Source organism: Acomys russatus, chromosome 29 (assembly GCF_903995435.1).
Source record: "Acomys russatus chromosome 29, mAcoRus1.1, whole genome shotgun sequence".
Taxonomy (NCBI): Eukaryota; Metazoa; Chordata; class Mammalia; order Rodentia; family Muridae; genus Acomys; species Acomys russatus.
This window is the reverse complement of record NC_067165.1, coordinates 30,221,011-30,281,958: the sequence shown is the minus strand read 5'-3', so window position 1 is coordinate 30,281,958 and position 60,948 is coordinate 30,221,011. Positions and strand designations below refer to the sequence as shown.

The 60,948-nt window shown below is 49.8% G+C and overlaps 2 protein-coding genes across 2 annotated transcripts; both read right to left on the bottom strand.

Annotated features, from left to right (window-relative positions):
• Positions 1-1,210: 1,210 nt before the first annotated feature.
• On the bottom strand, positions 1,211-23,916 carry E2f2 (E2F transcription factor 2). Its single transcript, XM_051172123.1, has 7 exons — positions 23,601-23,916; positions 17,452-17,557; positions 14,788-15,007; positions 13,848-14,006; positions 12,305-12,419; positions 9,289-9,481; positions 1,211-1,959 (listed from the first exon to the last, which is right to left on the bottom strand). Exons 1-7 carry the CDS (start codon positions 23,856-23,858, stop codon positions 1,697-1,699), a joined length of 1,314 nt encoding a protein of 437 aa, XP_051028080.1. The 5' UTR covers positions 23,859-23,916; the 3' UTR covers positions 1,211-1,696.
• A 28,355-nt stretch (positions 23,917-52,271) lies between these two features.
• Id3 (inhibitor of DNA binding 3) lies at positions 52,272-53,800 on the bottom strand. The gene is made up of 3 exons (XM_051172121.1): positions 53,436-53,800; positions 53,238-53,320; positions 52,272-52,765 (listed from the first exon to the last, which is right to left on the bottom strand). Exons 1-2 carry the CDS (start codon positions 53,733-53,735, stop codon positions 53,261-53,263), a joined length of 360 nt encoding a protein of 119 aa, XP_051028078.1. The 5' UTR covers positions 53,736-53,800; the 3' UTR covers positions 52,272-52,765; positions 53,238-53,260.
• Between the last annotated feature and the right edge of the window lie 7,148 nt (positions 53,801-60,948).

Sequence of the window (60,948 nt, the reverse complement as noted above, 5' to 3'; positions counted from 1 at the left end):
ATCATGAGATTTTTGGGGGGGGGGTAGCTTACCTGTGTGGTTCTTGAGCATGAACTTTATAGACAAAAGGTTGGACACTCGTGTAAAAGCATACAAACTTCAAAGGGGGGGCAGCTATGAGACACTGACCACTCCTCAGAGGTAACTAACTTGGGGGGCCCAGTAAGTTGAGCCAAGGAGAAGACAAATTAACTCAAATGGGCATCAGTATAGATTAGCCCACCATCCAAACTTCAAATGCCAGTGAGCCAGCTAGGAGCTCCCTGGCATGGCCAATTTCACCTTTTAAATCAATTTAATGCTACAAACTCACAACAACAACAATAATAATAACAAAAAGTGCTACCCTGCTGAGCCCCTGAGGAACCCCAGCTCCCTGAGGGTGGGTGGAAGGCCTCTAAGACCCACTCACCCCTGGGTGCACCTCTCCAGAACACACGGCCTTGGTTCAGCCATTCTCCATCCCAGGAAGGGCAGGAGAGAAAGGGGGACTCCTATTTCCATCTGAGCCCAGGACCTTGGATGGTCAGTCTTTAGGGAGGTAAGTAAAGCCCAAGGCTTGTCCCAGGTCCCCACACCAGGAGAACTGGCAGGAACCAGGAGGCTAGTCTTCAGTGAAGACCACCCCTCCCCCCACCCTGTCACCCCACCCCGCCTCAGCACTCCAGCAGGGGAAAGGCCTGCTCCCAAGCTCCAGTCACTTCTAACCTTGGAAGTAGAGTGAGGGCTCAGGAAAGGAGGGTCCTTAAGGAATCTCCCCTCCAACAACCGTGACCAAGAAACAAACTAATCTCCCCCAGAGAAGCACGGGCAGACCCCAGGATGTTTCTTGCTTTCTTCTCACACTTGTGTCTCTGCCTCCACCTCTAAGGTCTCTGACCAGGAGGAGGCAGAAGCTCCGAGGAAGAACCTCCAAGAGCCATGACACGTGCCTCCTGCTTTTGCCAGGAGCTCTTCTAGGCTAATTCCTGAAGGCCTGTATTTACATTCTGAGGCTCAGGCAAGATAAGGGATCCAATAGGAAGCTAGCCTCCTTGCCTGTGGCTCCCAGGATAGCTACTGGAACCTTCTTTAGAATGGAGGAGATGGAGAATGCCAAGCTGATGCCTTGGCTGGGCCTGGCACTTACTAGAATTATAAGGCCTAAGTGCAATCAATATTCAAGCAAACTGGATAGTCTCCTCAAGACTCAGACACCACTGTGTGTGTGGGTGGGGTGGGGGGAACCAGGGAGTTGGCACGGGCCCCTGGAAGCCCAGGTAATGCCCTTAGGCAGTAGGCATGGATGGACCGGTCTGAGGAGAAACTAGAACAAATCTCCCTGCTAAAACTCAGGGCGGACAAACAAATACAACTCAACCTAAAATAAATACAAAGGCGTTAAGTGCTTCTTGAAAAAGCCAGGGTCCAACTGCCCCTCAGAAGGAGGCAGCAGACCCTTTCCCTGAACATGGTCGCCTGTACCTGTAGTCCTTCATGTAGGGGTCAGAGGTCAGAAGAGGAGCATCAGGGCCCAGCCCCTGACATACTCCTCACTCAAATCCTCCACATCTCCCTAGCTGCCCTCCATCTGATGAAGGAAGGCTGGAACGGAGCAACCAGCACACGGAGGGTGACACCTGTTATCCAGTGTCCCCATCAGGGCAGAGAGCCTGTCAATCTGTCTGTGAGGAGGTAGAGACAGAGGCAGGACGCTTCAATTAATTAACAGGTCCCCAAGGTCATAGGAGTCAAAGAGGTCGCTGATGCCCTCACCCTCATCCATGCCCCACAGATATTCGTCCTGGTCCAAAGGCGGGGAGAAGCTGATCAGAGGGGAGCTGGCCGACAAGATCGGGGACAGGAACTGGTCCTCAGTCTGTTGCAGAAGTGGATGGGTCAGCTCCAGCATGTTGTCGGTGGCTTCCAAGGGGACGAGGGATGGTGCTGGCGGTGGTGGGACCGGCTGGGGCATCAGTACTGGTTTGGGAGAGAAATAGGCAAGGGTCACATCTGGTCCCAAGCATACTTCCTGTTCTCTGGCTGACTGGCCCCTCTCCTCCTCCATCCCTTCCATTCAATGGCCTGGGGACACCCTATCTCTCCAGCACCAGTCACAGAAACCTCATCTCCCATTCTCTCCCTCTCTCCACTGGGTACAGAGACCCACTCCTAAAAACCTTCCCTGGGGTTCTGTACCCAGCCCACCTTGCTACCTTAAAGGACTGTCCCTTCATTGGTGGCTTCCTCGAGTCTCCTACACCATTATGACAGTGTTAGACACCCTGATAACTCCTGTCTTTTAAAAGCATCCTCGTGGGCCGGGCAGTGGTGGCACACGCCTTTAATCCCAGCACTTGGGAGACAGAGGCAGGTAGATCGCTGTGAGTTCGAGGCCAGCCTGGTCTGCAAAGTGAGTCCAGGACAGCCAAGGCTGCACAGAGAAACCCTGTCTTAAAAAACCAAAAACAACAACAAAACATCCTTGTGGGCCTGAAGAGGTCGCTCAGTATGCTGGTTTTTTTTTTTTTTTTTTTAAGATTAATTAATTAGTTAATTTTAAGATTTATTTATTTGTTTACTTATTATTTAGACAGTGTTCTGCTGGCATGTACTCCTGCACACCAGAATAGGGTACCAGATCTCATTATAGATGGTTGTGAGCTACCATATGGTTGCTGGGAATTGAACTCAGGACCTTTAGAAGAGCAGACAGTGCTCTTAACCTCTGAACCATCTCTCTAAAACCCTCCAGTATGCTCTTCTTGCAGAGGTCCTGAGTTTGGTTCACAGTGCCTCCCCCCTGGCAGCTCACAAAGGGCGGCTCCTGAAAATTTCTTTGTAATGTACTGCTCCTCCCCCAACCCCAAAGGACAGTCCTTTCCACAAATGGTCCTGGGAGAGTGGGATGCCTCTGTGCAGAGGAAGGAAGTTGGATCCTTATACCATCTCCCAAAATTAGCGCAAATGCAAGACCTCAATCTATTAAATCCTTACCGAAAAGTCTAGAACAAAAGTCTTATGCCAAGTATGGTGGTTTACACCTCTAATGCTGGCCCTCGCAGACAGAGGCAGAAGCATACTAAATTTCAGACTACAGAGCAAGATCCTGAAACAAAAGAAGGCCTGGGAAGACAGCTTAGTGGGTAAGAGCGCTTGCTCAGCAAGCAGAAGGACCTGAGTTCGAACCTCCAGCACCCACATAAAAACTAACATGACAGCAGGGCATGGTTGCACACACTTTTAATCCCAGCACTCAACAGGCAGCAGGCAGATCACTGTGAGTTTGAGGCCAGCCTGGTCTACAAAGTGAGTCTAGGACAGCCGTGACTACACAGAGAAACCGTCTCGAAAAAAAGCTAGCATGGCTGTAAGCACCCTAGGATTGAGAGGCAGGTGGATCCTGAGAGCTCACAGGCCAGCCAGTCTAGCCAAATAATGCCAAGTTTCAGATCCAGTGACTCCCTCAGGACAATATCTCAGAGGCAATAAAGGAAGAACGTCTGATGTCCTGCTCTGGCCTCTGCACGTGCACGCATGTGTGTGCATAGTCACACACACACACGAATGCAACACACACACACACACCACATCAGCTTGGGGCTGGAGACAGAACTCAGCAAGCGTATTTGCCTAGTATGCACAGGCCCAGGTTCGATCCCCAGCACATCACAATCTTAGCAGATTGCTGAGATTCCGGCAAGGGGCCTGGCAAAGGGAACAGGAATGTGGCTGGAACCCTGAGCTCATCAGCTGTGGACTCTGCCCCAGCTGTTCTCTGTAACACCTACCTAATGCTCTGCCCACTTTGAAAAGCCCCAAACTACACTAATCCCTACATGGTTGCTCAGTTTATATTAGCTGTTTAGAAAAACCACACCCTGGTCAAGCACGGGGAGCACGCCTTTAATCCCAACACTCGAGAGGCAGAGGCAGGCAGATCTCTGTGAGTTCAAGGCCAGCCTGGTCTACAAAGTGAGTCCAGGATAGCCAAGGTTACACACAGAGAAACCTTGTCTTAAAAAAAACAAAAAATAGGGGCTGGAGAGATGGCTCAGTGTTGGGAATACTGTCTGCTTTTCCAAAGGATCCAGGTTCAATCCCCAGCTCCTACATGGCAGCTTACAACTGTCTGTAAGTCCAGTTTGAGGTGATCTGACACTTTCACACACCAATGCACATAAAATAAATTAAAATTGAAATTGAAAAAAAAGGGGGGAGGAGCTGAAGAGATGGCTCAGGTTAAGAGCACTGCCTGCTCTTCCAAAGGTCATGAGTTCAATTCCCAGCAACCATAATTAGATCTGGTGCCCTCTTCTGGTATGTAGCCATACATACAGGCAAAACACTGTATACTTAATAAATATATCTTTTTTTAAAAAAGAAAAGAAAAGAAAAAGAAAAACCAAATAATAATAAAATAAAAACCACATTCTGGCAGTGTTATCTCCTGGACTCTGCACTGTTCACAAGAAGTAGTCCCAGGAATCGAAGCCAGGCCCTTGCACATGCTACGCCAGCTCTGAACCACTGAGCTACAGCCTGATTGCTCTCTAAACTTGTTATTTTGGTACAGGGTCCAAATAAGTTGCCTAGGCTGTGCTTGAACTCACTAAAGTCCAGGCAAGCCCTTTATTCATGACCCGCCTATCTCAGTCTCCCAAGAAGTGGGGATCCTAGGCTTTTGTCACTAAACCAGGAGATTATGTGTTTATTTTTCTTGAGTATGTACCTTTTACTATGTTGCCAAGGTTGGTCCCAAATTTCTAGCTTCAAACACTCCCCCTGCCTTACTTGGTCTTCCAAACCTGGGACTACAGGCTCCAACTCAACTCTCCCAATTTTAGATCCAACATCTCCGAATGTCAGAGCCAGGGTAGGAGTTAGAAGCAACTCTTTTTTGTTTGTTTGTTTTTTTGAGACAGGGTTTCTCTGTGTAGCTTTGGCTGTCCTGGACTCACTCTGTAGACCAGGCTGGCCTCGAACTCACAGAGATCCGCCTGCCTCTGCCTCCCAAGTGCTAGTTAGAAGCAACTCTTATTCAAGGAAACTGAGATTACAAGGGGTTAGCAATTCCCCCTGAAGATACCAGAACCTTAAATCCCCAGACTACTGCACTCTCCACTAAAGGGCATTGCACATATGCGTGTGTGTGTGTGTGTGTGTGTGTGTGTGTGTATACGTGTGCATAGATATATGTGGAGGCAAACACTCACACAAATAACAAACACACAATATAAACAAATCTTTAACAACAACAACCAAAACCTTGTACTTCAAGCTGGAGCACGGAGCCCATGTCGGTATCTTTGTGAGTGGATGTGCAGGTCAGTGTATGTGTGTGAGTGTACACCTTCAAGCAACTTCCTCTTCATCCTTTCAGTGTATGTGTGTGAGTGTACACTTTCAGGACAATTTCCTTTTCCTCTCTTCAGTGGGGACAACATAGCAAACAAATCTGCTCCACCCTTGCCTACCCTGGGGCCTCCAGGTTTTCTTGGTGGCCCCTGCTCCACCACTGGGGCTAGAACCCAGGGCTCAGCGGTGAGGCCAGCGCTTTACCCCTGAGCTCCATCCACCGCAGCTTCTGATACGGGGCTTTTAGCTCTGTCCCCACGAGAGGTCTTGGAGGACAACTAATGTGTGGGTAGCGCTAACTCTGGAGAGCCATGCACATGTTGACAGCTGAGAGAGAGGGCAGCAGGAGGGATGGTAGGGTGGGGCACAGCTGGGTTAAAAGATAGGGACTAGGGAGGTGCCCAAAGGGACAGATGGCTGGCACACAGAGAAGCCCAGGTCTCTGAAGGACACACAGAGCAAAGATGAACAGAGAAGAAGCCAGGCATGGTGGCGCACACCTTTAACCCTAGCACTTGGGAGGCAGAGGCAGAGGATCACTGTGAGTTCGAGGCCAGCCTGGTCTACAAAGCCAAGTCCAGGACAGCCAAGGATACACAGAAGAAACCCTATCTTGAAAAACAAAAAACAAAGTTGAGATATAATATGAATAAATTAATAAAAAATATTTTTAAAAAAGAAAAACAAAAAACAAAACAAAAAAAGATGAGCAGAAAAGAGTTAAGAGCCTGGGTTCTTGTCCCAGCTCTTACATCAACTTGCTGTGAGACCTCAAGGAAGCGACTTGCCCTCTCTGGGCATTACTTTATCATTAGAATGAGAGCAAGGTCCAGAAACTTCTGGAAAGGTTAGGAAAGTATTTCAGGTTGTGTGGGACACACACAGCCTCTGTAGTACAGTTGCCTTCTACCCCAGTTTTTTTTTTTTAAGATTTATTTACTTTATTTTCTGTGCACAGGCAGTTTGCCTGCGTGTATGTATGGCGCCATATACATGCACTGCGAGTAGAGGTGGGAAGAGGTCATCAGATCCCCTAGAAGTGGAGTTATAGGGTCACCACGTGGGTGGTGGGAACTCAACTCATGTCCTCTGCAAGAGGAGCAAATGCTCCTGACAGCTGAGGCAGCTCTCTAGCTCCCCTCCTCAACTCCTAAAAAACATTTAAAAACAAAACAAAACCAAGATAGAGTATAGCTTGGCGATAGAGTACTTACTAAGCATGCACAAAATCATGAGTTCAATTCCCAACACAACCACTAAAACAAAACAAAACAAAAAACAAAAAAACAGAAGTTCAAAACCATCATCAGCTCACTGGCCTTATAAAAACAAGGCGGCTTTGACCTGCAAGGTGTGTGTCAACCTGTATCCTGTAGAACTTCACACCAGGCTTTTATTACCAGACCAATCCTAGTCTGCCTTTCTTTAGATACTACGACTCTTGGGCTGCCAAGATGGCTCACTGGGACAAGGCAAGAGAAAACCCAAATCCTGCAAGTTGCTCTCTGACTTCCACGTGGGGTGGCACATGCATCAGTACCCCCAATAAATAAATGTAACAGGAATGAAACAACAAACCACTAGGGTTCTACTAAAGAAAATTCTGGCACACGCCTTTAATCCCAGCACTTAGTGGTGGGGCCTGGGGGGCTGGAGGTGGGGGAGGGAGAAGGAAACCTAGCTACTGTCACCAGACAAAGTCCTGAGCCTTCTCCTGGAAATCCAGAGTTAACCAGGCGCGGTGGTAACCCTTAGTAATCCCATCACTGGGGAAGGCAAAGACAGAGGCCCTCGACTACAAGGTCAGCTTGGATTAGAGACCTTGTCTCAAACAATGAAAAATAAAAAGAAACTGGGGCCAGCGAGATGGCTTTGCAGGTAAAGGTGCTTGCCGCTAAGTCTGGTGATTTGAGTTCAGTCCCTGGGACTCACAGGGTACAAGGAGAGAAACACATATAAATAAGTCATTTGTGGTTTTTTTTTTTTTTTTTTTTTTTTTGGTTTTTCGAGACAGGGTTTCTCTGTGTAGCCTTGGCCATCCTGGACTCACTTGGTAGACCAGGCTGGCCTCGAACTCACAGCGATCCGCCTGCCTCTGCCTCCCGAGTGCTGGGATTAAAGGCGTGCGCTACCATGCCCGGCTTAAATAAGTCATTTGTAAAACAGCAACAAAGGGATGTGTCTCCGTCGGCAGGGTGTCTGCAGGATGCACACTGAGCCCCAGGTTTGGTTCCCGGCACCGCATACACCACGTGTTAGAGGCGCACGCCTATACTTCTCCCACGCTGTGGGGGAGGGGCACGATGAGAAGCACTCCAGGTCATCTTTAGACACAGAAAGTTCAAGGCCAGCCTGAGCTACCTAAGACCCTATCTCAAAACAGAGCAAAACAAAACCTCACCATGGGGGATTAAAGGAATGGTGGCACAAGGCAGAGACGGGCAGATCTCCGAGAATTTGAAGCCAGCCGACTCTACAGGTAATGACCAAGGTTAGGAAGGTGACTGTGTTTCTAGTTGTCTGGAGGTTTGGTGGCCGTTAAGAACATAAGGCCAGGTGTGGTGGCGCACGCCTTTAATCCCGGCACTCGGGAGGCAGAGGCAGGCGATCTCTGTGAGTTCGAGGCCAGCCTGGTCTACAAAGAGAGTCCAGGACGGCCAAGGCTACACAGAGAAACCCTGTCTCGAAAAACAAAAAAAATTTATATTTATGTCATGTGTATGAGTATGTTGCCTGTACGTGTGTGTGTGTGTGTGTGTTCACACTCATGGTGCTGGAAGGTACCCCCCAAAAAAGCATTGGCTCCTCTGGTACTACAATTATGGATAGTTGTAAGCCACCATGTAGGTGTTGGGAACCAAACTTGGGTTCTTTTTTTTTTTTTTTTTTTTTTTTTGGTTTTTCGAGACAGGGTTTCCTCTGTGTAGCCTTGGCCATCCTGGACTCACTTTGTAGACCAGGCTGGCCTCAAACTCACAGCGATCCGCCTGCCTCTGCCTCCTGAGTGCTGGGATTAAAGGCGTGCGCCACCACGCCCGGCTCAAACTTGGGTTCTTTTGTGCTCTTAGCTGCTGAGCTGTCTCTTTAGCCTTAGCTATTCTAATGGTATAGAAAAATACTGACGGGCCAGTGCTCAGAGGTTAAGAGCACTGGCTGGTCTTCCAAAGGACCTGAGTTCAATTCCTAGCAACCACATGGTGGCTCACAGCCATCTATAATGAGATCTGATGCCCTCTTCTGGCGTGCAGGTGTACATGCAGGCAGAGCATTGTATACATAATAATAAACAGATGTCTTAAAAATAAATAAATACCATAAATAAAATCTTTTTTTAAAAAAAGTATATTGATGTGTATTAACTTCAAATCTGTTTCGTTTTTGCGCAGGATTTTTTTTGGGGGGGGTTTGTTTTGTTTTGTTTTTTAATTTACAAAGTCTTTATGGTAAACTTTTAATTAAACTTTTTTTTTTTAAAGCCACAAAAAGCACAGACTGAAGATGTAGCTCCGTGTTCACTAACCCAGGACGCATAATGCCCTGGGTTCGACTCCCACACCATACACATGCCACTGCTTACTATGGCTGACTGAGCACCACGTGCTTGGCTGTGAGCCATCCTCAGAGCAGAAATGTGGCAGCAGAAATGACAGTAACAGTTCTTGCCAGGCCAAACACTACATTAGTTCACTAACGTTTACATTAGTTTCACTAATCCTTTCAATAACCTGAGAGTTAAAAATTAACTACTCCTGCCCAACCTACAGTTGCGGAGTTTGAACCAGTGTCGAAGGGCACACAGCTGAGGAGGATGAGTGGTGAGCTGGCCCGGAGTGGTGAGCCAGGGACGCACATGTACTGCTGGGAGGATGCTGGGTAACTGACAAATGCAGACGGGGGTCGGGGGGGATTAGAGCCACTCCCACCACCCCTCCCAGGGAACAGGGGCCCTACCTGAAGCCACTGTGGTCTCTGTGATCTCAGGGTCAGTGCTGCAGCTGGGCTCAGCATGGCTGGGCATGGGGCCGAGGGCAGAGGTGGAAGGCAGCACCTCCTTGCGGGGACTATCTGGCTCCTGCACCTCTTCCGGGCACAGGTAGACTTCAATGGGTCCTTGAGTGCTTTTTAGATAAATCTGCAGGTTCTCCTGGAGGAGGGAAAAAAAAAAAAAAAAAAAAACCATCTCACAGTGCTGGCCACAGACCAGGGTCAGCAGGTAAGAATGGACACTGCCAGTGTCCAGTATCACCCGTGTGAGCAAGCCCAGCCCAAGCTTGACACTGCCCTGCCAGCCGGGAGGACATCACTGTTCCGTTGTCCAGCCTGCAAGTCTCCTTGAAAGAAGGCCATCTGATTTTCCCTCAGGGAACTCAAACCCCCCCCCCCCCATGTCCTGCTATGAAGCGTGTGAAGCCTTCCAATTCCAGGGGCGCTACTTGTGACTCAGCTACGAGAGTCAGGCCTAGGTGGCTCCCTCAGGGTGATGCATGGCTGAGGTCAACCCAACCAGCATTAGGTTCAGGACTCTGGACACAAGAGTAGAAGGTCCCTTTCTTTCAGGGTGGCTGAGCTGTTGTCTCTCTCTCACACACACACACTCGACCACAGAGGGGAGCCTGTTTGAGAACAGCACAGAGAGAGGTAGACGGGAGGAGACAGAGGCCTGGACACGTGGGAACCACAATTTGAGTCCCTGAATTAAACTTTGTCTCCAATCTCCAAAATCCTGGGCTTGCTACTTGGTTTTCCCCTCACCACAGGCTTAAACCAGTTTCTCTATCCCAGTCCCTTCCCACTGTATCCCTACATAAGACACACACACACACACACACACACACACACACACACACACACACGAGTGTTCAGGTCCCCATGCATCACTCACGCAGCAGAAACTCTTGTCATCCTCTGATATTGTTTTCCTGTCATCCCCAGGATGCTTCCTCTTGGACTTTTAGCACATCTGTCAGTCAAGAAGTAACAGGCCCACTGCCTGGGACTCCCCCAACCCACTAGGTCTGAGCTGAGGGGAGGAGCTCTCATTATCTCTCTAGTATGGCTTTCTTCAGAGACAGCATTTCTGGATCCCTCAGTATGTGCCACACCCTGACACAAGCTGAGCAGCACATTCTTCTGTAAAGCTTAAACCCCTGACAGGCAGGCATCTAGCTCAGCTGGTAGAGCGCTTGCCTAGCGGGTATATAAGGCCCTGGGCTCCAGCCCCTGCAACACCCAAACTAGCGTGGTCTCCAATGCCTATAATGCCAGTATTCCGGAAGTAGAGGCAAGAGAACAGAATGTCAAGGTTGTCTTTGCTTACATAGTGAGTTCTCAGGGAATCCTGTCAAAGATAAGCCAGAGAACTGAGATTTATTTTCTTTATTTACTCTGTATACAGTGTTCCCACTATATGTACGCCTGCAAGCCAGAAGAGGGCACCAGATCTCATTGTAGATGGTTGCGAGCCACCCTGTAGTTGCTGGGAATTGAGCTCAGGACTTTTGGAAGAGCAGCCAGTGCTCTTAACCTCTGAGCCATCTCTCCAGGCCGAGAACTGAGATTGTATCTGATTTAAAAACAAAACAAAACAACCCGGGAGGCTCTAGTCTGGAGCTGATGAGGCAGGAAGTGACTCAGTCTCAAGAAAGCTGAGGCCAGTAAGCAGGCCAGCAAACAGGGGGCAGGAAGTGCATTTCAGCTAGAGGGACCAGCATGTGTAAAGGTCCTGAGGAGATTCAACTGCAGATAGGCTGACGTGGCCAAAGACAGAGATGAAGGTGGCTGAGGAGAGGAATTGGGTGGAGTCCTCTGGGCACAGAGCACCAAAGGCTTTACAGGGAATATTAAGGATTTGGGTTTGGAGCTGGAGGAGGCGGCTTAGTGGCTCAGAGCACTGGCTGCTCTTCTAGAGGACCCAGTTTGACTCCCAGCATCCACAGGGCAGCTAACAAGACCCTGTAGCTCCAGTTCCAAAACAATCCAACACCCTCTTCTGGCCTCCACAGGCACTGTGTGCACACAGCACACAGACAACATATACAGGCAAAACACCCACTCATATAGATAAAAGCAGAAACTGCAAAAACAAAAAATTCTGGTCTTGAAATAAGAGAGAACTCGGAACAGAAAAGCACCTGCTGTCAACACAGGTAACACATGAAGGAGAAAACCGACTTCCACCAGTCGTCTCTGACCTCCACACACGTGCTGTGGCTCGCGCGCACACACCAACATGTACACACACCAACACGAGCCTGTGTCAGGCATGGCGATGTCTGCCTTTCACACCAGCATTTGGGAGGCAGAGGCAGGAAGATCATGAATTCGGGGCTAGGCTGGGCTACACAGTGACTTTATTTAGACAGGGTTTCTTTGTGTAGCCTTGGCTGTCCTGGACTCACTTTGTAGACCAGGTTGGCCTCGAACTCACAGCAATCCACCTGCCGAGTGCTGGGATTACAGGCATGCACCACCACGCCTGGTTGTACACAGTGACTTTAAAGCCAGCCTGACCCATCTAGAGAGGCCCTGTCTCAAAAAGCTAAGGGAAGCCAGGTGTCGGTGGCGCATGCCTTTAATCCCAGCACTTGGGAGGCAGAGGCAGGCAGATCTCTGTGAGTTTGGGGCCAGCCTGGTCTACAAAGCAAGTGTAGGACAGCCAAGGATACACAGAGAAACCCAGTCTTGGTGTGTGTGTGTGTATGTGTGTGGGGTGTGTGTGGGTGTGTGTGTGTGTGTGTGTGTGTGTGCACGCGTGCGCGGACATGAAATAGTGAAGAAAAATCTCTGCAAAACCAGGGGTGTCCTCAGGCCAGTGCTTCATCCCCACTGCTCTTTCCAGTTTCTGCCACTTCTGCCCCAGACTCCAGAATGGAGCAGCTGAGTGTGGGCTAGGAGTGCCAGACAGACGCTAGAGAGCTGTCGGGGACCATCCCACCCCGTCTCCCTCCACTCAAGATTCCCTTCTCACCTCCGCCCTGTCCGGCACTTCCAATCTTGTCTGTGGAGGAGCCTTCACTGCAATCACTGTCTGCTCCCTGAAGTTGCCCACAGCACGGATGTCCTGGTAGGTCACATAGGCCAGTGTAGGGGCAGGAAAGTTAAGAAAAGCTGCCTCGGGGCTGGAGAGATGGCTCAGTAGTTAAGAGCACCGGCTGCTGAGTTCAATTCCCAGCAATCACAGGGTGGCTCACAACCATCTATAATGAGATCTGGTGCCCTCTTCTGGCCTGCAGGTGTACATGCAGGCAGAACACTGTATATAAATAAACAAATAAATCTTTTTTTTTTTTTCTTTTTTCTTTTTTTTTTTTGAGACAGGGTTTCTCTGTGTAGCCTTGGCCATCCTGGACTCACTTTGTAGACCAGGCTGGTCTCAAACTCACAGCGATTCGCCTGCCTCTGCCTCCCGAGTGCTGGGACTAAAGGCATGCGTCACCAAGCCCGGCTCACAAATAAATCTTAAAAAGAAAAACAACCTCCTTGTTGAAACGCACATCCCAGCCTGCCAGGGCTTTCATCTCCCCTCCTAAGCCTGCATCCTCACACATGGCCATAACCTGTTCTATGAGTAGGGCAAGCCCCCTTCCATCCCTGGAAAGCAAACAGATTGCATTTCCAGGGTGAGTGTGGCTGTCTGCACCCACAAGGAGATGGGAGCAGCCTAAATGCCCATCACCAGTTGAAAATATGGTACAAGCTCAAAGGAATTGTACTAGTGTTAAAAAAACAAAAACAAAAAAACAAGGAAAGGATATGAAGGTGGGGAGAGGCTGTGTTGGGGATGGGAGAAAAATTGGAAGTAGATACAATCAATGTGTGCATGTGTGAAATTGTAAAAAAAACTAAATAAAAGGAGAAGAAATACAAAACAAAAATCTATGGGCTGGTGAGAAGTCCAAAGGAGTAAAGGCATTTGCCTCCGAGCATGCCCATTTGATCCTCGGGACCTCCAGGGTAGGAGGAAACAACTCCTGTAAGTTGTCCTTTGACCTCCACACATTTGCCATAGTGCAATGCACCCCTCCACACACAAACAAATACATGTAATTTTTAAAAAGGAAAAAAATGACTAAAAGAGAAATTAAGAAGGTAACTCTAAGGCCGGGCTTGGTGGCGCACACCTTTAATCCCAGCACTCGGGAGGCAGAGGCAGGCGGATCGCTGTGAGTTCCGAGGCCAGCCTGGTCTACAAAGTGAGTCCAGGATGGCCAAGGCTACACAGAGAAACCCTGTCTGGAAACCCACCTCCCCCCCACCCCCCAAAAAAGAAAGGAAACTCCAGACTGGATCTAAACACCCACTCTATGTAGGGCTTATCGACATGTACAGAGGGTACCAGGCATGGTCCGTAAATCTCTGCAGCAGGACCTCACAAAACAAAACTAAGCGAAACCCCAAATTTCCCCAGCCTTGATGTGACAGTCCCCTAGAGGGAGCTAGTCCCTGTAAAGAAGTAAGAGACAGCCAGCAGCCCTGTCCCTCTCCCTCCCCCGTCCCTGCGGAAAGGATATTTCTTGTTGGCATGATCCTCAGTCAGGTGCTTGAAGCTCAGGGAGCAACTCTGGATGAGCTGGTCCAAGGTCTGCTCCGCGTTCATCAGCTCCTTCAGCTCCTGCCCCAGCTGCTGCTGCTTCCCGGGTCTGGTGGGGTCTTCAAATAGTCCCCTGCCTCTGGGAACAAGAGAGCAGCCCCCAATGTCAGTGTCAGTCCATATTCATGGGACCCACCTCAGGGCCGCGCCTCCCCCCTCCCCCCCTCCCCCTCCCCCCCCCCCCCCCCCGCACAACTGCATAAGGAGAGCTGGTGAACCGCCAAGCCAGGGCAAGTCCCCAATGGTGTGCGCGCCACCCCATCTTACCCCCCCCCCGCACGCGTTATGCAGATTATCGGTGATGCCCAGCTCCGTGGGAACTTGAAGTGGGGGGGAGGTTAGAGGTAAGAAGCCTGAACCCCAGCATTCATCCTTATGCACCAGCCTCCATCCGATGGTAAAGAGCTGTTGACTTTAGCCCTGGCTCTGCGCCCGGGGTTTGCTTACAGTTCAGATCTTGGAGGAGTCCAACCCCCACCTGAGCAGCTCCCAAAGGCTTTCCTGAGTCAAGGTAGGGATCCTGGGGGCCCCGACCCAAGGAGCTGGGGTCCTCCCCACCTCCATAACCACCAGAACTCCTCCATTCTGCACTGTCCGCCCCTTCTCCCCCTATTCCTCCCCCAACTCCATTACTCCAGCATTTAATTGGTGCTCCACTCCCAAACACACTGACTATGCCCCTCCTCATAGACCTCGCGGTTGGCTTTGGCCACCGACCCCTACCCCAACCCTGTACTTGTGCGAATTGTCAGTTGCTGGGGAGGGCACCCCAGAAGTCACATCTATTGGCTACTGTGCTTGGCCCTGCCCCCAACACATACACCCATTGGATGGTGCCATGGCCTGGCCCAGGCACTCACACCCACTGGATGTTGTTTTTGGACTTCTTGCGGATGAGCTGGATGCCCTCTAGCACGTTGGTGATGTCATAGATGCGCCGCTTCTGCACGTCCAGCACCTCGGCTGCCCAGTTCAGGTCCAGGACCCCATCCTCCGACTCGCTCAGGAGGCAAATGAACTTTTTGGTGAGCAGCCCCAGCGACGTGTCATAGCGTGTCTTCTCCCCAGGAGACTTGGGGGCTGAGGAGGAAAAGGCCCCATTCATGCTCTGCTTTGCGGGGAAGCCAGTTTGGCTTCTCCCCCATGAGTCCAGATCCACTCAGCAACACCTTCTCCCACCCTTCACCGAGAGAGCTGTCCAGCGTGCAGAGCACCCAGGCAGGGAGTTCTCTGCGGCTTCACTGACCAGCAACCTGGAACCTGGGGCGGGGGGGGGGGGGGGGGTGGGCCCGGCGGGCGGGACGGGGACATGGATGACTTTTGCTCCAGGACTCTCCGCCAGGGGGCGCTGTTGAGACCGGAAGCCAAGTGTCAAACTCCCGGTTCGGAGTACCTCTTTCTACCATAGCTAGAAGCAAACATAGCAAGAGCTCCAACAACTGTTTACTGTTGGTCACTGTTCTGGGCACTTTGCTACAGGGGTGTACAGAAGCAGAGAATGCTTAAGTAATTTGTTCGTTTTACTCAGCAAATCCAGGCAGTTTGGCTCCAGCCTTCCTCCTAAACCATTATACGCTCCTGCCAATTACACCAGGAACTAAGAGTTATGGTCGGGAGCGGAGGGCAAGCCTGGATTTGAGAACATTTTTATAGATCCACACTCGCCTTTTCTTTCCATGTGTAGCCCAATAATTATCTGAGGGGAATCATCTAACATTAAACATCAAATGGACCAGGTTCGTGGAAAAGGTCCCTTTCTCAGCAAGGCTGATGTCACAACACCACTTCTCAGCTGCAGCGAACCACAAGCCAACTTTCGCAATCAAATGACTTTAAGTCACATAGAAGCCGGTGACCAAGCTAGACAAGGGAACTAAGGTTTTAGTCTCAGACGTCCCAAGAAGGGAACTTGAGAATCCCTTAACACACAGAGGCCAAACATTTGGCACAGATGCTGCTTAGCCCACTTCTGTGCTCACAGCAGACATTAATAATTGATCGGTGTGTTGTTGATCACTCCGTTGCCCTACTGAGCTTTGGAATCCTTCAGTCTTGGTTCTAGGTAACCTCTAACCAACCAACTGAAGAGTAAACTTTCTCATCTTTCTGAGCTAATAAGGGTTCACAGAAAAGTCAGGTGGGAGCCCTTACTTGGATCCACTATTCCTGACCTTCATTCATTCTATCTAGTCATATGCCCTCATTAGGTCTCTGGGAAAAATTCATATATCTCCTGGACATACTGGCTTAAACTCCCAGGTTAACCAGAATATTGACTGAAAATCTCAGAGGTAGGAATCTCTTCCACTTAGCTTTGGTTCTCAACCTTCCTAATACTGCGACCCTTTAATACAGTTCCTCCCGTTACGGTGACCCCCCCCCAACCACAACATTTTTTTTTTATTATGTATACAATGTTTTGCTTGCATGTACCCCTGCAGGCTACAAGAGAGCACCAGATCTCATTATAGATGGTTATGAACCACCATGTGGTTGCTGGGAATTGAACTCAGGACCTCTGGAAGAGCAGTCAGTGCTCCTAACCGCTGAGCCATCTCTCCAGCCCACACAACATTATTTTAGTTGCCTCTTCATAATTAATCTTGCTGTTATGAATCATAATGTAAATATGTGTTTTCTGATGGTCTTAGGTGACCCCCGTGAGAGGGTCACCCAATCCCCCCACAAGGGGGTCACGACCCACAGGTTGAGAACCATCGTTCCAGCCTCCTTACAGCCTGGAGACCTTCCCGTGGCACGGGCTGGATCGCTTCTAGCCCCACTTCCCTGCGAATCACTTAGCCCCGTTGGCATGTGGGAGGCAGACCCTGGTTAGCCACGGATCCTCCCAGAGCTCTATCGGATTAGACCAAATATGAAACCTTTAAAAAGTACTAAGCTTGGGCTGGAGAGATGGCTCAGAGGTTAAAAGCACTGGCTGTCCTTCCAAAGGTCCTGAGTTCAATTCCCAACAACCACATGGTGGCTCACAACCATCTTTAATGAGATCTGGTACCCTCTTCTGGCCTGCAGGCACACATGGGGACAGAGTACTGTATAAATAATAAATAAATAAAATCTTCAGCACGCGGGAGGCAGAGGCAGGCGGATCGCTGTGAGTTCGAGGCCAGCCTGGTCTACAAAGTGAGTACAGGATGGCCAAGGCTACACAGAGAAACCCTGTCTCGAAAAAAAAAAAAAATCTTGAAAAATAAAAAAGTACTAAGCTTAAAAAGAAAAAAATTTTAAAAATTTAAAAAGGACTAAGCTCCCAAATAAACACTAGTCGTGGTTAGCTCTAGGGAGCCTAGGGTGACCTCAGTCAAGCCCTGAATTCTCCCAAACCACCTCTTCAGAAATCAGGACATAATCCTAGCTCCTGGGCTAAATCAAGTGTGAGAGTGCACCAGAAACCTTGGAAAAGGAAATCCCCCAATAGACTTGGGTAGGGCTTGTGACCTGGGTAGGGCGGCTGCCTTCTGCCCGTGCCACCCCCGCCGTAGGTGCCCATCAGAAGCTCTTACTTTTGGGACTTGGCAAACCATCCACTCGGATGCACTTCCCCTTGGGAGTCCGGAACTCAGGGACCGTAGGCCTCCCAATGCCTTCCAGGTCCAGCTTCCTTTTGGCCTTTGACAGACGGGGAGAGAGGGGGAGACAAAGAGTTAAGAGCAATCAGCCTCCTCCCTAAACTGCAGCCAGGGCAAGGAGGCTACCAGCAGCCATCTCTCCTGTGTGCTTGCCACCACCAGCCTTTCCTTGGTGCAGCGTGCTTGAACTTGGTGAGGAAATGTCAGGGGCCAAGTGAGGGGCAAATCAAATTCCTACCTCTGTGACCCAGGCCCAATGCAACACATGGGGAGGAAGAAGTGGGTGGGACCTAAACCACATCAGGCTGGGGGGACCTGCCCCTTTCAGAAGCAGCTGGCTCAGGCTGACCTGGTGCCCATCACAGCTCCACAGCTGGCTCTTATCAGGGTGAGACCAGCATCCGCCTGAGGCCCAGGGGACTTCCTGGCTCGGTGCCACACCCCAGGGAGGTGCCCACATTGGGAAAACAGGGCAAACACACCCCTCCCTATTTGGTCTCCCACTTGAGGGTCCTGGGCCTCCTGAATGGACTGCTTGTCATTATTCCCTGAGACACAAAGAGTCCTTCCCCCAGTGCCTTAAGGACAAGCAGCTGAGCCCCTGCTGCCCCTCCCCGTTCCCGCCAAGCTTGGGAAACACCTGCTGGGGAAACCAAACCACAGCCCATCTGCTCCTCCCTACCCAGACACCACCCACCACCACCACCACCACCACCACCACCACCACTACCACCACAGGGCCACAATGAGGCTTCTAGCAGCATTGCCCCGAAAAGGGCCTCCCTGATGGTTAGGGCTGGGCACGGGGTGGGGCAGAGACACTGGGGCACTGGGGCACTGGGCAAAAGGCCAGCTGGAAGCTCCTGCAAGTGTGAAGGCTCACTGTGTGATCTAGGTACATGTGCCACCATAAAGTAAGAGCCTCGGTTTCCTCCTCAGGAAAATGGGCAGAACACTGTGCCCCCCACCCCAAGACTGTGTAGAGGACTCGGGAGTGACATCGGTGAAGTACTCTGTACTGAGATGCACAGTAGGGACTCAGGAAACGCACAGTCCATTCCCCAAACACAATGTCTATATCTTCCTGGACACACCCTCCGGAGCCATTAAACCTGCTTCCTTCCTTCCCTGTCCTCCAGATGCCCCCACCAGCTCAGAGAGGTCAGTTTTAACACTTGGCGGGTGAGGTCACGCTCGGCAGGGCTGAGCCGCTAACTGCTGCTGAGCACAGCTGGCCTGACAGGTGTCAGCTCCCTTCACCGACTCCCTCCCACCCCCTCCAGGAAGTCTCCCTGGACTGGTACAAGAAGAGTTCTGCTTGTAGCTTCCAGGAGCCCAAGTGTCACTTCTCTCTCCTCCACCCCACACCAAGGTTCACACAGAATCCACACGCTGGCTACTCTTTTCCTCTGAAAGTCTCCCGGAATATTCCCCACTTATCTCTCAACTGGATCAAGTCCTAGACTCTAGGGAGGTTAGCCCCACCCTGCCACCAGAGAAAGGTCCTGTCAGTCACCCGCTGTGACTTGCCAAACAATCCAAGCTAAACTCCAGCACTCTGCCCTAATTAAGCCTCCAGCACTACCAGGACCTGGTGGTAGCTGTTGTAATCAAAGCTGGGTGGGCTCTGTGGACTTTGGTTTGATCAAAATGGTTTCAACTCCAGTGCCCTCCACCCCCACCACCATACAAGGGCAGGCAGATAAGAGAATGGTCAAGCCTGGTTCCAGCTCATCCCATACCCACCCACCCCCAAGCATACCTCACTTGCCACCTGCAAGGGGCAGAAGAGCCCCACCCCCCCACCCCCCTGACCAGTCTGTCACACTCTCTCACAGTCCTGAAGTGTATTAGCACTGACAATCAGTCTTGGCAGACAAGTAGATACAGAGAGGTTAAGTTACCAGGCAGGCCTAAAGTCACACAGAAGCAGGGTTTGAACTCAGGGTCCGTCCAATTCCAAAGCCATATGCCCGGCTCCCCCCCCCCCCCGCCGCCCCCGGAACTGCTAGAATGTGGGCCAAGGTCTGGCTATGCCATCTGCTCCCATCACTCCACACATTCACCCACTGCCTCCTCTTTTCTCACTCTCCCTCACCAGGCCCTACACTCATTGCACCCCCCAGAATCCCTAAATAGCAGTGTGTCCCCCCACCTAAGGACACCAGCCTAACATCCGGGTACTGTCCAGAGAAAAGTCAGCAGCTTTTGCCTGGGTTGGAGCTTGCAGAGGCCAGGGGGCACCAGGAGAGGCTGAGCACAGGCCTTGGGGTCAGATGGGGTCAGAGCTAGACCTCTCCCTCCTTAGCTATAGAGCTGGGCTGAGGAGTCTGGGAGGTCCTGCAGCAGAAGACTCTGCCTAGGCCAGTGCAGGGGTTGCCGCCACCCTGGCTTATGTGAAGTTCAAGAGTGAACTGTCTCCTAAGGAGAACAAAGGTCCGTGGTTACACCCAGAGGCCAATGTGGCTCTAACCTGGACCCCTAGGCACAGCCCCATTGTTAGGCTTCAATCCACCTGCCAAGCCCTTGAGGGTAGAACACACCCCTTCCTGGGGGGGGGGGGGGCAGAGAAACAGAGAAGCTGGCAGGGAAATGGAGAGGAAGTGAAGTGACTTGCCCAAGGTCACACCGCAGGGAAGGACCTGGGTCTCCTTTCCAACCTAGGGCAGGCACTGGGGTGAGAACAAATGTAGGAATCACTTTGCTGTTGGCTCCAAAGGTACCAGAGAGCAGGACAGCCTGGCCATGTCACCCTATCCCTGAGTCTATGTGTCTTCTTCTGGCCTGGTCTGGGTAGAGTTCAGAAAATATTTATGAGCCGGGCATGGTGGCGCACGCCTTTAATCCCAGCACTCGGGAGGCAGAGGCAGGCGGATCGCTGTGAGTTCGAGGCCAGGCTGGTCTACAAAGCAAGTCCAGGATGGCCAAGGCTACACAGCGAAACCCTGTCTCAAAAAAAAAAAAAAAAAAATTATGTTCAGCTTACAATCTAAGCCATTGGAGAGGCTGAGGCAAAATGTATTTGTTTGTTTGCTTGCTTGCTTGCTTGCTTGTTTGTTTGTTTTTGACACAGGGTTGCACTATGCTGCCCAAGCTGTCCCAGAACTCTCTCCGTAGCCCAGGTTGTCCTAGAACTCTCTATGTAGCCCAGGTTGTCCTAGAACTCTCTATGTAGCCCAGGTTGTCCTAGAACTCTCTTTGTAGACCAGGCTGGCATCAATCTCAGAGATCCTCCTGCCTCTATCTCCAGAGCAGAAGAATTAAAGACCTGTGCCACCACAACCTGCGGGATCTGGAGCTTTGGACAATCTTCCTGCCTCAGTTTCCCCAGTGCTGGGATACAGATGCATATGTGTGCCCAGCTTAGCTGCATCATTTGAGCCTAGGCATTCAGGACCAGCCTGGCAACAGAGGGACCCTATCTCAACAACAACAACAACAACAGACACTTATGGTGGCACTCAAGAGGCAGAATCAAGTGGATCTGAGTTCGAGGCCAGCCTGGTCTATATAGTGAGTTCCAGGAAAGCAATGTGGACAACACAGACAAATTAAGAGGCAAAGAGAAACTCCAAAGAGCCCCATTGTCCTCACAGCTATCCGCCTGTAGGACTGATAGAAAATGCCATGAGAAAAAAAAAAAAAAAAGGGTTGGGTATGGTGGCACACACCTTTAATCCCAGCACTTGGGAGGCAGAGGCAGGCAGATCTTCGTGAGTTCGAGGCCAGCCTGGTCTACAAAGTAAGTCCAGGACAGCCAGGGCTAGAACAGAGAGACCCTGTCTCCAAAAAAAAAAAAAAAGAAAGAAAGAAAGAAAAAGAAAAAGAAAGAAAAAAAGAAAAGAAGGAAGGAAGAAAATGCCATGAGACGCCAGCAGTGACATTTGGTGACACTCCACAGGGGAACAGTCCTCAGTCTTTTTTAGAGGACAGCAAGAACAATGGGCAGGAAGTGAGAAGACCCAAGCGGCTTCGGCAACTCAACTCTGTTGTCATCCCTTTAAAGAACAGCTCCCCAACAAATCTTGCTCACCCCACACTTTGCAGCCACAAAGCAGAAGGCCACACCCAGGGTTGGGTTTGGAGCAGCTCCAGGCCACACCCTTGTAAAATGAGTAAGCAGGGGGTTAGGCCTGCCCATGGGGCACTGGGGGCCCCCAGCATCTGGAGATGGACCAGAGATGGGCTCTGGGCCTGGCAGGCCTTTTAGACGGTCTGATGCAAGGACACCCCTACTTCTTGGCTTGCGGCTTGGGCAAGTGACTTCACCTTCGCTTGGTTTCCTCACCTACAGAGTGCCTCATCCTGAGCATCTTAATGGAAATAACTGGTGCAGAGTGCCAAGCAGCGCCTGGCATGGAAGAGCCACTCTGGCTAAGATCCCCGAGCCCGCCCTGGGAGGGGAGAACAGACAGATGCAGAGCTGGTGGGGAAGGTCCAAAGCAGTTCAAAACCCCAGCTGTTACTGACACTCTGCACCCAAAAGCATGTGGTCAAAGGAGACATTAGCCTGCCAGAGTCCCCGTTCCTGGGGGAGGAGAGGTACCTAGCTCCTAAGACAGGCAGTTCAGGCCATGAAGAGAGCTGACCAGTGGGGCCAGGTCACTGTACCCATCTCCCTGTATGATCTCTGACCCTCAGCTTCGCACCTCAGTAACATGAGGCTTCTTGTTCAATCTACCTCCCAAGGTACACAGATGCGTTAGGTTGTAAAACGCTGGACACCAGACAAGGCAAAAGAGAGTGGTTACCCTCAGTTTCCTGACCTAGAAAATAGAGATGACAACACAGCCTCGCCACACTCCCTGCGCACCCAGGAAAGGGGTCTGGGAAGGGAAAATAAAGCTTGACTCCAAAGGCAGAAAATGAGGCTCCGCCTGGAGCCAGAGGGCTGATCTGTGTAGCTCTTAAGATCACTGAGCCCTGGTAGGGTGGGACAAAAACACCCTGGGGACACAAGGTGGCCTTTTTTCCTTGTCCCTATACTTAACCATATACTACAAACACCACCTCCCCTCCTTGGCACCTGCTTCCAAACCTGGAGCTGGAAGTGATAAGAGAAAACAAGGCAAGGAGGGTCTGCATTTTCTAGAAGAGGAACCTGGGCTGTCAAGCTGGCTCAGTGGGTAGAGGAGCTGGCCACCAAGCTGGACAGCTTGGGCTTGGATAACCCAGGACCCACTCACTCAGAAGAAGACACCCGACTCTGAAAAGTTGTCTTCTAACCACCACATACAATATGGCACCAACAGGCCCCTCCCCCACATAAATGTAATTTTAAGACTTTTTTTTTTTTTTAAGAAGAGGAAACAGGGGCCCTGACTTATCCAAATATTCACAGTGATGTCAAGGAGCTGAAAGCAGTCTCCTCAGCCCTCACTCCAATTCCCTCAGGCCCCTTCCTACCTCACCTCCTTTCTAAGGTTGCTTCTACCCCCACAGCACACACCCTGCGCTACAGCCCACCACCCGCCAGGCCCTCCTTGACAACAGATCTGCAGGGCTAGGAAGGACACAGTCCACCTGAAGAGGAACCGCAAGGGACTAGCTACATTTGCATCTCCTAAGGGCTATTTCGGGGGTGGGGGTAGGGGGGGACGACCAGGCAGGCTGTGGGGGAGGACCTGAGGGCAACACTCGAGAAAGAGCTGACTAGATAACTTTGTCCATACCAGGCTGGACCAAGAGACCTAGAAGACCTACCCTGATTTAAAGACACCAGGAAATCCCACAGGCCAAGGCCCTGGCCTGGAATAGCAGGTGCTGGTTTCCGGCGTAAACAATGAAAGAATGAATGAATTTTAGAGCAGTGCTTATATGCCTTGTGGCCTCCCTCAAGTTCACACAGGCGCTAGGGGCATTGGGCTGGGTCTCCAGGCTCCCTGTTCAGCTCACTGTACTCCACAACAGCAGGTGAGATTATTTCACGCAGTCGAAAATGAAGGGGTTCCCCTCTCTACTGCCCCACTTCCCTGCCTCAACCAGCTGTATGTACTCAAAACTGAGCCCCTGGCGCATCCTCCCTTCTTTTTCCCCCACCCAGACACGTATACGGGAAGCACCCGGGGGGTCCCCAGCATTACCGGCAACCGGCCTGCGGGTACACATCGCACAATTTGGCCCTCGGGTCCGTGGGGAGTGGCGTCGAGGCAGGTGCCCAACGCAGCATTGGAAGGCACCGTCTGCGTGTAAAGCGAAGTGTAGTAGGTGGTGGTGGTGGTGGCCGGGCAGAGCTGGGGGCTGCTGAGACCCGGAGGCCACAGCTCGGTGGGGTTCAACGCGGGCAAGCTCTTTGTGGGTTGCGCTGTGGCCGGAGCCAGGGTCCGCGGCGCGCGCAGCATGGCGAGTGCGGCGCCCCCTACCCACTCGGGTCTGGCGCGCGCGCGCGGGGCACCTGCGGGCTTTGCAGCCGGCTGCGCCGCGGACGCCGGGAGCAGCCGCCAATGGACGCCCGCCGGGCAAGGCCGGACCCTCCCCTCCTGGCCCGCCGCCCAGCGCTGGCGAGCTCCGAGATCACCGCTCCGAGATCGCGTGGCGAGGGTGGCACTGCCAGGGACTGGCCTGGCACGGCCCGTGCCCCGAATGTCTGGGCGCCTGGAGTCACCCTGGCGCGGGAAAGCGTCCCGGGATGTCCACGGACTTCGCGGTCGCGCGTGTGCTCTGACCCACGAGTGGTGTCCTGTTCGCCCCGCTAAGCACTCCGCTCGCCCTCTAGTCCACGGCCCTTGCTCAGTATCCTTTTGCTTTGCTTTCTTTCTTCCCTTTTTTTTTTTTTTTTCTTTTTCTTTTCTCTCTCGCTCTCTCTCTCTTTTTTTTTTTTTAGCGCCAAACTACGTGCCGCCAAATTCGGATCTCCCGCGGAAAATCCCGCCCTTAGATTGGCTGCTTCAACATTTATAGGCTCCACCCACCCACCCACCCCCGGAAAGGCTTAGTTTAAGAAACAGCTATTACAACAGGAGATTAGTGGCTTAAAGGGACCGCGACATCTGCTGACTTCTGCGTCCTCTTGTAACAGCCGGCAAAACTGAGGCAAAGGGTGCATCTGGAGCCCCCCCGCCCCCCGTGTAGCAACCAACGGAACAACGAATATCGCTGAGGAATGGGCCTCGGTTCCTTAAGGGTGGGGCCAACTCCCCCCACTTGAGGGGGAGTCAGAGTCTGGACATGAGTCTTAACCCTCAGTGCATTTCCCAGGCCACAAAACCTTTTGTTCTCTTTGCACCGTTGCTTAGATAGACTCTACCATTTATTCATATATTAGTTAATATAGCCAACATATCCCCCTTTCTTTTCAAATGAAAGCCAGAACCCTGGTTCTTTAATTGGTAGAGGGGCAGGGAAGGGTGGGACCTCCCACTTCGACTATTTCAGGAAGAACTAACTAACTTCTGCCTGCTGTAGGACTGTCCGGTAACATAAACAACTGTGTTGTGTTGTTTAGCTTATCCCAAGCAGTCTTGCCACGTGGCGTGGATAAGACTAGCAAGTCGCAGGGGCAGGATAATTTACCCGGGGCAGCTCATAGATTTGCTAATCTGAGAGTTGGCAGTCAAATGTAGGACAGTCCAGGTTGGAAAATCCTTGTTTGTTCTCGTAAAAGGCTCCTCCCCGGCTCTCCCAAGCTCTGTCCTGCCCTTGGCAGGCACAGCAGGCATGAGGGTCCAGAGTCTGTCAGGGACACAGTCATTTAAACACCTCCAGGTTTCTCCTAAACAATGATTTCACTGCAACAGTCTTCCCCATCCATAAACTTCCCTTGCCCACTTTCATGTCACATCTCTCGGCTTTGGGGAGGCTGGAAGAGTTTAGAGTGACAGGGCAGGGTGTCAGCAGGTGCTGGCCTATTCAAGGTCAGCTGTGTGCTTCTGTTTTGTTGGTGTTTTTTAAGTTTGGGTTTTGGCATTCACAGCCCTCATGAGTGAGCCCCCAGTTTAAGACTTCAGATCATCAGAAGTCAAGTAGCCCACGCTCTGTCCCCAATTTTTTATTTTATTTTATTTTATTTATTTATTTATTTTGGGTTTTCGAGACAAGGTTTCTCTGTGTAGCCTTGGCTGTCCTGGACTCACTTTGTAGAGCAGGCTGGCCTCGGACTCACAGCAATCTGCCTGCCTCTGCCTCCCGAGTGCTGGGATTAAAGGCATGCACCACCACACCCGGCCGTCCCCAATCTTCTTAATTCACATCCAACCAAAGCTGTTTGACAAGATTCCTCAATTCTCTGGGTCTTGTTTTTTCTCATCCCTAATAAGCTCTTACAGGATCACAGGGAATTCTCATGAGACAGCGCATGCAAAGCTTTCTGCGCAGAGCCTGCTTCACATGAGTTGGCAGCTGTTGCTAAATCGGACTTATTCTCTGGAACATAGACCTCTTTACTCTACAGTAGACCATCGGGAAGTGGTGGCTTATGCCTTTAATCCCCACACTTGGAAGGAGGCAGAGACAGGCAGATCTTTGTGAGTTCGAGGCCAGCCTGGTCTACAAAGTGAGTTTCAGGACAGCCAGAGCTACACAGAGAAACTGTGTCTTAGAAAAAATCAATAAACAAACAAATAGGTGAGAAATGAAAAAAATTGGTCTGCATATCTCACTGGTCCTTTAATGCCCAGCTTAAATGTCTCCTCCTCTGAGAAGCCTTCCCTGCCTGCTTCCCCTCTCACCCTGAGAACTTATTACTCTCTTTGAATGTTTATTTTGTTCTGTCTGAAACTGGCCTTGGCCTTCTTGCCTTGTAATTCATTGCATTGTCTCCAAGCTTTTTCAGTGATGTCTGTCGGACCTCTCCTTGAATGAGGAGGCCTGGCTTGGCACGCAGAAGGTGAGCTATAAATACTGATTATGACTTGCTCGTGCGTGCAGCAAAGAGAGGCAGTAGTGAGAGAGGCGAAATCGGAAAGTCTAGGGGTCCTTCGCAAAGTCCTGCCCCCTACTTCCTAGCTGATCAACCCTGGGCAGCTGTTGCCCCACCTCTCTGAACCTCCATCTCCTCAGGCACCCGCTACAGACCAAGCTGCCACTTGGCTTATGGCCAAGATCTTCAGAGGCATCGTTCATATATGACCATGGAAATGATGGGCCCTGCCTGGTCTGTAGAAGAACGTACTGCGTGCACTTCACCTCCTGCCTGCCCTCTGCTCCCCCCCCCCCCCACACACACACAACACACTGCACTGCTAGTATCCCCATTCTACAGATGAGGGAATCTGGAAGGAATTGTGGCCAAGCAGGTTTGGAGCAGAAGCGGGGGGTGGGGAGTACCCCAGGGCCAGGGAGGAAAATGGAGGTGGCAGGGTGGGGCTGGGAGAAAAGAAGAGAGCCAGCAGCCAGCGAGGGGGCCAAGAGCCAGTTCTCTGTGGTTGAGTTTCGGGTAGTTGGGGCTTTGGAGTTTCACTGCCTGAGAGCTGGTAGATTCCTGTGAGAGGTGTGGGCGCAGGGCTCAGGCAGATCTCCTCCTGCAGCCTGATTCTCTCCCCATCCTTAGGGTGTGATCTCAGTGGAGGAGGTGCTGGGCCTCTTCCTCCCATTCCTCCATTCATTCTCTTCGGTGCCCCATGCGCTGAGTATGGAAGCCATAGAAGGCTGCTTGATATAAACACCCAACATGCTTACTTTGTTGTTTGGTGGTAGTCGCACTGCTTTTGAGACACGAGCTCACTGTGTAGTCCTGACTGGCCTCTGACTCACTATGTAAACCAGGCTGGCCTGAAACTCACAGAGATCCATCTGCCTTTGCCTCCCAAGTTCTAGGATTAAAAGCATGCACTATCAGCCAGGCTTAATGGCACCCACCTGTAACCCCAGCACTCAGGAGGCAGAGGCAGATGGATTTTTTTTGTGAGTTTGAGGCCAGCCTGGTCCACAGAGTGAGTTCCAGGATAGCCAGGGCTACATAACACAGTGAGACCCTGTTTAACAGCAACAACAAGGCCTGGAGAGGTGGCTCAGTGGTTAAAAACACTCTATGCTCTTCCAAAGGCCCGGAGTTCAATTCTCAGAAAGCCACATGGTGTCTCACAACCACCTGTAATAGGATCTAATACCTTCTTTTGTCATGAAGACATACAAGCGAATAGAGTACAAATAAATAAATATTTTTAATATTTTTATTTATTATTATTAATACAGTGCTCTGTCTGCATGTACACCTGCAGGCCAGAAGAGGACATTAGATCACATTATAGATGGGTGTGAGCCACCATGTGGTTGCTGGGAATCGAACTCTGGAAGAGCAGTCAGTGCTCTTAACCTCTGAGCCATCTCTCCAGCCCCAAATATTTTTTATTTAAATAATTCATTCAGATTACACCTTGATTGTTGTCAAACAAATACTTTTTAAAAACCAATAATAAGCTGGGCGTGGTGGCACACACTTTTAATCCCAGCACTCGGAAGGCAGAGGCAGTCAGATCACTGTGAGTTCGAGGCCAGCCTTGTCTACAAAGTGAGTCCAGGACAGCCAAGGCTACACAGAGAAACCCTGTCTTGAAAAACAAACAAACAAACAAAAAACAATAACAACAAAAGCATGTGTTGGGGTTGGTTGGGGTTGGAAAGATGGCTCAGTGGTTAAAAGCACTGTCTGCTCTTCCAGAGCTCCTGAGTTCAATGCCCAGCAACCACATTGTGGCTCACAACCATCTATAATGTGATCTGATGCCCTCCTCTGGCCTGCAGGTGTACATGCAGATAGAGCACTCATATACATCAATTAATTAATTAATTAATTTAAAAGAAGAAGAAGCCTGTGTCATCATGCTTATTTTATTGAAGGCTCCTAGTTACCTGGTAATGGAGACAATGCGTTCATATAAGGAAACTCAGGGTGAGCCGCGTAAGCAGCGGCTCTCAACCTTCCTAAGGCTGCAACCCTCCAAAACAGCTCTTCACGTTGTGGTGACCCACAACCACACCATTCTTTTTGTTGCTACTTCATAACTGTGATTTTACTACTATAATGAGTTGTAATGTAAGTACTTGTGTTTTCCCATGGTCCTCAGCAGCCCCCTGGGAAAGGTTCATTTGACAACCCCCGGACGTCACAACCCACAGGTTGAGACCCACTCATCTAAGGGGATTTAACAAAAGATTGCCTAAGAATGAAATCAGGATCAAAGTGGGATCTTTATCTTTTTTCTTTTCTTTTCTTTTCTTTTCTTTTCTTTTCTTTCTTTATTTTTTTGGTTTGGTTTTTCAAGACAGGGTTTCTCTGTGTAGCCTTAGCTGTCCTGGACTGGCTTTGTAGACCAGGCTGGCCTCCAACTCACAGCAATCCACCTGCCTCTGCCTCCCGAGTGCTGGGATTAAAGGTGTGCGCCACTAGGCCCGGCTTTTTTTTTTTTTTTTTTTTTTTTAATGTGTAGACTTGCTTTGCTTGCATATACGATTATGTGCCGTGTGCATGCCTGATGCTGGAGGAGATCAGAAGAGGGCATCTGAGCCTCTGGAATGGAGTTATTGGTGGCTGTGAGGCACCATTAGGGTGCTGGGAATCGAACTTGAGTCCTTCGTAAGACCAGCAAGTGCTGTAAACCGCTGAGCCATCTCTTCGGGACCGTACAGCAAGAACACTGAGTGAAGCACCAGGCTCAGAAAGCCATTCCTTGCCAGTGAGCCAGGGGCTCCTGGGCGGCAGATCCTGCTGGCAGCAGTGGAAAGAGTGTGCAAGCTCAGCACTTGAAGGTTGAGGAAGAACAGAGTTCAAGGTCAGCCTCAACTATAGCATCTTAGGCCAGTCTGGAGTATATGAGGCCCTGTATAAGTAAGTTAAGTAAGTAAATAAATAAATAAATATCCTCACAACTGGGCCACCTAGAGACACTTCCATTTTCCAGATGATGAAAGGATGACTCAGGGTATTAAGAACTTGCCTGAGGCCGGGTGTAGTGGCACACACCTTTAATCCCAGGACTCAGGAGACAGGGGCAGGCGGATCACTGTGAATTTCAAGGCCAGCCTGGTCTACAAAGTGAGTCCAGGATGGCCAAGGATACATAGGGAAACCCTGTCTCAAAAAAAGCTAAACTGAAAAATAAATAAACAAAGTCCTGTTTATCAAAGCCTAAAATATTTGGTACAAGCATCTGGAAGAGCCAGATGTAGTGATTCCCACCTGTAATCCTGGCACCTAGCAGGCTAAAACAGGATCGCCTTGAGTCAAAGTCATCCTGGGCTACATAAGCAAATACCAGACCAGGGCTACAGACGACAAGACTCACTCTCTCCCTCTCTCTCTCTTTCTCTCTCTGTGTGTGTGTGTGTGTGTGTGTGTGAGAGAGAGAGAGAGAGAGAGAGAAAGAGAGAGAGAGAGAGAGGCTGGATGGAACTGGAGGACAGGACCCACATTTGGTTCCTAGCATCTACATGGTGGCTCACAACTGCCTATAGTTCTAGTTCCAGGGGATCTTGCATGTACCTGGTACACCAAAACATACAAGCATGCTCACACATATATATAAATAAATAAAAATTTTATTTTATTTTATTTTGGTTTTCTGAGACTGGGCCTCTCTGTGTAGTCCTGATTGTCCTGGAACTTGCTATGTAGACCAGGCTGCCTCTGCCTCTGCCTCTGCCTCCCAGGTACTGGGATTATTAAAGTCATGGGCCACCACTCCCATCATAAACTGACACAGACACACACACCAAGCACCCATGCACACCATATACATAAGTAAAAATAAATTTAGAAATCTAAAACAGAAACAAAAATACCAGGCATCCTGAAGTCCTACCCCTCTTGTCCCAGCCCCCCTCCCCACCAAATGTCACCTGTCCAAATGGATAAAAATCAAATGGCTGTACAGAGGGGAAAAATCTCTGCCCCACCATCTTCCATCTTTGTGCATTCTTTTATTTTTATTTTTTATTTTTGGGGGCTTTTTTGAAACAAGGTCTCTCTGTGTAGCCCTGGCTGTCCTGAACTCCCTTTGTAGACCAGGCTGGCCTTGAACTCAACAGAGATCCACCTGCCTCTGCCTCCCCCGAGTCCTGGGATTAAAGGCGGGCGCCACCACCACCCAGCTTCATCTTTGTGCCTTATATTAAACCTGTTTTTTTTGTTTCAGGTGTGAGAGGTGTTAAAGAGCACATCAATGGTGCAGCTTTGACCTAGGATGGATAAGGCCCTGGGTTCCATCCTGGCACTGAGAAGTGGGGAGGAGGGGGATGAGGGAGGAAAACATTGCTGCCTTCATGAAGCTACGTCAGAGGAGGACACCATTGCTAGGACACTACTGTGCAGCTGGGGGCGGGGCCTGGACTACGTGCTGTACTTGGTACGCAGGCTCTGCAGGGAGAGCCAAGTCCACAGACTCCCAATCCTTCACCCTCAAGTCCCATGAACCACCCTATGTCTCCGTTCTTCCTCTGAGAAACAAAGTTGCTTATGGCTGCCTCACAGGGTGTTTAATGAGAATGTGGGATAAGGATCTGAGTGTGCCTGGTGCCATGTGTGTCTGTCTGTGCGTGTGTGTGTGTGTGTGTGTGTGTGTGTGTGTGTGCGCGCTCATGTGCCATGCTGGCGTGTTTGAGCGTGGAGGTCAGAGAACAGCCTGCAGGGGTCGGGTCCTGGGGGATGGGATGCAGAAGCGCGAACATTTATTAAGCAGCCTAGAGATTTAGACGGAGGACACTTCTCCAGCTGCGCATTAGCAGTTAACCTCCTTAGTCACTTGGGAGGTGGCCATGATAGCCTGCTTCCCACTCACTGGCATGGGCATCACGAGGGAGACAGACACTAGCAAGTGTTGGCCAGGATGCGGAGAAACCCGAGCCATGGCTTGACGCAGCTGCTTCCCAAGTGGTTGGGAGGTTTCCCAAAATCCACACACAGAGGGCAGGGCCTGTAAGCTCAGGACTCAAACTGCGCAGCGTGGCCGTGTCTCAACAGACGCCTTCTTCCATTAAATCAACACATAGATACATAAGACGTGAAATCTGGGCATGGTGGCACCCACCTTTAATCACAGCACTTGGGAGGCAGGCGGATCTCTATGAGTTCAAGGCCATCCTTGGCTACATAGACTTTGTCTCAAAGAAGTCAATAAGTATATAAAGGCAAACCATTTATACACCTATAGTATAATTTAGCAATATTAATCCTGGGATATAAACTTAAGAGAATTGGAAGCCCAGTCTGAGTCTGACAATGGTGGTGCAGGCCTCTGGAAGCAGAAGCAGACAGATCTCTGTGAGTTCGAGGCCAGCCTGCACTACAAAGAAAGTTTTGGACAGCCAAGGCTACACACAGAGAAGCGTGTCTTATAAAAATGAAAGAAAGAAAGGAGAAGGAAGAAGAAAACCCTTCTCTATGTAAAAGTATATATACAAACTAACAATTGTGGCACATGCCTTGGATTCTAGCACTCAGAAGGCAGAGGCAGGCATGAGTTCCAAGCCTGTGAGTTCCAAGCCAGGCAGACCCTTTCAAACAAACTTGTGCACAAGTATTCGTAGCTACACTATTTTCAATGACTCCAGAGAAAAAACAATCCAGGTGCCATTAACTGATAAATGAATAAATAAAATAAACTGTGACCATACAATTGGTATGTGTGGGGTGTGGGTCGGTGGTTGGCTTTTTTTGTTTGTTTGGGTTTTGTTGTTGTTGTATTTGTTTGTTTTGCTTTGTTTTTTGAGACAGGGTTTTTCTGTGTCATTTGGAGGTCCTGAACTTGCTTTGTAGACCAGACTGGGCTCAAACTCACAGAGATCTGCCTGCTTCTGCCTCCCCAAATTCTGGGATTACAGGAGTGCACCACAGCACCCACTATTGTTGCTTGTTTGTTTGTTTTCTGATTTTTTCTTAAAACAGGGTCTCTTTATGGCTGTCCTAGAACTCACTTTGTAGACCAGGCTGACCTTGAACCCACAGAGATCCACCTGCCTCTGCCTCCCAAATGCCGAGAGACATGAGTCACCATGACCAGTCTATATTTTTTGCCACAAAAAGAAAAGAAGGATCGATTATACCCACACATCGATGAGCCTTGAAAGCGTTTCTCCAAGTGAAAGAAACCGGACACCAAAGGCTACATATTATAGGATTCTGTTTCTCTGAACCACCCAGACAAGTCCAGGAATGGGCAGTCTATATAGAGGCAAAAAATGGACTAGCGTTTGCTGGGGATGGGTCAGTCTTCAGTATAGATGAGGTAAGTGGAGCGCGTAAAAGGCAACTGGTCCTGCGTCCACCCATCTGTGTGATTCTAAGTCTGTTTTCTAAGGGACAAGGGCTACACGCTTTGCTATACACGGCAGGCTATACAAGCCCTCTAGCTGTGCGGGTTCCCTTCTCCCTGCCTCCAAAGAAGAAGGCTGCCATCTAGAGGGCGCCTGCCGCGGAGCACCTCACTAATCCTCTTGGCGCATGCGAAGCAGGGAAGAGAAGGACGCAGCTCTGGTGGGAAAGCTGGGGCTTTCCGTTTGACCAGATTCTTTCCAGATGGTGTTTTTCACAGATGTTGGGACCTGTGGAGGTGACCTCACATGAAAGGGGGATCATCCATCCGCGGGTATAGCTCAGGGTTAGAGCGTTTGATGAGGTGTTTGCCTGCTACAGGCTCCAGAATTGATGGGGGGGGGGGGGGTGCAGGAGTGGGCGGCAGATGAAAGGGTGGGGGAGTTACATACATGCACGAAATTGTCAAAGAATAAATTTAACTTAAACATTAGTTACTCTTTTAATTTTTAAAAATAGTTTTTATTTTATGTGCATTGTCAGAGCCATAAGATATGGAGTTACAGATAGTTGTGAGTTGCCATGTTGGTGCTGGGAACTGAACCTGGGTCCTCTGGAAGAACAGACAGTGCTCTTAGCCGGTGAGCCATCTCTCCAGCCCCACATTAGTTACTTATAAAACTTTTTTTTTTCTTTGAAATGGGGTTCCTCTGTGTAGTCCTGGCTGTCCTAGAACTTGCTCTGTAGACCAGGTTGGCCTCCAACGCAGAAATCCGCCTGCTCCTGCCTCCCAAGTGCTGACATTAAAAGTATGGGCGTCCAGCCGGGCAGAATGACACATGCCTTTAATCACAGCACTCTGAGAGTTCAAGGCCACCCTGGTCTATGAAATGAGTCCAGGACAGCCAAGGCTACATAGCGAAACCGTCTCTCGAAAAACAAAACAAAACAAAACAAAAAGCATAGGCCACCACACTCAGCCTAATTTTTAAAACTTTTAATGTTGGTTCAGGGGCTGGAGAGATGGCTCAGAAGTTAAAAGCACTGCCTTTCCCAAAGGACCTGGGTTTCAACTCCCAATACCCACATGGCAGCTCACTATTCTGTGTAACTCCAGTTCCAATGAATCTGGCACGCGCGCGCATGCACACAGACACACACACACACACACACACACACACACACACACACCAGACAGACCCCAATGTAAATAAAATAAAAATAAATAAGCAAATCACTTAATGTTGGTCTGGTTCAATTTTTTGCTGTATTTAGCAGCTCATGCCCATGACCCCAGCACTTGGGAGGATGAGGCAGGAGGATCACCAGTAGCTTAAGACCAGTCTAGAGTTTAGACAGAAAGAGAACCAATAGAGGTGTCTTGAGCAGTTTTGGGGAGCACCACCCTCATTCAGTTTCCCCTCTTATTCCTGAGGGATGTCCCCACCTTGTCTCTCTCTGGCTTAAAGTCTAGCCAGACATGGCCAGACCATGTCACCCCACACCAAGCAGCTGTCTCTGGTCTCCAGCCTCTTCACACCTGGCCTTGAGCTCTGATCAACCCACGTCTCCCAGTTGCCTCTGCCTGGGACACCTCTGGTCCTGGAGGAGTCACCGTGTTCTATTTGCAATGGCTTCCTTCACCTCCTACCCCAGGGAACTGCCCCCTCCTCTGTTATTTGCAGATGTTTTTGAGATAGGATCTCAGGTAGCCCAGGCTGGTTTCCAACTTTCTATGTAGCCAAGGATAGCTTTGAGCTCTTGATCTTCCTGCCTCCAACTCCTGGAATTGCAGGTGTGTATCACCAGGCTCAGCTTCTCTTTTTATCAATCTATCTATCTATCCATCTATTTATTTTTTGGGTGTTTTGTGTTTGTTTGTTTGTTTGTTTGTTTATTTTTGAGACAGGGTTTCTCTGTGTAGCCCTGGATGTCTTGGCCTCACTTTGTGGACCAGGCTGGCCTCGAACTCACAGAGATCCTCCTGCCTCTGCCTCCCTGAGTGCTGGGATTACATGTATGCGCCATCATGCCCAGCAGGGCTCAGCTTCTTGACTCTGGATAAGGTATAGCCCAGGCTGACCCCAAACTCAAAACCTCTTCCTTGAGCACTAAGATGCTGGGATTACAGGTGTGCTCCACCAGGCCCCTTTCCTTTCTTTTAACCTGTTAAGTCACTGAGAATGTCGTGCTTTTTATATCCATTCCTGATTCAAAGTACTGTCCATTTAAAAAATAAATTAAAAACAAAAGGTGTGCCTCAAAATGCTTCAGAGCAATAGATGCAAAACTTTGGAGCAAAATCAGGAATCTAGACCAAGCAGAGAGGTAGAGCTCTGGCCTGGCATGCACAACACCCTGGAATGTGCCAAGTGCAGCACTTGCCTGGTCTGAGCAGATCCTTGAGTTCAATCTCCAGCAAAACCAAAATGGCCCTCAGTTGTACATGATCTTAGCCAAAGGTCTCAGACAGGATCAGCTCAGTCGTTAAAATGGGAAAATAAGACCAAAATTCTTTGGGAATTAAGTCAGCCAGTCTTTTGTTGTTTTGTTCTGTTCTGGTTTGGTTCTCTTACCTGAAACAGGGTTTCTCTGTGTAGCCTTGACTGTCCTGGACTCACTTTGTAGACCAGGGTGGCCTCAAACTCACAGCGATCTGCCTGCCTCTGTCTCCCAAGTGCTGGGATTAAAGGCATGTGCTACCACCGCCTGGCATATTAATTAATTTTTATTTTATGTTCATTGGTGTTCTGCCTGCATTTATATCTGTGTGAAAGTGTCAGATACCCTGGAACTGGAATTACAGACAGTGGTGAGCTGCCATGTGGGTGCTGGGAATTGAACCCAGGTCCTTTGGAAGAGCAGCCAGTGCTTCTAACTGCTGAGCCATCTCTCCAGCCTCCCAAGACCAGAACATTTTAGTTTTAATCAGTATGAGAGATGACAAAGGGGAGCTCATGCATGCCAGGCAACTGCTTTTAGGACCAGAAAAGTGCAAAGCTTTTTGAACATTGACATGGGCCTGCTCAGCATAGCAGTTCTCAGCTTTCTTCCTGCTCTGGCAGCTCCTCGTGCTGTGGATGCCCACAACCATAGAACATTTTTTTGTTACTACTTCATAACTGTAATCTTGTTACTTGTTATGAATTTGTAATGTAAATATCTGATCTGCAAGATATGTAATATTCGAACCCTGTGAATGGGCCATTCACTTTTCCAAAGGGGTGGAGACCCACAGATTGAGAACTGAGAGGCTGCCTAGCAGAAGACTTGACCCCGTGTGATAAGGTTCGGCCAGAAGGAAGGCCCAAGAGAAGGCTAGCCTAATAGGTAAGAAGTACTCTGCTATACCCATGAACTTTGTTTTTTAGACGTTTTAGTCAGATCTGGTGCCCTCTTCTGGCCTGCAGGCACACATGCAGACAGAGCACTGTATACATAATAAGTACATTTTAAAAAAGAAAAACGGAGAAACTGAAATTCAGGAGTGCGCCTGTTCGCTTTTACTGTCAACTTACCAACCTAGAATCAGTGAGAAACACAGAGAAAGAGAGAGAGAGAGAGAGAAAGAGAGAGAATTAATAAGGTATCACCAAGATCAGGTTGTCTGTCAGGGATTGTCTTGCTTGTTAATTGTTTTTGTTTGTGGGTTTGTTTGTTTTTTATTTTCTTTTTTAAAAATATTTATTTATTTATTTATTATGTATACAGTGCTCTGCCTGCATGTACACCTGCAGGCCAGAAGAGGGCACTAGATCTCAGTATAGATGGTTGTGAGCCACCATATGGTTGCTGGGAATTGAACTCAGGACCTCTGGAAGAGCAGTCAATACTCTTAACCTCTAAGCCATCTTTCCAGCCCCTGTTTTTGGTTTTTCGAGACAAGGTCTCTCTGTGTAGCCTTGACTGTCCTAGACTTGCTTTGTAGACCAGGCTGGCCTTGAATTTACAATAATCTGCCTGCCTCTGCCTCCCAAGTGCTGGGATTAAGGGCGCATGCGCGCCCCCCCCCCCCCGCGGAGGGGGGCGCTAGCTTGTTAATTGTTAATTGGTGTAGAAAGACACAGCCTGTTGTGGGCCGCACCATTCCCAGGCAGGATGTCCTTGGTAGTCTAAAAGAAGAGGAGGAAGGTAGCTGAAAGCAAACGAAGAACCATGTATTTATTCTGCTCTTTTTAACTGTGGATAAGATACTTCAAGTTCCTGCCTTGACTTCCTCAAAGTGATGGTCTAACCTGGCGTTGTAAGCTGAATAAACTCTCCTTTTTCCCGCAAGTTGCTTTTCTGTCACAGCAACAGAAATTAACCTAGAACAAAGTTTGATCATTTTCTCAAGGCCTTGAGACCGGTAACCTCAGTGGCAAGGTATTGAAGGTAGAACTGTCTATGTTGGCCCTCTTAATGGCCACCTTCCCCGCCCCCCGCCCCCTCCCCTCGCCTCCCCTGCTCCCCCCCCCCCCGCCCGTCCCCCCTCTGGGGTTACTCTCTGGAAGCCTCGGCTTAAGCATGCATAAATAGGATAAGACCGCCCACCCCACAGCGTGAGGACTAAATCTAAGAAGCCTGGGCATCTAGAATACAGTTGTTACATAGCCGGCAAGACATTTCTCCCTACAGTGCTGCAGACAGTTGCAGCGACTGGCCACAAGAGGACAGTCACACGCTGAAAAGCCGAAAAGCTGAAAAGCTGCGCGGTGGCTGTGTTTATACGTTGGCGGATTCTAGGGATCCTTTCCCCCGCCCCCCCGCGCCGTGTTTGACCCTGGCATCAAGGGCATTTCTCACCACCGTGGAACCTTAAGCTGACCCACGGGGCTTAGAATTTAAGGCCCAAGGACCCCTTCAGCAGTATCAGTTCTCCTGGGGGAGGGGGCTTGAGGGGGATCCAGCTGTGTCCCATTTGGAGGTGGCAGTTGGGGAGGGGGCGGGCAATTACCAGCAGTTCCCCTCCCGCTGGGGGCTGGGACACAGCTGCAGGGTGTAGGGGGGTACCCGGGAGGGCTTTGGAATTGTCTCCCTGGGGGTTTCCATGGCTACAGATTGATGCAAGCAACCCACTAGGCTGGGTCCTTTATCTATATTGTGTCCCGTGGAGACAATGGGCTTTGGGGGTTGCTCGGTTGTATGTATAGATCATGGAAGAAGCCGGGCCTTGCGTGCCCTCTCTGTGAGCCCCCTGACCCCAGCTGCTAAGGCTGGGAAGGTGAGTAAGGGGGGGCAGTCTTTGGTAGTCAGCCTTGCTTTGGGGTGCCACACTGCTGCCCCCAGGGATTTAGTCAGTTCATAGGGCCATGGGCGCTAAGCCTGAGGATCCCTAAACAGCAAGCCCCCCCCAGACTCCGCCCCCGGAGGCATCCAGACACTAAATAAAAGGCATGCATTGAGCATTGAGCATTGAGGGGGGGGGGCTAGCTTTGATAAACTCATGGTACTGTCGCTTCCTCACTGTATGATTTGGGCAAGTTATTTTACTTAACGGAGTAAAATATGCCTAACACACGAGGATAAAAGCCACTATATTAAGTTGCTATAACTCAGACTCAGAGAGAGAGTCTGAGTCCAGAGAGGTCGAGGCATGCCTTGGGCCACAGCATTGGCCAAGAACCCTCCTCTCTCTGGACCACAGGTGCCCTTCGATGACTTGGGGACTTAGAAAAGTTTAAGGAGTGAAATGCAATGATAAAATTATTTAAAAGGTTCTTAGAAGGTTGAGGGTGTAGTTGAGTCTGCTGCAGTCTGCCTACCTGTGATGTCATTGCTTACCTGCCACGGGGGCATGGCCCTGCCCAGGGCCCTGTAAAAGAATAGTCCTTTCTTGCCCCCCTCTCTCTTACTCTTTCTCTCTCCTTCTCACTCTTCCTGTCTGTGTTTCTGTCTCTCTCTGCGGTACCCCTCCCCTCTTGCCTTCTCTCCCCATGCTCATTCAATAAACTCCCCTATAGCATAATATCTGCTGCCTGGTACCTTATTATCTTATATCTTATTACCTTATTGTCATTTTCTTATTTATTAAGCATAAAGTTGGCTAGCAAGTAAGAGGTCTTACTTCAATATCCAGCATCAAAATAATATCAAAAGTCTTTTTTTTAACCCCTATGTGTGCGTTTATGTTCATCTGTCTGTCTGTCTGTCCGTCTGCGTGTGTGTGTGTGTGTGTGTGTGTGTGTGTGTGTGTGTGTATGTGTAGTCCAGTGGTTGTTGACACTGAATGCTTTTCTCAGATACCATCTGTTAGGATTCTCCTTCCGTCTGCCCAGCTGTGATGTCATTGCCTACCTGCCATGGGGGCGTGGCCTTGCTCAGGGCCATATAAAAGGACAGGCCCACCTAGTGGCTCCCTCTCTTACCCCCTTACTCTCTCTCTCTCTCTCTCTCTCTGTTACCTTTTTCTCTGTCTCTTTGTCTCTGTCTCTCTGTCTGACTCGCTCTCTCTGGGGTACCCCTCGTCCCTTTCCTTCTCCCCCCCATGCTCGTTTAATAAGCTCCTCACCTAATATTATAGCTGTTGTCCAGCATCTTATTTCTTTCTTTCTTTTTATTTTTATTTTATTTTTTGTTTTTTTTGAGACAGGGTTTCTCTGTGTAGCCTTGGCTGTCCTGGACTCGCTTTGTAAACCAGGCTGGCCTCGAACTCACAGCGATCCGCCTGCCTCTGCCTCCCGAGTGCTGGGATTAAAGGTGTGCGCCACCACACCCGGCCCTTATTTCTTATATCTTATTATTCAACATAAAACTATTCATCTTTTTTTTTGCTTTTTTAAAATGTATTTGATGTGTATGAGCATTTTGCCTTTATGAATGTACATGCAGAATGTGACCTGGTGCGTGCAGAGGGCAGAAGGGAGCACGGGATCCCCTGGAACTAGAGTTAGTAGTGAAACTAGCCACCATCTAGGTAGTAGAAACAGAAGCTGGGTCCTCTGCAAGAGCAGCAAATTCACTGAGCACTCTCTCCACCCACACACTCACACGTTACTTTTCTGAGAGTGGGTCTTTCATTGAACCTGGAGCTTGCTGCCTTAGCCAGACTAGGTGCCCGAAAGCTCCAAGGATCCTTCTATCTCCAGGTCCCCAGTGCTGAGACCACAGGGTGCTGCTCGCCCAGCAGCTACTTTTCCAAATGAGCCATCTTGCCAGTCCAAATCCGTTTTCTTTTCTTCTTTTTCTTTAAACAGCATATCACTGTATAATAGCCTGGCTGGCCTGAAACTCCCACGTCCTGAATGCTGGGATTCAGGAAGTGCCACCATGCCCTGAGCTTTTAAAATGTGTGTGTGAGGCTGGAGAGGTGGCTCAGCGGTTAAGAGTGCCACCTGCTCTTCCAAAGGTCCTGAGTTCAATTTCCAGCAACCATATGGTGGCTCACAACCATCTATAATGTGATCTGATGCTTTCTTCTGACTTGTAGGTGTACATTCAGGCAGAAGACTGTACATATAATCAATCAGTAAATAAAATGTGTGTGTAATTGTTTTCAATTTTGTGTACATACATGTGTGTGCCCACAGAGGCTAGAGGCTGTCTGTTGAATTACAGTTGTGAGCTGCCTGTGAGTACTGGGAACTAAATTTGGATCTTCTGCAAGAACAATATGGCGCTCTTGACTACCGAGCCATCTCTCCGGCTTTCTGTCTCTCTTTATGTCTGCCTCTCTATCTCTGTCTCTCTCTGTCTGTGACTCTGTGTGTGTCTCTGTCTGCCTCTCTCGTGCTTAATACCAGCATATTTTCCATGGCATTGGAATACTCAACCCATGGTCACAGCGCCAAGGGGTGTTTGCGGCAGTCAAGTCTTCTGTGACATGGAAGTTAAGTAAGCTTTTCTGATGAAGGTGGGACTTGAGCAGTAGGCCCAGGGGCTCAGAATAAGGCATTGGGTGCAGAAGAAGTTGCAACAGCATATGAGGGAGAAACAGCAGCTCAAAGGGGCTTTGTTACCTAGTTAACTAGATCTCTTGTCAGGGCTGCCCTCTCCAAGTGAGGGAGGGTGTGCAGAAGAGAGGGCTGGGACTCTCTGTACATGAGGCCAGTTCTTATTAAGCCCATGTTGGTGAGGAGGAAGTAAGGGTGTACAACCGTATCCGGGGGGTGCTAGTGATGGAGCCGGAGATCTCCTATGAGCAAGGCAAGCATCATTCTAAATACACCCCCAACTGGCATGCTACCTCGCTGATTTGGACCCAAATGCTTAAGGCTCAAGAATACAATGACCTCTAGCTGGGCAGTGGTGGCACACGCCTTTGATCCCAGCACTTGGGAGGCAGAGGCAGGCAGATCTCTGAGTCAGAGGCTAGCCTGGTCTACAGAATGAGTCCAGGACAGCCAAGGCTACACAGAGAAACCCTGTCTGGAAAAACCAAAAACCAAAACCAAAACCAAACACAAACAAACAAACAAAAAACCCATAAAAACCAATGACCTCATCTGCATACGGAAAACACATAAGGAAGAAGTAAAACAGTTTCTTTGTATGTAAAAATGCAATACAAATGGACTACAAATGTAGCTCTTCCATATGTAGAGTGCTTACCTAGCATGAACGAAGGCCTGGGTTCGCTCTCCAGCACTGCATAAACCAGGTGGGGTGTTAGATCTCTGCAATCCCAGCACTCCAGAGGCACAGGCAGGAGGATTAGAAAGTCAAGATCATCCTCCACTACAAACTGAGCTCAAGGATAGATTAGGCTGCAGGGGACTCCGCCTCAAAACAACCAACAACAAAAGGACAGCAGCAGAAAGTGGACCCTGGTGATGGCTGAGCTACATAGAAAGTTCCAGGCTAGTTTAGACTAGAGTGAGGCTCTGTCTCAAAAAAAAACAAAAAAAAACAGAAAGACATTTTAGATATGGAATCAGCAGCCGGCCATGATAGCAGGTCACCTTTAATCCCAGCACTTTGGAGGCAGAGGCAGCCCGGTCTGTCTGCAAACCCAGTCCAGCACAGCCAAGGCTCTGTTACACAGAAAAAGCCTGTCTCAAAAAAGAGAAAAGAAAAATCAGCAAAGAAAAATTAAATGCTTTCAATGTTTACTATGCATTTTTATCTTATAAAACTTGTAATTATGTGTGTGTGTGTGTGTGTGTGTGTGTGTGTGTGTGTGTGCTGTCCTGCCAGTGCACACATGAAGGTCAGAGGACAGATTTTAGGAGCCACGTCTGTTCCTTTCACTATGGGATCCCACTCAGGTTGCCAAACTGGCACAACAGGCACTTTTACCAGTGAGCCATCTCACCAGCCCCAATGCGTGAGGACAGAGCCTCATACACACCGAGTGTTCCGTACTGAACATTTCCTGAGTTTCTTACTGCATCACCAATGCTGAGGCACAAGACTAAGTAAAACCGCCCTATCCCTGAGAACTTCGCCTAGTGAGGGGAGAGACAAAACCTCATCTCTCACTTGTCTCTCAGTTTTGCATTCGTCACCTCAGTGAGTTCTGAAAATAATCTTGGTTTTTTGCCTCACTCTGGTCTGTTGAGACAGAGCCTGGTTATGTAGCCCAGGCTACACCTTTTACTGGTCCTCTTGCCTCTGCTAGGATTATAGAAGTGCAAGTCGGTGCCTGGATTCAGATTTACGGGATGGGTGGGGGTGCACTGGAGTGATAGCTTAGTGGTAGAGGGTTTGCCTACCGTGCTAGAGTCCCTAGGTTCAATACCCAGCATCATGAACAATAAAATTAAAAAATCAATAAATAGATAAAGTTCTTAGCAATTTAAACACATACACACACGCAGAGGCATGTGCACACACACTCACACACACGCAGAGGCATGTGCACACACACTCACGCAGAGGCATGTGCACACACACGCAGAGGCATGTGCACACACACTCACACACACGCAGAGGCATGTGCACACACACACGTAGAGGCATGTGCACACACACACACGCAGAGGCATGTGCACACATACTCACACACGCAGAGGCGTGTGCACACACACTCACACACACGCAGAGGTGTGTGCACACATATTCACACACACGCAGAGGCATGTGCACACACACTCACACACATGCAGAGGCATGTGCACACATACTCACACACGCAGAGGCGTGTGCACACACACTCACACACACGCAGAGGTGTGTGCACACATATTCACACACACGCAGAGGCATGTGCACACACGCTCACACACATGCAGAGGCATGTGCACACATATTCACATGCACACCATGCCTCAGAAGAAATGTCCTTTTCTGTCCCATTTTAGAGTAAAAACCCAGCTTCCCTGGTCTTCATTCTCTTGCCCAGACATATTTAATCTCTTATTCATATTTGAGAATAAAATAAAATAAGTTTATGGAAAAAGCCTTTCATTGGCTTAACTGGGGTGTTAAGAGGTAATAAGGGGGCTGGAGAGATGGCTCAGCAGAAAAGTGCACTGGCTGCTGTTTCAGAGGTCCTGAGTTCAATTCCCAGCAACCACATGGTGGCTCACAACCATGCCTAATGTGATCTGGTGCCCTCTTCTGGCCTGCAGGTGTATATGCAGACAGAGCATTGTATCATAATAAATAAATAAATCTTTCTGTTGTTTTGTTTTTCAAGACAGGGTCTCTCTGTGTTAGCCTTGGCTGTCCTGGACTCGCTTTGTAGACCAGGCTGGCCTCGAACTCACAGTGATCCACCTGCCTGTGCCTCCTGTGTGCTGGGATTAAAGGCACGTTGCTTCCATGCCCGGCAATAATACATAAATAAATCTTTTAAAACATTAGCCAACTGACAGATGTTCATATTTTTAAAATAAGAAATAAAAACATGACAGGGATCTAAGGACTCTCATTCTTGGACACATGGCAATAACTCTGTGCCAGGAACTTTCTACATTTTTCTGTAGACCTTGCAAGAATCTAGGAAGAAAGCCGGGCGGTGGTGGCCCACGCCTTTAATCCCAGCACTGGGGAGGCAGAGGCAGGTGGATCCCTGTGAGTTTGAGGCCAGCCTGGTCTACAATGTGAGTCCAGAATAGCCAAGGCTACACAGAGAAACCCTGTCTCAAAAAACCAAAAATAAATAAATAAATAAAATAAAATAATCTAGAAAGAAAGAGCTGGAGATGTGGCTCAGTGGAAGAACAGTTGGTAGAATGTGCTAGACTGTGGGTTCAATCCCCAAGACTACACAAGAGAACCCCAAGCTGTAGAGCTGATGAGCCCCCTTTCATCAGTGAAATGAGAAAGCTGAGTCTTAGAGAGGCGAAGCTCTCTGCACAGAATTGTGCAGCAGGTTCAGAGCCGGGGCTTGGTGTGGCACCCTTGCCTCACTCCCAGCCGGCCTGAGGCTCCTCTGGACTGTTCTAGCCCTTTTGGAAAGGAGCACAGCCTGGCTCAGGCCTCTCAAAGAGTGTGTATCCACAGGCCTGTGTGCTCATGCAGGCACATGCATGTGTGGCCATGTGAAGCTGGCCTGGTGCCGAGTCTCACACACACACAAAAAAAACCCTAAACAAACTATGTCATAAAAATCTGGTGTATCAAGCCGGGTGTGGTGGCGCACGCCTTTAATCCCAGCACTCGGGAGGCAGAGGCAGGCGGATCGCTGTGAGTTCGAGGCCAGCCTGGTCTACAGAGTGAGTCCAGGATGGCCAAGGCTACACAGAGAAACCCTGTCTCAAAAAACCAAAAAAAAAAAAAAAAAAAATCTGGTGTATCTTCCTGAGACGTCAATTTAACTTAAATACAGAATATAAAAGAGAGGCCACATTTTTACATGAGGACACTGATGGCTACAGACTGCAGAAGCACGGAGTCTTCTCATGGCGTGCTGAGATAATGAATGACAACTAGGTGGAGAGAGGGAGGACAGGTCTTAAGTACCATATGCTAACTGATCCTCAGAACTGTCAGTGGGAGAGACTGCTATTGCTCCCATTGTACAGATGTAGATGATGAGGACAGAAACAGTTAAGCTATATGTCCAAATCCATATATACAGCAGATCGGAAAGCCCACCATGCACAAGCATTTAATACACAAATATTAGAATATCTGGCCAGGTGGTGGTGGCGCACGCCTTTAATCCCAGCACTCAGGAGGCAGAGGCAGGTGGATCTCTGTGAGTTCAAAGCCAGCCTGGTCTACAAAGCAAGTTCCAGGACAGCCAGGGCTACACAGAGAAACCCTGTTTCGAAACAAACAAACAAAAACAAAAAGAAAGAAAAAAAGACCAGAACCTGGGCTGGAGACATGGTTCAGAGGTTAAGAGCACTGACTGTTCTTCCAAAGGTCTTGAATTCAATTCCTAGCAACCACATGGTGGCTCACAATCATCTACAATGAGATCTGATGCCCTCTTCTGGCCTGCTGGCTCAAATACAGACAGAATACTGTATAAATAATACTAAATAAATCTTTTTTAAAAAAGAAAAGGAAAAAAAAAAAAAAGAAAAAGAAAAACCAGAATACAAACAAACAAAAAGTACTACAAAAAGTATTATCCATCACTTGCTCAAACAGAAGGGTTTTTTGTTTGTTTTTTCGAGATAGAGTTTCTCTGTGTAGCCTTGGCTGTGCTGGACTTGTTTTGTAGACCAGGCTGGCCTCAAACTCATAGCAATCCACCTGCCTCTGCCTCCCAAGTGTTGGGATTACAGGTGTGTGCCACCACACCCAGCCCCCGGTTCAGCTGTTTATATCCAGGTCTGTGAATATGTCTTTTCCATGTGCTCTTGTCTAAACCCCTTCCCTACTCTGGCCCTCAGTCTCCTCTCGCAGGATGGCCGAGAAAAGCCCGCACCACAGAGAGGTTAACTAGTTTGTCCAAGGTGGCAGAGCTCAGCAGTGGAGTGCAGCCTATGGCTTCCCTGCGGCTCTCATTCCTTAAGCACCAGTTGGCTTTCCTGGGTGGGCTGCTGGCTGTGGAAGACACACACACTGGGTAGGTGGTCCTGAGATGCTGAGTGCTGGCAACAGCAATGTCTCAAAACCTGGGAAGGAACCTTGTGAGGAATGTGACACTACGCCCAGCAAACTCCCTGGTGGGGACACCCAGGGCTGATCAAGTCCCAGGAGCTTTACACATGTCATCACATCAATCCAGCTAGGCTTGGAGAGCATAAATGGCTTACCTGTGGTGGCAAAGCTGATAAGTGACAAAGCTAGGCCTCAGGCAGGTGTGTCTGCTTCCCAGACTCATGGGAAGAAACTCTGGTATAGCTGCTGTGGCTGGGACAGTTTGGAGGGCTGCATGTATGTTTTTTGTTTTTGTTTTTTTTTTAAGATTTATTTATTTATTTTATGTATAGGAGTGCTCTATCTGCATTGTACACCTGCAGGCCAGAAGAGGGCATCAGATCACATTACAGATGATTGTGAGCCACCATGTGGTTGCTGGAAATTGAACTCAGGGCCTCTGGGAGAGCAGACAGTGCTCGTAACCACTGAGCCATCTCTCCAGGCCCATATGTACGTATTTTTTTTTTTTTTCGAGACAGGGTTTCTCTGTGTAGCCTTGGCTGTCCTGGACTCACTTTTAGACCAGGCTGGCCTCGAACTCACAGCGATCTGCCTGCCTCTGCCTCCCGAGTGCTTGTATGTATTTTTTAGTGATTTTTTTTTTTTTTTTGGTTTTTTGAGACAGGGTCTTTCTGTGTTAGCCTTGGCTGTCCTGGACTCGCTTCGTAGACCAGGCTTGGTCTCGAACTCACAGCGATCTGCCTCCCGAGTGCTGGGATTAAACGTGTGCACCCCCAGGCCCGGCTGGCATGTGCTTTTAAAAAGATTTTTTAATTCACTTTATGTATGAGTGCTCCATCTGCATATACACTTGTATGCCGGAAGAGGGTTTCAGATTCCAGTATAGGCAGTTGTGAGCCACCATGTGTTTGCAGGGGATTGAACTCAGGACCCCTGGAAGAACAGACAGTGCTCTTATCCACTGAGCCACCTCTCCAGCCCCAGTGCCCCACCCCCACCCTCGGCTGTTTAAGTGGATGCTGGAGGTCCTCGTGTTTGCATGATAGGCTCTTTTCCTAGCTAAAGCCATCTTTGCTGGGGACGGTGCTCAGGGCCTCACTGGCTACTGCTCAATTGTGTCTCCAAGCAGCAAAAATCCCAAAGCTCTACAGATGGCAAACACAGTTTACCCTAACAGAGTCACACAACCTCGTGGAGTGAGGTAGAAGACACCCACTTCCTTCCAGACTGTGTGGCCATGGTTGACTGTAAAGTGCTGTGCACTCCAAACAGTCTCATTTGAGCAATGTCTTGCTGTTCCTGTCTATGCAGATGGAAGAGGCCACTGGCAGGCTGCAGGACACGCCCCACCACCACCACTGGGATAAGTCCTGGGAGGAGACCAAGAGATGGTGAAGAGTGCAGCATGTCACACATCTGGACACACTGGCAGACCTCTGGCCCTGATGAGGATGGAGGGCAAGTTGGGGAGAATGTGTTTGTCTGTATTGATGCCCCCCCCAGAGTCTCCCGCATACCCTGTGGGGGCTTGGCATGGGGTGCAGAGGCCTGTGTCTTATAGGTGTTTGTTTTGGGTGCTAGAAAGAGCCCCGGCTGAAACCCAGACAAGGCTCAGAAAGAACAAGGGTCATGGAGTGAAAGAGTTATCCTGGGGAGTCAGCTGGACCTTAAGTCCTTTTTTGCCACACAGCACACTCTGAGCCCCAGACCCATCCATTGCCAGCTGGCCAGCGACCACCTTGATGTAGGGTAATGAGTTCCTTATGTGCCTGTAAGAACTCAGCTAAGCTGCCCTAACAGTGTGCACAGGCGGTTCACCCTCCCAGCTCTCAGCCCGGACTTGGTCACCCTTTCTCTATTTGTTCCTGGCAAGGGTGTCAGGGAAGGGGACTGGGCAGGGACAGGAGACAAGTGCCATCCTGGCTGCCCTTTGCCAGAGCCTCTGTAGGGTTGTGCCTTCCAGCAGCCTCTGGCAGTTGCTCTGTAAGAGCTATGGGTGAGGTCCTTGGCTTGGCAAGACTCCAGCCCACCCTATCTCCAAAGCAGGAATTATAATAAATAACCCCTCCTGGCTTAGGGATACCTCAGTGGGTAAAAAGAGACTTAGGTGCAAATCCAGGAAGTTTAGGCGCTCCCTCTCTCTCTCTCTCTCTCTCTCTCTCTCTCTCTCATTTGTTTATTTTGGGCTTTTTGAAGATTTATTTATTATGTGTACAGTGCTCTGCCTGTAGGACAAGAGAGGAAATCAGATCACATTATAGATGGTTGTGAGCCACCTTGTGGTTGTTGGGAATTGAACTCAGGACCTTCAGAAGAGCAGTCAGTGCTCTTAACCTCTGAGCCATCTCTCCAGCCCTTGTTTTGGTGGGTTTTTTTTTTTTTTTTTTTTTTTGAGGCAGAATTTCTCTGTTTAGTTCTGGCTGTCCTGGCACTTGCTATATAGACCGAGCTGGCCTTAATCTCAGAGATCTGCCTGCCTCTGCCTCCAGAGCACAGACTTTGTTTTTGTGTTTTGTTTTGTTTTTTTTTTCCTCAGGACAGGGTTTCTCTGTGTAACAGCCTTCACTGTTTTAGAATTCACTTCGTGGACCATGCTGGGCCTCTGACTTTATAAAAATTTAGTATGTGTGAATGTGTTTGGGTGGTCACATGCATGACTGTAAGGTCAGGAGGCAAGTTCTGTGAGTCTGTTCTCTTTTCTCTATGTAGGATCTGGGGATTGCACTTGGGTCATGAGGCTTGGCAGCTAGCTCCTTTAACCTGCTGGCCTTGGAAGATGGCCTTGAATTCTTGATCTCTGTGCCTCTACCTTCCAAGTGCAGGGATTATGAGTATTCACCATCACACCTGACTCCATTTATTTACTTTAGAGATTTATTATCAGTGTGTGTGTGTGTGATGGGTGCACATGCACACGGAAGGCAGAAGAGAGGACTGGTTCCCCTGGATCTAGAGTGGGTGCTGGGAACCCAAACTCTGGTTTTCTGGAAGAAGCCCCTCTCCAAGCCCTTACCTTTATTTTTAAGACTGGTTCTTGCTAGGCTGTCCTCAAACTCAGGACCATCCTGTCTTGTCCTCCTGAGTGCTGGCTAGTACAGGACACCACATCCTACTAAAGAGTCTTGTCTTAACCACCTTTACTTGCTGGAGAGATGACATGCGTGAATTCCAGGGTCCTTCCATGGCTGACCTGGCTTAGATTTGTAAACCAACGGGAAAAGGTACTGGGAGGAACAACAGCTTGCTGCTGAACATACATGGCTTTTGGGAGCCATCTCTCCGTACCCAGGCCAACAGGAGTTTCTGTTGACTATAGGGCTTCAGGCCCAAGGAGGCTCCTTCCTGGACATCTGGCTCAGAAAAGTAGAGTGGCAGTGGTGAGGAGAGAGCGTGTCTTCAGCAAGAAGGATAGTATGGGAGGCTAAGGTGATGGTGAGCTATGAAAATCTGAACTGGAGGAGAGGCTGCCACTCCTTCCATAGCTTGTGGACTGCAGCCCCCACATCCTGGTCTAACACCTTATTCTGACTCCACACCTAGTCCATGAAGCCTGGCCACAAACTATTATCAAAGCTAATGGATAGCCCAGTTCGGGCCACGCACTGACCCATCTGTGGGCTTGCACACCGACCCCATTATAACTACACAGTAAATCCCCTAGTTTTGCCTAAGTGGAGGGAGAATAATCAGAGAACTCTAGAGTGAAGTCTGGAGTCACCGCCAGCTCCGGGCGAGGTGGGGAGGGAGAACAGGGAAGCCTGGTGGCCCGAGGCCACTCTCAGAAGGTCGGCAAGGCCTTGTGCAGGGCACGTCGCAGGCACCCGGAGGAATGTGCATTGCCTGAAAGAATGAAGGAAGGAAGGAGCGGGGGGTTCAATGCAGGCAGCCTCTGGGCCAAGTCAGGAAACCCGGGTGGGGGTGCCGCTAGGCTACAGCGGTCCGAGAGCCGATGGGGGCAGCGCGGGAGCAGTGGGGTCAGCGACTCGGCCTGGTGGGGGGGCTCGGCCACCCCCCCGACCCCAGACCGAGAGGTTGGAAGCTGCAGGCCGGGCTGCTGGCAGAGCAGCAGTGGCGCGGAGAGGCTCCGGATGGGCTGCGAGCCCCGCCCGCAGGCTGTGGAGGGAGCCGGAGCCAGAGTGGAGCCAGAGCTCAGACATCCGGGCGCCAGCGAACACCTGCGAGCGGCCCCCAGGGCCCGCGGGGGGCGGGAGAGCGCGGGCGCCGGGACGGGGGCGTGGTCAAAATAGGGGCGGGGCCTTGAGCTCCACCCTCCCCGGCTCGGGGCCACGTGGGCCGAGACAGCCCTGCCCTGGCGCCGCTGAGCCGCTTCTTGCCTGGAGGCGGGATAGTGGGTAGTAGGGTAGTTTTGCCGGAAAGCGAGCATTAGAAGTTTTAAGGATGCAGCGGAGGAGCCTAGGGAAGAGTGACAGCCAGGGACAGCTTTAACGACTCAGAAGACTTAAAATTGAAGAGGAGTGTCCCACGCTGTGTGCTAGAGTGGTGTAATGCCTTCTTGAAAGGCCACCATTTCAAGTGTCACGAACCTGAGTTTGAGTCCCTGCTTTGTCACTTAGGAATTGTGCGGCTGTGTGCTAACAGAATTTCTGTGCTTCAGAGCTGCGAGATCAAGAGCCTCAGTTGTATAGCTCAAGGGGCCTGGGAGATATTTTGTGTGTGGTCTTTTATCCGAACCATAAAACTTAAAGGGATGAACTGTCATCATCCCATTTTATACAGAACTAGGGTAACCATGTTTTTTTGTTTTGTTTTGTTTTTGTTTTTGTTTTGTTTTGTCAACAAGCCCTTACTGGGTTCCTAATTTGTGCCCCACTCACGGAGTGGCAGGGGGGAAAAGATGAGATTGCGGGCTTTGAAGCTGGGCTTCCTAAATACCATCTCCTAGTAACTTGCTGTGACCTTGATCAACCTATTCAAGATACCCACCTTGCTGATTAGAAAAAAGATTGAGATGGACTCAGCGCACCTGGCAGGCACTCCCCTAAATGATTACAACAGAAGAGTGTCTCAGAGGTTTCTGACCTAGGGCTAAATTGCTTTCACTCTCTAATGACTAATGGATTGGCGAGATGGTCTAAGCTTTTGTCCTGGCCACCTGAACTGCTCAGCCCTGGGAGTCTTGACAAGCAATTTCCTTGGAATTAGCTTAATAATGCCTCGTAGGTGTGTGGTGCATTTCAAAGAACTTTCCCACCATTATCTTTAGTCCTAGGAGGCAGCTGGGCTCGGAGAGAAGTGGCTTGCTCCAGGTCAGAGGGCACGTGAGCCTGCAGCTTTCAACCTGGTCTTCACTTGTAAGTGAACCAAAGGGGCACTAACCGTGCTGGGGAGTAAAGCCCCTCGGAGCAGCTGCCTGGTACGAAGGTGGAGACTGAGGCTCTGTGGAGGCCCAGCCTGTAGCCTGCAGTACTCAGTCAATCCAGGATTCTCACTCTTCAAGGGCTTTAGCACACCTTAACACATAACCCAGGGTGGGTGCCGCCAGGGTCTTAAACTTATTTAGGGCAAAGTTTTCTCACATGGGACCAGGACCTCTCAAAGTTGGAGGTCTGATATTACTGTAGGAAATTTCATGTGTGCTTCCTGAAGGATGTTCAAACCTTCCATTTGTCCAGAAACCAGGACAGGGACACACACACACACAACCCTGGTTCACCCCAAAAAAGTTCACTAAGGTCAATGCAAAGGGTAATGACAAGACCTGTTTGCTATGAAATAGAAGTAACACATGCCAAGGGCCAACACAGCTTAGATCATATAGACTGGAATTCAGTGAGGACAGGAGCCTGGTGCAGCCCACCTGGAGTGACACCATATTGGAGATGCATAGATGGGGCATGGGTTGATAGCTTGCCTTTTGACCACGCCCAGGCCTAACCCCTTAAAAGGGCCAGTCTCCGGTCTTAATCCTGTCTACCACAATCCTACTCACTAGCTCAAAATCCCCGGTCAAAGTTGACGTTGACCCCGAGCAATTAAGGCAACCTGCAGCCTTGCTTCCCAGCTAGCCTGCATCCCTGAAAATGGCTGCAGATTTGAGGCAAAACTTTGGTTTGATTAAGGTTTTCCAATACCGGGCCTTACTATGTAGCTCTGGCACCAAACTCCAGTAATACATCTGCCTCCCAAGTGCTGTAATTAAAGGTGTAACAACCAGGGTCTTCCCCCCCTCCTCACCTCCCCACCCCAAGTTCGAAAGTCAGCATGGCAGCCAGACCAGAAAGCGTGGAGGGAAGTGAAACCAGGCCTGATTTCACCAGGTCACCGCACACGACTCCACTCATCACATCGCCTGCAAGGACCCAAGAAAGTATCACCAATAATTAGTAGCATCGGAGAGCCATTGCAAAGCTTCAAGTGACTGAAAGAAAAACTGAGCAGCAAATTTGCTGGGTAGTTTGTAGCTTAAAGTAGGAACAGATTACAGATCCTTGCTCTTAACACCCAATGGATTTAGGGATTCACCATCTTGAGTCCTTCCTAACAACAAACCACCCTAACCCTCAGCACCAGCTTTAGGGCATGCAAATCTGTTGCTGCCAAGCACCTAGGATATTTATTTCCTAATGACAGCCGCATAAGAAATGGGAAGATGGCGCGTGACGTCACACAATGTGTTCAAAAATGGTTTATTATGCAAAATGTTAACTTTTATAAAAAGTTTAATATACATCACATGATTACAGAAAGTCACCTCCCTGTAAAAAAGGTACAAAAGCTATATACTCTATTATAGAGTTCATAATCCGGGCAGCAGAGCCATTCTCCAAGGAGACCAGAAGACCAGCGCTTATGCTGCTGTGGCAGTGTGCAGGGCAGCCACTCTCACACACACCCTCTTTTCTCGACACCCGCATTCTCAGAAAAGCCAGTCTTTTAAGACTTGGGAGTCAGGGTCGGGACAGGGTGACGTTGCTCAGCTGCTGACCAGCGCTAGCTCTTCAGGTCACCCAAATTCAGTCCTTCGCTCTCGGGCTCCAGGTCCAGCCTCAAGGCAGGAGTTTAGGGGAAGTGAAGAGGGCTGGGCTAGATCGAGGTTCATCCATGCCCTCGGGCTTCCGGCTGGAGAGAGGGTCCCAGAGTCCCAGGGTCCCAAGCGGAACGGGCGCCAGCACCTGCGTTCTGGGCGGGGGAGGAGAGAAGAGCGAGAGAGCCGTCAGTTTCCGCCGAGCGCGCCCAGGCGGAGGCCGCCGCAGACTGGCCGGCGCCAGGGAGGAAACTCGGTCCCTACCTCCAGCTGATAACTCCGCGCCCCACATTGCCTCCACCCAGTTGGCGCCAAAGGACTACAGGCGGAGCCACCACTCCCCCTCCCGCTTTGAAATGACACTAGTGGAAGGGGAGGGGGGCTCCCTTTACTGAAAGGCTACTTGGTGCGACCTGCGCGCCCACTTGCCCTGAGCTTTGGCCACCGCGTTGAGCAGGGAGGCAGCGTGCATTAGAACTGCACGTGATATTGACATTGGTTCTACGGCTAAATCTCTTGCCTCTCTAGCCTTCTAAACCGAGGGAATCCTAAGCCTTGCAATGTTCTGTCAACCGCAGCGCTTCCCATGCAAGCCGCCCTTCTCGCCCGCGTCAAGAGAAAACTTACCGGGAGGTGCCAGGACCTCCGGGTCAGTGGCAAAAGCTCCTCTTGTCGTTAGCGATCACAAGTTCCGGAGTGAGCTCAGCTGTCTGTGAAAGGATATGAAGAGACGAGTTAGCTAAGGCACTCGGGGACTCGGTGGGGGAGACCCGCAGCATCCCAGCCCGCATGCTCAGCTCATCCCAGTCTGGCTCCCTCGCGCACCTGGATCGGAAGATGCGGACCGTCCGGGGGTCCAGGCGCCGGCTCTGCCAGGACCACCTGCAGGTCGAGTATGTAGTCTATGACACGCTGCAGGATTTCCACCTGGCTAAGCTGGGTGCCTCGCGGGACTCCCGGCACCAGTTCTCTTAGGCGGGAGTAGCAGTGGTTCATGTCGTCCAGGAGACTAAGTGGCTCCTCGGCCGCTGGGCTCTTGCCGCGACCCCGCGCGATGGCCAGGCTACGTTCCGACAAGCAGCACACCGCCTCGTAACAGCCGCGGACCGGGCTCAGAGCCTTCATGCTCGTAGAGTAAAGGTAGAGGTGAGAAACGAACCACTAAAGCAGCAAACAGTGCGCGCACGCCTGCAGCAGAGGGCCCTTATAGAGTCCGCCCTGGAACACACCCCCTTATTCAAAATAGCCCGCCCAAGGCTCCGCCTCCGCCCGCCCTGGGCACCGCCTTCCCGACCCTGGGCGTTCACAGTGGGTTTAAATTGCTAACAGGCTTCTTAGGCTGGTCTGACGCCGAGGACCGCTGAGCCGCGGATGCGAGGAATGAGGAAGCTGTAGATACCGACGAGAGGCGGGGCTCTTGAGCCAGCACAGATTTGAAAAATCACTTAAAACCATTAACTTTAAGAATTTGCCTTTTCTGGCGGCGCCCAGGATCCTTGAGCTGCCCTGCCCCCTGCCCAACACTGGTTCGAACCCACTTTCTCTCTCTCTCTCTCTCTCTCTCTCTCTCTCTCTCTCTCTCTCTCATATTTTCAAGGGAAACTTGTAAGGAATTAGTGCCGCCTTGTTCCCCAATTTGCTGCTCGTCTGACCTCCAGACTCACTGGCGTCAGGAATTATCTTGTGACCAGAGGGGAAAAAAATTAATTGCGGTGAAGCTGAGGTTACAATGAAGAAAACAGATTTGAGCTAGGCGCTGAGATTGCAGAAGGAGGAGGGAAGGGAAGGTTTGAGCAAAGAACACTATTTATTTGAGCAACAAGGGCAAAGAGGATAAAAGAGAGAGAAGAAAAGCAGCCCGAATCCAAGCCTTTTCCACGGAGAAAGAAAAAGCCTGGACCTTTTGCCCCATGAACTACTTAAGGAACTAAATACGTGCCCGGTTGTTCTTTGGAAGTGAGTTAGGTTAGAATTTTGGACAAGGTTTCAAAATGGCGGACTAGAAGGAATGTTTTCTGCATAAACCCCTTTTTGGAAGGGCCCCCTCCACAGGCATACATACACCAAATGGGTCAGCAGATCTCTCCTACCTTGTGTTTCCTCGCTTTTTTTGCACAACCTCCCTCCCTCCCTCACCTCACTTTCCACATTCTGTGTAGAAAACAATCGCAGTTTCACCCGCCACTCGCCGCCTGCCGCCTGCCACCCACCCGGTTGTAGGGGTGGCCACCTGGACGTGATTAGGCCTAGGCCTGTTGAGGTAGTTCTGTCACCGGCTGAGAGATCAGGAGAGGAGCCAGCCGGTGTGGGGCCCATCCCAGATTGCAAAAGGACAGTGCCTGTTTTCTCTCCACTTCCCAGACTCTGAAGCCTCTGTAAGTTCCAATGCTGTGGCTTCCATCTTGGAAAAGACCAGGTGGGGTTTCCCCAGCCAAGATTGCTCTCTTAATCAATCAGCCTGGTAAATATTTATGAGGTTGCTTCACGTGAAACAGAGGCCCTTGGCTCTCAAGAAAGTCACAATGTCTAGGGACAAGATTAACACAGGAAACGATTAAGTGTCCAGTGGTGTGTGGCCCCGATCTATAGGACATCGGGACCTCTGAGCTGGGACAGTTCCAATGATTGGAAGGACACTGGTCTAGGAAGCCAGAGGCCCTGGGTTCAATCAGCCAGCTCTACATCTCCAGTCTTGAGCAAGCCCAGATACCCTGGCTTTGATGATGGGGAGAGGGGGTGGGGGTGTGGAGATAAGAAATTACTATAAATACTTTCTGACTCCTCAGAACTCCATGCTTGTGTGGAACAGCGAGGAGCTGGGTGGCAGAGGGCATTAAAACGTGCTGAGAATCACATCACAGGTAAAGCCAGTCTTGAAGCCGTCTTCTTTTCCATCACACCACATGGCCCTGTGTCCCAAGAAAGAAGTCTCTGGAAGTTTTCTCCTGGGAATATTCAAGTTCTCAAGGCCAGCTATTTCAGTATTAGAAAAAAAAAGGGAGGGGATCTAACCTGTGAAAACCCAAGCCAGTCCCTATAGGCTGAAGAAGCAAAATGCCAGCTTATTTATTTGGTCATGGGAAGAGAACTCTCTGTGGCTGTGAGGACTCCCGAATAACTAAACAGAAGGTCCTTTCTTTGCCTGTCCTGAAGACTTTTGCATGTTTGCACAAAGTAGTCAAGCTAGGAGCTTCTAGAAAAATCAAGGCCTTCAATATCTGGCACACCTATGTTCAGAACTTTATTTGTTTTGATACACTGACTGTGAGAGCTTGGAGTAAATTATTCTGCGCCTCAATTTTCTTGCCTGTTAAGTGGAGCTAATGAAAATGACTTCATTCCTTTACCTATCTATTATTTATTTATTTATTTATTTATTTGAGACAGGGTTATTCTGTTGTAGCCCTAGCTGTTCTGTAGATCAAGCTTGTCCTCAAACGCAGAGATCCTCTGTCTCTAGTGCTGGGATTAAAAGGGATGTGCTACTACACTTGGCTCTGACCTCATTTATTTTGGTGAGGGTAAAAAAAATGTCCCTAATCCCAGCGCTCAGAAGGCAGATCTCTGTGACTTCATGGCCAGCCTGGTCTCCACAGTGAGTTTCAGGACAGCCAGGGAATAATCAGTGAGACCCTTTCTGAAACAAACAAAAGAATCTTCAACGCCTGAGAAGCACCCGGCAAGCTCCCTCCATTGGCGTTAGTTCAGCACGGGACCAGGTGTTCCGTAGGTGCGTAGGCACCCAGGTCTACTTTCTCCTCCATCACTACCTTTGGTGCCTCAGGCTAGAAGAGTTGGTTGAGGGTTTACTGGGTTTACGGCTTGCAAAGTGCCCTTCATAGCATTTATTATTTCCTTGTTATGTTTCCCAGACTGAAATGTGTGGGATAGAACAGAAAGGCGGCGTGACGTTATCAAGCCGCATTCTGTCCTTTCCAGGCCAGTAGCTTACCTCTGGACACAAATCCTTTCTTCCAGGACCTTACTTTGGGGGAAGGGAAGAGAGGAACAAATGACCTTTAAGGGTCTTTTCTGACCTAAGAATCTAAGTCTGAAAGGAGTGGGTTTCGGTTGGGTTGGGAACAGTGAATAGAGTTTAAACCCTAAAGACTCTCTACCCTGCACAGCAGACTGGCCGGCTTGCCTGGCCGTCTGCAACTTGTTTAGCGGTGGCGGGGCCTCAGCCTCTTACTCCAAACGCCTCTGAACTTTCTGTTCCCAGTTCTGCTCCTTTTACCAGCTTTTTCCCCCCTCTTGCATTTTTTATTTTTATGAAAGGATGTCATTAAGGCTTTTGTCTGCGCTGTTTTTGTTTCAGAACTTTTCCCACAATCCTATTTTTTGTTGAGGAATCCGCTCCTTTGCCCAGCTGTGGGTCCGGGTCCCACAGCTGTGTTGATCTAAGACTCAGCCCCAGACAGCCTGGCGCCAGGGTGGGACGTCATGCGTTCACACAGGGATGCGTGTCCCAGGCAACCTTTCCTCGGGCAGTCACCGGCCGGCGACTGCCTCTCCAACCAATGAGCGCCCGACACCCGAGATAGGGGCGGGGCCTGCGCCACCCCAGCCGGCGAGCCGCTTGTGAATCGCAGATGTTCAGACCTTGATAACGTCCCCTGAATTGGGGCCCTTTAAAGCCCCTCCTTTCTCTTTTGGTTCTTCTGTTTATCCCCTTTTCTTTCCACCTTCCTCCTTTCTATCTGTATGTAGATAACTTTTGTCTTTCCTTTTCCCCTCTTTTAACTATCTCCTCCTAGTGTCAGGAATCATTTTGTAAGCATTTCCAGGAATTGCATCTTCCTCTGCCAAAATTATTCCAAAAAAAAAAAAAAAAAAAAGGCGATGTTGTGCTCTCTGATTTTTTTTTTTTTTAAGGAGCTGGCAGAACTGTAAGCTATTACTGTTTCGTCTTTAGAAATTTAAGACGTGATGGCAGTGGGGTCTCTAGGCTGTGAATTTCAAAGTCAATGTAATGATGATGGGGATTGCAGATGTCTTGCTTAAAGTGGGCTTCTGTCAGCCTAGCTGGCTATCTTTTCTCCATGTGGACACCCGGGCATCCAGGGCACCTTACAACCTTGTCCAAGGTTGTCCATGGCAAAATGTCTGTGACTGCCCTGTGGACAAGGTCCAACCCTTCTGTTCCCCTGACTTGATGACCACTCTGGCCCTAGTTCGCATAAACCTTAAGTCAGCTCAAGGTTCCCAGAAGATGTATTTAAAAAAAGAAAAATTAAGCCGCGCATAGTGGTGCTCACCTTTAATCCCAGCACTTGGGAGGCACAGGCAGGCGGATTGTTGTGAGTTCGAGGCCAGCCTGGTCTACAAAGCACGCGTCCAGGACGGCTGAGGCTACATAGAGAGACCCTGTCTCGGAAAAAAAAAAAAAAGTATAAGTGATATATGTATATTGTGTGGTCACACACGTGCCACAGTGTACATGCCACAGCGTACGCAAGCAAGTCAGAGTACAACTTTTGGGAATCCGGTTCTTCTACTCTGGGTCGAGGGATCAAACAGACCTTCAGGCTTGCAGTGAAAGCACATTTCCACTGAGCCATCCTGCCAGCCCATGCCTTTTCTGATATTTACCTATTTGTTCAGAAAGTGGCTGGAAAGATGTTTTGGGAGCTTTCCAGCCATACACCGAGAGCCTATCCATCCCTGCTTCCCTCAGCAAATTCGAACCCCAAAGTACACCCCAAGAACCAGAGGCTACAAGGAAGGCACAAAAATTCCTGGCATTGGCCAAACTCTTGGCCCTCACTCACTTATCAGCTACATAAAGTTGGGAAGAAATGATATTTACCCACCTGACAGCTGGGGGCACCATAGGGGAAAGAGTCCAGAGAGTCAAAACCTTTATGTGATAGAATGTGTTCAGTGGGGTCCAAGGTGCCCCTTGAAGTTGGTGCTTCCTCTGGAGACAGTTGCCAGAAATGTGGGCACTATTAAGAAAGGCAATATAAGGGGGCTGGAGAGATGGCTCAGAGGTTAAGAGTTCTGTCTGCTCTTCCAAAGGTCCTGAGTTCAATTCCCAGCAACCACATGGTGGCTCACAACCATCTATAATGTAACCTGATGCCCTCTTCTGGACCACAAGTGTATATGTACACCACTGTAGAAGTAATAAACAAATAAATCTTAAAAAAAAAAAAAAAAAAAAAAGAGGCGTGGTGGTGCATGCCTTTAATCCCAGCACTCAGGAGGCAGAGGCAGGCAGATCTCTGTGAGTTTGAGGCCAGCCTGGTCTACAGAGTGAGTCCAGGACAGCCAAAGCTACACAGAGAAACCCTGTCTCGAAAAAGAAGAAGAAGAAGAAGGAGGAGGAGGAGGAGGAGGAGGAGGAGGAGGAAAGAAAGAAAGAAAGGCAGTATAAGGGACATGGGGACATAGGTCTTTACAAATGTGGAGATTTTGGGGGACTCCTCTACACTTCAGACACACTCTGAACAGTCACTGCCGCCTTCAGCATTGTTTGTTGAGTCCTGTTTGCCAAGGACTGTTTACCTAACCTTTGTTGGGTTTGTTTGGTTGGTTAGTTGGTTTGGTTTTTAAGGCGCTAAGGATAGAACCTGGGGGCCTTGTGAGTGCCAGGCAGGCACTGTGCTCTCAGTCTTAGCCCCAGCCCTGGATTTTCTCATTGCCTGTTTGTCCTGAGACAAAGTCCCCCTGTGTAGCCTGAGCTGTCCTTAGACTTCAGATACTCTCACCTCAGGATGACAAACGTGCTCCGCCAAGCCTGGCTTCATCGGCCCATTTTCTGCACACATAGAGAGAGGCTCAGAGAGGCGAGCGCATTCTGTGCTCAGGCCACATAACGGTGAGGTGGTAAATCCAGGATTCTGGGATTTTCATCCTGCCTCCGAAGCTTTTCTCCTCCTGCATCTTACCCATTCTCTTCCATCCTTCCAAAGGACCCTCTTGGGAACTTTTGCTATGGCGTGTGTTTGTGTGGTGACTCCGTGCTGGTCAGATGACAGTAATAGAAGCTATTTCTCTCCCTCTACTGGGTGACTCCAGGGGACCAAGCTCAGGCCCCCTAGCTCGGTGACAAGCAACTTTAACGGGTGAACCATTTCACCAACCCCTGAGAAGGTTGGATCCCCACCAGATAGGGAACCAACCGTAAGCCTGGCTCAGTAGGAAGCCGAACAAGGTGTGTTTCATTTAGGTGCTTTTTTGTTGTTCATTTAAGACAGGGTTTATCTGGGCTCCCCTGGCTGACCTGGAACTCATATGTAGACTAACCTACCTCATAACTCATGGAGATCCTCCTGCCTCTGCCTTCTGGGTACTGAGATTATAAGTATACACCTACCACAGGGCCCTGGCCTGCATGCAAGGTTTAAATTAGAAATGCTGGGCCTGGGAGGTGGTGGGGGTGTTGGGGGGGGGGGGGGGGTGGGGTGAGCAGACCCTGGGGTAGGGGTAGGCCCTAGTACATCCAGTGCTGCAAACAAAATAAAAGTGTAGAAGTTCAAATTCAGGGTGCCCTTTGGTTCTGTGACTCCCAGATGGAATGTTCTCTGAAGCAAATAGTTGAGTTTTGGGGTCAGGAAGGACAGAGAGGTCCAGAGTCCACAGCAAGGAAAGATGAAGATGACAAAAAAAAAAAAAAAAAAAAAAAAAAAAAAAAAGACCTTGAAGAACAGTGTCCACCCTGCTCAGACATTGTCCTGCTTTGGCCTGGGGCCCAGCCAGCAGCAGTCAAAAGCTGCCAGGGGAAGGGGGAGATGGGACGGGAGGGAGGGATACCGGGCCAGAGAGAAAAAAGATCTCCTACCCTCTACCAGGCCAGCCACATCTCTGCAGAGAGCTGCCAAACGCTGGGGTGCCAGAAGCTCATGGGGAGCCTCCTGCAGGCCACAGGGCTCCTGAGTGTAGTAGTGAGTCACCAAGCGGACTTGTGTAGTGATAGCGTCTGCTGAGTGCCAGCCATGAACTTCAGGTTTTGTTGGTTTCTTTGTTTTACGAGACAGTCTTGCTATGTAGCCCAGGCTGTACTTCAATTCTCCATCCTCCTGCCCCAGCCTTCCAGGTGCTCTGATTATAGGCTGCGTCCCACCAAACCTAACTGAATGGGCATTTTACATATTGACTGAGGCTCAAAGAAGTGACATAACCTGAGCAAGGTCATACATATGTTGGGAGGCAGAACATTGGGGGTGGGGGTGGGGGAGAGCAAACTTTTGCTTTGGGCATGGAATTCGAAGGAAACACCTTGAAGCTTCACAGAACTTTGGGCGGGGGGGGGGGGGGGGTGTCAGGCATCGTGTTGTCCCACTCTCTGGTGTGAGACCTCCTGGGTGTAAGTTGTGTGCCTGGGCCCCAGGTG

Coding starts and splice junctions, on each gene's coding strand:
- Id3 (XM_051172121.1), bottom strand. CDS start 53,735: ATGAAGGCTCTGAGCCCGGTCCGCGGCTGTTACGAGGCGGTGTGCTGC. Junction 53,321..53,435: donor GTCCGCATCTTCCGATCCAG/GTGCGCGAGGGA, acceptor ATCCTTTCACAG/ACAGCTGAGCTCACTCCGGA.
- E2f2 (XM_051172123.1), bottom strand. CDS start 23,858: ATGCTGCGCGCGCCGCGGACCCTGGCTCCGGCCACAGCGCAACCCACA. Junction 14,007..14,787: donor AAAAACAACATCCAGTGGGT/GTGAGTGCCTGG, acceptor TCTTGTTCCCAG/AGGCAGGGGACTATTTGAAG. Junction 1,960..9,288: donor AGAGACCACAGTGGCTTCAG/GTAGGGCCCCTG, acceptor CTCCCAAACCAG/TACTGATGCCCCAGCCGGTC.